Consider the following 72089-nt stretch of genomic DNA (forward strand, 5'->3'; position numbering starts at 1 on the left):
GTGGCCTAAACTGACTGGGGTGGTCCCAGTGATTATCGCTGGATGCCATTCCAAAAAATCTTGGATGGCATTTAGAAAACCTGCGTTATCAACATTTCCATCCTCCAGTTGCGAAAGGCCACACTGCTTACATCCGCACATACCCTATGGCAATCCATTACAATATCCTAGATTCTTGGGATGAATTAGACTTGTATGAAGGAAAACATTAGCTAAAGAGCAGGTAGCTGTGACTCCACACCATTGCGAACATATAATAAAAACATAAGTAGGTGGACAAAAAAGTCAGATCATGTCTAAACTTCTGTCTGACTGTGTGACCAACCATAAAATAGCAATAGATGACAGGATGAAGATTTGAAAAGGCTGTGCCCTGGATTCATTAAGGTCAGTGCCAAAACTGCCACTGACATTGTGGCAGATTTGATCATTTATGAGGTAGCGTTTTTGAGACAACCAATAGCAGTCATGTTTTAAAAAGAAAAGAAAAGAAAAGAAAAAGGGGCTTTTATTGCTCACGGTTTGTATCCTAATGTTATTTCTCACACGTTTATTGTGCTACTTCCCTTAATTTGATTCCCTGCTGATTCCTGGTGGGATGTCTTTCAGACATTGTATTAGTGATCTGAGGGCTGAACTTGCAAAGGTTTCTTTTACAAATGGTTCCTAACAGATGCGTGGCACACTTTATTAACTTAAGTACCCATTAGTTGAAAATTTCATTAGTTTGGTGGAAAGGGGATCATTTTCATCAATAGGCCTGGTATGGTTGGACTCTTTGTGTCAATCTGACCCATATCAGACTGGATTATTGTTGTAAGTGAGACAAGTGACCTAATGTTCTGCCTATTATGCACACATGATCCTTTTAGAATGCTAGTGTGGGAAAACTGCATACTTGAGTGAACCTCCAAAACATAGATTCTTAATAGGTGGCAGCCCTTCACTTAGCAACGTTTTATTTGAGGGCTATATGTGAGTATGTATGAATTATTTGGGGTACAGTTTCCAACCAGGTAACCAAGGGGAAATCAGAGAAGAGAATGAAGCAGAACAATAGTTTATGTTACATACATTTTAATGAAATCAGGTGATCAGATATGTTTTGTGTATACTGTAGTGCCACCATTGACCAGCTAGAAACATTTTACCTCAGTGTTTTCATTCAGGAATATTTCTCCATATGAGACTGCATTGGTAAAATGATTGTGCCATGTAGAACATAATTATATTGCATTGCAGGTAGGGCCAGTGACTGCATTTTTTTTTAAAAAAAAATAAGCTTGGCTTAATGCATTCCAATGAACTGTGAGTAAATTTCAGATAGAAGTTTATCATGCTCACAAGATAAAATAATAACAAATGGAATAGAAGATAGAATAAAAGATAGGCCATGGGATCCATATCACCCTTTTGGGATCATGCATGCTTATGCAGATTTAATGTTTTAATTGACAAGTTATTAACTCAATAAATTTTAATTTTTCTGAGATGCTTGGAAAAAGCGCCATTCAGAAAAGATTACAACAGCCATTTGGTTGTTCTTGTTTTTATACTTATTTTATTCTTTGGAATAGCATTAGCAAATCTCTTTCCAGGTGCTTTGCAGTTCATTACTTATGTATGAAAGGGAATATGAATGGCTCAGTGGTTAAAGATGTTGAGCTTGTCAGCTGAAAAGCTGACAGCTTGGATTAAAGACATGAGCACCGTGTGATGGAGCAAGAAGGTAATGGTGTTCCGTGCACCTCCGAATATAGTCACGCTGGTCACATGACCGTGGAAGTATCTTCAGACAATGCCCTTGGCTAAGAAATGGAGAGGAGCACTGCTTCCTTGAGTCGGACACGAATGGACAGGGAAACCTTTACCTTTGATCTATAAGTGAAATCATATTTAAACAATGATCCAATGAAAACATTAAGCACAGACTGCTTTAAACCAAAGTTAGTGAAGTTACTTGGTCTGCAACTAGTCCAGCATTAGCACCCAGAACCTCTTGAGAAGCAACCAGCATTGATTAGTCTTCCAGCACTTCCTTGGAATCATCTGTGCCTCAACAAGAAAGGTGATATAACCAAGTTCCCCCGACTTGGGCTTTCGGGATCCCTTTGAGATCAGCAAAAACTAGAGAGTGCTAGATAGAATGTCCAGTTTACATTGCTCCTTGCAATGTCGACAATTATTTTGATATAACATTTATATATTGTTTTTCTTCAAAAGCTGGAAGTGTTGCACCACTTTAACTTCAGGACATCTCTGTAGATTTAACTGAATGGCCTAAACTAATTCAGAAATCATTATGGCCAAGCAGAAGTTTTAACTTGGGCCTCCCAAGTTTTAGTGCAGCATTGCATTCACCACTGTTTCTCAGTGTAGATTTATTTCAAAGATGGAGGTGTTACATGTATTTGAACTTATTGAGAACATGATACACAGTGGGAGGCAGGGAGACAAAGCCCTCATTAGGGTAAACAGCATCTTTATTTTGAAATAGCTTCCTAAGTAGCTTTTATGTCCAAATACTGGCTTCCAGTTCAAAGTGGAATGTGAAAAATGTTTAATTCCACCTCCATATCTATTATTTTGAAAGGAAGAAGATGCCTTCTGGAAATATCGGTTGAAACATCATAGTTCATTTTTTTGTGAAGAGGATGGAACTCATGGAGATGGCTAAATTAACTTCTTTGATCAGAGTGGGGGTGGTGGTTTGGAAATCGACATTAATGGCTGACTGAAAACCCTTTGTAGGTGGTCCTTGACTTACGGCCATTCATTTAATGGTCGTCTGAAGTTACAATGGTGATGAAAAAGTGACTTACAATCAGTCCCCACACCTACGACCATTGAAATCTCCCCTTTCCCATGGTCATGTGATAGAAATGAAGGCCCTTGGCAACCAGTGTGTATTTATGATGGTTGCAGCATCCAGGGGTCACATGATTGCTATTTGTGATCTTCCCGGCTGGCTTCTGACAAGCAAAGTCAATGGAGAAATCCAGATAATATGACTCAAACAACTGTGGCAAAAAAAGGATGTAAAATTGGGCGCACTTCATTTAATGGCTGTATTGCTTAGTGACAGAAGTTCCAATCCTAGTTTGGTTGAAGTTAAGGACAGCTTGCATAGACTTTCTACATGAAATGAAAAAAAAAAGTGCTTATAATTTGTGATTTTGATGATTAGTAAATAAATGAACAGGAACAAAAGTGAGCTTTCCTTTTTGTAATCATAGCGTAAGAGATCATTTTGTAATTGTACTTATATGTGCCACAAAGGAAGCCAGAAGCTTCTGCCTATTTCATTTTTGCTTCTTGTGCTTTTTCTTTTTTCTTCTTTTACTTTTTATTACTTAATGTTAGATTTTATGTTTGTTGCAAAATATTTCATAACACTAAATATTAAAAAAGAAACGTTACCTCTCCTACATATATGACAGAAGAAAACGTTCATTTTAACAGATTCATCACTGGAAGTCATGTACTTATGGTTTAAAACAGTGGTTCCCAAAGTGGGTGGTACTGCCCCCTGGGAGGGGTGGGATGCCTCAGGGGGGCACTAAGAGGCAAGGGGGCTGCCAGGGGGCGCTAAGAGGCAGTAGGGGGGTGCTGGAGGAGTCCAGCCGCACCGAAAAAAACACGCGGTGGCTGGAGGTTTTTCACAGGCACAGGGGATCAGTGCAGCGCTGCAGGCGGGATTCACCCTTCCCATCCTGGAAGCGCTGCCTACACTGAGCCGCGACAGGTCCCCACATGGGCCGGGTCAAGCCGGCTGCGAGGAACGTCTCCCCAAGGAGACGTCCCTTCTAACCCTGCTGGAGCAGGTGATTGGACTAGAATAGATATCTCATTATCTTTCTCCTCCCTCCTTTATTTCTTTTTCTTTCTGTCCCTTCCTTCCATCCCCTCCTTTCTTTGTCTGTCCCTTTATCGTTCTTTCCCTTTTCTCTTTCTTTTCTTCCTTCACTCTTTCTCTCTCTCTTTCCCTCTCTCAGGCTCACCCCATTGACTTGGTGCACTGCTTCGCTCGGATTTGCTTGGGCAGGTCCCTCCAGTGCGGCGGGCTCAGTGGGATGGACCTGAGGGGTCAGCGCCTAGAACACGGCAGGGGTGGCACATTTGAAAAGTAGAGCAAAGCCAGAGGTCAGTAATTGTTGCTGCAAAGAATCACAAAAGCGCCCCAAGAAGGGACACACATGTCAATGCAATTCAGCAACATAAAATAAAGAAATACAAATAAAACAAATCAACAAGAATCAGCAAAGCATCTCTGATTAGATTCTATTCACTACTAGAATCTAATCAGAGATGCTTTGCCAATTGTAGTGTAATGACCTGCTCAAGCAGGGTTAGAAGGGAGTGTGTGTGTGTGTGTGTGTGTGTGTGTGTGTGCATAGCTGTCAAAAGTCCAAAAACAGGTCAAGTAGCTCTGGGGAGGCCAGTCATAAATTAGAACACTTGCTAAAAAACCAGCCATTAAGTGAGGACCACTTGTATTTGGTTTGCCAGTTATCTGGCCACACCCACCCAGTCACATGACCACCAAACCACACCCATCCGGTCATGTGACCAGCAAGCCATGCCCAGCCAGCAAACCACGCCAGCCCATCATGCACCAGCAAGCCACGCCCTCAAATTAGGTCACACCCATAGAAATTTGAATCCCACCCCTGGGTGGGGGGCACCGAGGATGAGTTTGTAGCACCAAGAGGGGGGGGGGGTGGATTGAAAAAGTTTGGGAACCACTGGTTTAAAAGAAAGAGTTAAGTGTCCAAACTTTCAATCCTGGAATTGTATAGCAAATTAGTATTTCCTTAAAACCACAACCACAGGTTTATTCATAATGAAAGACAGGAATCAGTGAAAGTCAAACTAAATTCTGATTATTCTTGACTGTGTGTGTGAAGAAGAGTGCAGCAATTTTTAATATTCCTACTTGTGTATACAACATCCAATTATTATTTGTTGTTAAAGGTGAATCCAGCCACACAGAACTCTTAACTGAAGAAGAAAGATGTAGAAACTATTCAGAACGAATAGTTCAATTAAAAGACACACACACACACACACACACACACACATTTTTACAGAAATTACATAATGGTTTTATTCTGACATTAGAAAAAAAAAGAGATAGGAGAAGGAAGCCTATTAGTCTGAACTCTAGTTCATACTTAACATTCTAACAAAACATGAAACAAAATAAATAATTAAGCTCAAATATTTTACTATCAGAAATGATAAATTTTAATCTGGTGGGCAAAAGATTGTAAGCCTTTCTGTAGGGATGTCCTCTATCTTTAAATACTAAGCAACAGGTTATGAATTTGCTTATGAATTTATCCGGAGATGTAGCTCTAATGCAATAAAGACCAACAGCAGCATGAACTGCCATAACATGTGCATGGGCAAAGAATTCATTTCAGGAATTACCAAGGCGTGGAATAAGATAGAAGATCTTGGAGTGGAATAAGAATGAAAACATTGCACAAGATGAATAGAAATGTGTGTGTGTATGTGTGTGTGTGTGTGTGTGTGTATATTTATTTATTTGGTTATTCGGGTTTCTCCTGTGTACGGTTGGAAGTATCTAGGCAGCGTTTCGATGAAGTCTCATTCATCATCTTCAGACTTGTGTCTTCAGCTCTGTGCTTCAGCACAGAGCCGAAGACACAAGCCTGAAGATGATGAATGAGATTTCATCAAACGTTGCCTAGATACTTCCAACCGTATGTGGGAGAAAACCCGAACAACCAAAGATCCACATACAAATACCCGCGAGAACCTCAGAAAACAAATATATATATATAGGCACATGTTCTGAAAAAATATTAATTTGGTTAATAAAGAAAAAACAAATTTCAAGTCTGGTGCTGAACCTGGATAGGAGAAAGAACTATTTTGGGCAGAAATAAAGCAACAGCTGTTTTGCATGCAAAATAATTCATCTGAATCATTTGTTATTTTCTTATATAGAAGGCATAGATTTCATCCCCATATTTGTCTTCAGTCTCCTTTATTTTTTTCTTTATGTACACTTGCTATATTCCCAATTTATTTTTTTTTATAATTTACAGTCTTTAATTTAGTGTGACCGCTATCTTATTCTGTAGAGTTACAAATATTTATCAGTTGCAAAATATATTGAACAACAAGGGGCCAGATAAGCTCTGAAGCCAGTGTAAAACCTTTCATTAGAAAACTGGATCATGAACTAGCTCCCACAAAGAAACCTGTAATAAAGGACGATAAAAGGAAATAAATGAATTCATTTATTAACTTTGCAGAGGAAAAAACTGACTCACAGATTTAGTTTTCATATGTAATAGCTTAAAATAGTTTACTGATAGTGTTAAAATTCAGATTGCCGCCGTTAAATATGTGATAACAATTTGTACCATTTTTCTGCCCTTGTGAGTACGTCTGTACATTCTGCTTGATCTGTTTCACAGTAAGTTGTCCAGCATAAATCTACAGATCCATGAAATGTTGCTGCTTTTTTGGGGGGTGGGTGAGTGGCGTTTAGATCAGCGACTTGCCAAAATAGTTTGTTTCTGTTGAAGATCTTCATCGCTTGATGGGCCTTGATAAATTGCTGAGAAATTGAATGGTGTCGGTATATCTATTCTGAGCTCTCCTTGGCGAACAGCTATATAGGGCCTCAGAGTATCCGCTGTCACTTTCTCAAGCCAATCAAGTAGCTTTTGGAGATATTGGAAGAATGTGGTATACTTCTCAATTGTCAAGTCAATCAATCTTTTTGTCTCACTGATGAGCATTTCATAAGAACCGAAAAGGTGGTTGTATGACTCTTGCAGCTTTGCCTTGACTTGTTGGTTTTGTTCCGCAGCGCTCTGTTTGGCAACTTTAGACCAATACTGGATCTTTTCATGTGCAGCTTTAGAAAGTTCAGCAAGTTTTTCTTGGTTCTCCAAAATTTCTTTTGCTTGCCCCGTCAGGGTTATCATCAGGTCAGCAGCCTTGTTTATCGATTTGGTGTGCCACTCTAGTATAGTATTAAAAAAAGTCTTCAGCCAATTGATCAATTTTTCTTCCACTTCGTGATATTTGAGAGACCATCCAATGACATTTGGGTCCAAATATTCCTTCCTCAAATCTCTTATGCCATGGAGGACTTCTTCTAACTTATCATAAATGTCAGAGAAAATATTCTGGATAATGTTTTCAATGCGAGGAGATAAAAATTTTACATCATCTGCAAAGTTATTCAGGGCTTGCAAGAACGTGACACACATTTGTTTCATTTTCTCTCTCAGATCATGATAGTATTGAACTTGTAAGTGTCTGATAAGCTCTTCTATCTTTTGGGAGACTTGCTGAATTCCTTCTTGCAGGTTTCTTAGATGTTGTGCAAAGTCGATCTCTCGGAGACCAACAAATATCTGACTAACTTTCTTTTGTACATGGGTTAAAAATACTTTGATTTCTGCAAGAATGTCACTACCTTTGATTACCTCAGAGGAACCTGGGATTTTAATTTCTGCTTCATTGACAAAGGCAACCAAAGAATCAAAATATTCCTGCACTTTTGTAATGCACTGATCTACAGCTTTTGCTATCTTTTCAATGATCATCACATAAAGTTCTTCACCAGTGTGCTTCCCAGGAAGACCTGGTACCTGGAATCTTGTTACCTTCAAAAATTCAATGGCGGAATCAATGAGGCGGTTTATTTGTTCATGGTATTTTACATCCCTTATGGCTTCCAAAAAATAGGCTCTGATTCGTTCAAACTCTATTTGACTAGCTTGGTCTGCAGCTTTGTTGTATAGCTTTTTGGATTCTGTCTTAACCTGTTCGTATTGTCCTGTGATGTGATTCGTTATGCCAAGAAGCTCTTGTTCTACTTCATTGATACTGTTTACCGTTTTCCTGTATGCGTTGTCAATATTGCTTCTCAGAGTATCCTTCAGTTTTGACGCAGCGGAATGGATTTGCATGCCTGTATGTTCACGGTGGTACTTGTTAGCAGCATAGTAAAAAGCATCAGCCATTTTAGGCACCTTCTCTTTTAAACCTTCAAGTAACTCAGTGGCAGCATCTTCTTTCCAGTTGGTTTTAATTTGAATCAGTTCTGGATTTTTGAAGGATATTTCACTTTTTAAGATATCCACTTCATTCCGAGGGTTAGACTGTAAATGTAAAATAATTTTTTTATGAAGGATTTTCTGCTTTGTTATTGTTACTCACTATTGCATTAAATGAAATCAATTATATTTTGGCTGGTTTTATACTATCTTGAAATAATTTGAAATGAAAAAGCACAGCATATAAAAATATAAGTAATGTGTTTACGTTGTACAAGTATTTCTTTTCAGAGCAATCATCTACCCATAATATGGTGATTCAATGTATTAATTGAGGTAGAATGGTTAAAAATTGTAAGGTACCATTTCATAAAAAGTACTCACATGATTTCAGTTTCTATCTTAAATCCTTGGCCAACACTTTGCATTTGATGTTATTTAAAATTTGATTTTAAATCCAAATAGCTAACGACAGATGTGATGGTACTGATAATTAGCAGAATTGCAACAGAACAGAAGGGAGAGGTACTCTATGATCTGTTATTTATTTATTTCTTAAATTTATTTGCTACCTATCTACCAAGAATATTTTGAATGGATGGATCAGGCCTAATCAGTCCATATTGTTTTAACATGTGTTAGTACCTGCATCCCATTTCACATTAATGTGTGTTAGGCTTTTTTAAAAAAAGAATTTTAAAACATAGTTCTGTTTCTATTTTTCTTTTAAAGAAATGATGATATCAAACTGAACTACACATCTGCTGTAGATGTATTACAAAGGCCTTTAAGCACCGAATGGGAAAAAAGGCGATATGGCTATCGTGCTCATTCACTCAGTTCTGTTTAAAGAGATCTTGAACTGCATCACAATATCTCTCTTGTTCATCTTAATCAAGGAGAGAAATGGCCTAGAACTAGGAAGAAATTTCTAATGGTGACAGAAGAGCAGTATTCCAATATCTGCAATATGTGGGGATATGAAGAGGGAATCAAGCTATTCTCCAAAGCCTCTGAGGGCAGGACAAGAAACAATGGTTGGAAATTAATCAAGGAGAGAAGCAATCTAGAACTAAGAAGAAACTTCCTGACAGTTAGAACAATTAATCAGTGGAATAACTTGCTTTCAGAAATTGCAAATGCTCCAACACTGGAAGTTTTTAAGAAGACATTTGACAACCATTTGTCTGAAATGGTATAGGGTTTCCTGCCTAAGTAGGGAGTCGGATTAGAAGATCTCCAATGTCCCTTCCAATTCTGTTATTTTATTCTATTCTATTCCAATCCATTCCATTCTATTCCATATTTGTATTTGTATTTGAAATAGACCTGTAGTAGGATTGAGTAGTGCACTGCATAACTAATAATTGGAGGAAAAGTTGCACTGGTGGCTATACTTCATATCACTATCAATACTGATAGTCAGTGTTGATAATACTTGCATATTCCTTAATATTCAGGTATCCTCAGTATTCGGGTATCTGAATGTTTAGTTTATACATATGTTTATATGTGTATTTATACACATATGCTGTACATGCACATCAACACATGAACTTATTCTTGCTTAGTATGTCTTTTGAATTAATCAGTCTCTGTATGCCAACTAATTGATAGTAATGGAATACATACAGGGAACCACAAAACATTTCACTGGCCTCTAAATAATTGTGGAGGTTCTCACAGGGCTATTGATTAAGGGAAGATTAGATTAAGGGAGCATTTAAGAATAAATTAAAGGGAATAATAGAGTTAACATCCCCTTTCACCTTTCTACTTTAGTGCCTAAACATTGGACTTTAAAACAGGATGCCAAAAAAAATGCCTTTGTGTAAGCAGGGACAAGTCAAAACTGCAGCTAAGGGAAAATCCACCCCTCGGTATAGACTTTAATGACAGTAATCACAACTAGGTCCCATTGAAGTCCGTCCAAGTTGGTCAGGCTAAAATTGAAGATCATTTGAACTTTGGAGCCTAGTCCTAATTTTAACCTTGCCTACCTGAGATTGGTAGACAATCCTGCTGTTGAGAATACTGGAGTCCAGACTGATAAGAAGACGAAGAGTACCAGTTGAAGAAGATGATATCGATGTAGAAACACTTGAATCATCTCCCTGGTAGCGTATTTGGGCATCTGTGAAAGTTGGGCTGGTGATGTTCAGGGATGCTGTGTCCCGAACAATTCTAAAGGAGATACAAAGTAATCACAGGATAAGTTAATTGCTCATTAATACAAAGTAGCATTTTGTAGCATAATAGGACTACCTATTATACAGGTAGTCCTCAAATTACATCAGTTCATTTAGTGGACCATTCAAAGTTACAACGGCACTGAAAACTGATTTATAACCGTTTTTGCAGCATCCCCAAGATCACGTGATCAAAATCCAGATGCTTGGCTACTGGTTTATATTTATGACTGTTGCTGTGTCCTAAGGTCATGTGATCACCTTTTGCGACCTTCTGACAAACAAAGACAAAGGGGAAGCCAGATTCATTTAATAAGCATTCATTTACTAACTTATCAACTGCAGTGATTCACTTAACAACCGTGGCAAGAAAAGTTGCAAATGGGGCAAAACTCACTTAACAAATGTCTCACTTAACAACAGAAATGTCAGGCTCAATCGTGGTCATAACTTGAGGACTAACTGTAAATGGCTGAATCACTCGGCTGAATTATTAAATGGCACAACTGAGGTGACACAGCGTTATGTAGACCTTGGATTGATATGGTGAAAAGAATAATTTAAAAAGTCAACATGGGACAGTATTTCAAACAGCCATACTTGAAGCTCTGTTATTCTATGAAAGGCAGTTGAAAGGAAAGAGTTGCTGGTGTACTATAAAATAAATGACATCATAGGCCAAATGCGGTTCCACTGGGAAAGAAGCCTGCTAAATATCCTCATTACCAGTCATAATGTCTGGTTTGGTTCTACAAGCCAACAGAACAGACAGACTTCAGGGGATAGTTAGGACTGCAGAAAAAACAATTACTACCAACCTGCCTTCAATCGAGGGCCTGTATACTGCACGAGTCAAAAAGAGGGCTGTGAAAATATTTACAGACCCCTCACATCCAGGACACAAACTGTTTCAACTCCTTCCCTCAAAACGACGCTATAGAGCACTGCACACCAGAACAACTAGACACAAGAACAGTTTTTTCCTGAATGCCATCACTCTGCTAAACAAATAATTCCCTCAACACTGTTCAACTATTACAAAGTCTGTTTACTGTTAATCTTCTCATCACTCCTTATCACCCATCCCCTCCCACTTATGATTGTAGGACTGTAACTTTGTCACTTGTATCCTTACAATTTATATTGACTGTTTCCTAGTATGCTTTGATTGCTTATTGTACCCTCTGACTATTATTGTACCCTATGACTATTATTAAGTGTCGTACCTGATGGTTCTTGACTCTTGACGAATGTATCTTTTCTTTTATGTACACTGAGAGCATTTGCACCAAAACAAATTCCTTGTGTGTCCAATCACACTTGGCCAATAAAGAATTCTATCTATCTATCTATCTATCTATCTATCTATCTATCTATCTATCTATCTATCTATCCAGCTATCTATCTATCATCTATCTATCTATCTATCTATCTATCCATCCATCCATCTAGCTATCTAGCTATCCGCATAATCATGTCTTTAATACAGGTAGACCTCGGCTTACAACAGTTTGTTTAGTGACTGTTCAAAATTAAAACAGCACTGAAAAAAGTGACTTATGACAGTTTTCAATACTTACGACCATTGCATCATCATCATTGGTCATGTGATCAAATTTGGGATGCTTGGCAAATGGGTTCATATTTATGGTGGTTGTGTGTGACCTTCTGATGAACAAAATCAGTGGGGAAGCCAGATAATGCTTACGGAGTAAGATGTAAAGTCTCCCTTACATAATACTGTTCAATGGATTAGGAATCCTCATTTACAGCATATAGTAGTTTCATCTATAGACTTGTTAACATAGAGAATATATTTAAGATACAATCTGAGTTAATCCCTGGGATCAAAGGTTTATTCTTCCAAGTTGTTGGGCTCATGTTGGAGCCCATCCTCAGGGAACTGCTTTCCCTCCAAAATGCGAGCATTGGTTATGTGGGTGCATTATATTTATATGGTGCCTGGTTGTGTGTGGCTTTTAATTGTTAATTAGGATGTTGATGGCTGGCCATTAAGTCATTAATTGTTGTTTCTTTATGCCGCACATAGCTCCTAAGTACCAGTAAGCTGGTGGTAAATCACCCCTCCTATTGACTGGCTGCCTGTTTCCCAGGTATCTTAACTTACTGCACCTCTGTATGGTTTGCCAATTGCACAGTGGCAGATAGGAAAGCACTCCAGTCATTGCCCAGATCATTGGTTGGCCTCTCCCCTCTTTGGAAGAGCTTTATAGCTCCCACTGCCTTAAGAAAGTTCAAAACATTCTTAAAGATCCATCTCATCCTGGGGAACCTTTTGTTGAACGATTACCATCTGGCAGACTGTACAGAATAATAAAAACAAGGACAAATAGGCTGAAAAACAGCTTCTATCCCAGGGCGGTAACTCTATTGAATTCTACTGTATAGTGCAATATTAATGCAATATCAGGGGCTTTCAATTCAATGTATAGAATGTGAAGGATGTGTGTTTGTACTTATTTTCATAGTCATAATGTACACTGAAGATGGTATTTAATTTAATTGTACAAGGTGCAATGACAATGAAGTAAACTAAACTAAACTAAACAATCATTTCTCTTCAAGAAATGTGCATGGGGGGGGGCACATTCTTTGACTCAGATTGGATCCTGGGACATTATCCTGGGACATTTATATTTGCCTTCATTTACGAGAGTAGATTTACCTGTCACCTTCTGCAATGTAGACAGCTTTATATTTTCCACTTATGTCAGGATGAGCTAAATCATACCGTGCATTTAGTGTGAAACGGTTGCCTTCATATTTGTAGGTAGATACACCTAGAAAGGAAAGATTTCATATGGTGAAATCGCATTTCAAAATTTGGGGTGATATATGCACTGACTTTTGCAGTGTCCTTGAGAAAATAATATAAGTTTTCGCGGGTACTTACGTGTATGGCATTCGGCTTTGTTCGGGTATTTTCCCACATCATTGTAGTTGTGCTTTAAAAGCAAAACTACAATGACGTGAAAAATACCAACTCTTCCAATCTCCTCATCTATACATATATACATACATACATACATACATAGATACATAGTATTCAGTTTTGTTTGGGTATTTTCCCACGTCATTATAGTTGTGCTTTTAAAGTTGTAGCAACGTTTTGGCAGAATCTCATCTGCCATCATCAGGCTTCTGTATTGTGTTCGTCTGTGAGTCAGACTTTCACAGCCGTTTCTGTTTTAAATTTGGGGCTAGCCTACGCTGTGCCAGAATGCTTTTTTCTTCATCCTAATTGGTTGGGAGTCTTGGTCTATGTTTATTGGTCTTGGAGTTTGCTGTGTTCTGCTTGACTGGTGTTTCTAATATCTTCTGTCTGGGGGAGTCTGTTTGTGCCCAGGTGTTTGCCTGGGTTGTGGTGTGGAGATTTTTTTCATTTGTGAGTGCAGGCTTCCAAATAATTGACAGTCTGGTGGAAAGCGTGAATAGAAGAGATGACTCCACCAGACTGTCAGTTATCTGGAAACCTGCACTCACAAACAAAAAAATCTCCACACCACAAGCCAGGCAAACACCTGGGCACAAACAGACCCCCCTGATACCTCCAGCTCAAACACATCCCAACCAGGCACGCAGATGAAACCTAGCTTCCTAATAAATGATAGCCGTCCATTTACTAAGAGCCAAGCCGCACTAAAGGCCTCCAATACAGGAACACAATGTTGCCAGCTAATCAAGACAAAAAAAGCCACAAAACTGACAGAAGATATTAGAAACACCAATCAAACAAAACACAGCAAACTCCAAGACCAATCAACACAGTCCAAGACTCCCAACCAATCAGGATGAAGAAAAAACCATTCTGGCACAGCAGTAGGCTAGCCCCAAATTTAAAACAGAAACGGCTGTGAAAATGTGACTCACAGACGAACACAATACAGAAGCCTGATGATGGCAGATGAGATTCTGCCAAAATGTTGCTACAACTTTAAAAGCACAACTATAATGACGTGGGAAAATACCCAAACAAAGCTAAATAGCACACATGTAAGTACCCGTGAAAACTTATGAATGAATGAATGAATATATATGTATATATATGTATATATTAACCATTACCTTTAATTAATGGACCATTTCTTATTGCTAATTCTTTGGTTCTAAAGTAGCTGTTATAACACTCATACAACAAAACTAGTGTCATGAATGCAGGATTAATCATTACTTCCCTGGTCTAATCTCTTTTCACCCATATATAAAGTCCAGATGGGCTTCAAACTTCCACCCCTCTACCTTATCTTACCTACATAACATTTTAAAGTAGGAGAAGTTCCTTCAATTCACTTATCTTAAATTCCAATAAATCATATCTAATTCAAAGATAAAATAATATAGATTATAACACGGATATACTTACCATCTAAGTTGTATTCCAGGAACTGCAGCGGTGAATTTGCAGTAAAGTCAATGGAATGTTCAAAGGCTTCCTGGGTGTTCTTCAGATCTGTTTTCCAGGTAGCACTGTACAATGGGGAATTGACCTTGAAAGAACTAGACAAAGCTCCAAATTTGGGGAAGTAAATTCCAGCAGGTAAAGTAAATGTGAAAGCTGGTATTTCAATCTGCTGTTGAGGGATTGTAATTGTAGGCAAATCAAAATCAGCTATCTTGTTGGTTGCTGTATTCAGATCCACATTTATGTTGCCAAGAGAAAATGTCTTCGGAAGAGTAAATGGGGGTATTGTTACAACGTTCTTGGGAACGGTCAACTCAAAGTATGGAGTTTGATTTTGTTTCAGATTATTGTATTTGGTTATTATATTAAATTGGGGAAACTGTATTTTTGGTAGCAGAGGAAGGTTGATGTCAAATGATTTACTATTCAACTTTTCAGGGATTTTGAACTCACGCAGAGCAGTGGTGTCAGGACCTTTTGCTTGAATTTCAGGAATCATGATTGCAAATCCATCAGCCAGTTGATTGACATTTATAGGGAAGAAATACCCATCTTGATTTTTTGTGTATACTATTTTTGTAGATGCATTTAGGTATTGCTTCTCTTCTGGACTAGTGGTCAGATCTAATTTTAAGATGTGCCATAAACTCCTTTCATAAACTGGCAATATAAACTCTTTGAGGAAATTGATGTGTCCTCCCAAAGATGCTGACAAGTCAACTTGAGCTTCTACATTATCATTTGCTAACTCCAAGTTATGTCCAAGCAAAAAATTAAGGATTTCGCCTTCACTCTTCCAGCTAATTTTTTGATTTCCATTTTTAACAGTCAGTGAAAATGCTTGATTAATAGAAGTCTCATCAAGGAGATTATTTGGTTGGGCAACTTGTATCTGAAGACCTGCTGACATAATACCAGAAGCTAGTTCCAGAGTTACTTTGCAGATCTGATTTCCTCTAGTTCTAAATAATGGGAAATAATTTAGATAGTTTTCTCCACTATGGTCCCATAAAGCATAAACACGATTGGTAGATGCTTCAATGGCAACATTTTCTTTTGCATCAAAATTCCAGAAGTCCCCAGAATTAGAACTGGTCTCAAGCTTCATACCTGATCGAATACCTTTAGAATTTAAATAAGTATTTGCTTCATGAACCAACTTCCCAGAAAATGATTTTCCGTCATAAAATTCACCATTGATAAAACCAGTGGTTTCTGTATCAGCTGATATATAAGATATAATACTTTCTAGCTTAGCCTGGTGGACAGCTGCTCCTTCAGCATTGACATAATTATTATTAATATCATATTTTAAATTAATTTTTGAAGATATTATTGGCGTTGTTTTGGCATTTCCTCTAAGCTCCTGTCCATAATTTACTTTCAAGCCTGGTATAGTCATCTTTGCTGTGGTTACAACTAAAGCTTCTATGTTTTTCTTTGTGAAACTGATAGTGCTGTCATGATTTCCTTCTATAAATTCGTTTTTCAGGGATAATGCAGTTGCTAGTTTCAGACCTCTCTTCCTTGTGATGCTTGTTGTTCCAACCAACTGATATTGTAGGGCATCAATCACAGAAGTGGAGGAGGAACTCAATCGGGCAATAAGATCCGATTGGTTAAAAAAGCCAGCATTTGTATTCAGGGTAATCACGCTAGATTTAAATGAGAAATCATAGGTAATATTTCCAAAGGCTGGAAGATAGATCCGGTTTGGCAGTGGGCTTACTCGATAGTTGGGAAGCTTCAGTGTTTTCAGGCCTTGGGGAATATGAAGAACTGGTAGCTCCAGTGATGGAAGAACTACGGTATATGATGGCATTGAAAATCCAACAAATGGAACAGTGAAACTTGGGGTGTTCATTTCCTTTGGAAGCACGTAGCCAAAGGTTGGGAGCTCTGCTGTAAAGGGAGAGACTTCGATATTTACCACAGGAATGGTGTAGCTCGGAATCTTGAAGATTTGCGGACTTTGGTTTACTGAAGTATCCACTTTGTATTTATCAAATTTGACCTTGGCTTGGTTGTAGGATTCTGTCAGAAATGCTAAAGTATGGTCTCTATTTCTTTCAAAAAGTTTGTTGAAGTTCACTATGTAATAATTGAGTGTTTTGTGCACTCCATCTAAAGGAATTGGAAATGAGTGTACATCTTTGTTTTTCTGGTACTGAAGTTTTACATTTAAATCAAATGATTGTTTTGGAGTTTTCAATAACCCTTTCAGCCCTGTTTCTTCCCACAGAGAGTATTCTTGCACTCGGGGTGTCTTGATACCAATGTAGGGAACAGATTGTTCAGGAAATGAAATAGGAATATTTAGGAATTCCAAGTTAGCATCACCATTCATGGATATAATAGCTTCAGTACTATCTTCATTATTACCAGCAGATAATCTATGAGTGTATCTATATTGGTTAAATCTTCCCTCAGCTACCCAGCTAACTTGCTGAGTGGAAGGACTGAGCACTAAGCCGTAGTTATTTACAGACTCTATTTTTCCAACTACTTTGAATGGGAAGCTAACTTTTACATTCATATTGTTATTAGTTGATGCTTTAATTTCAAATGGTTGTATTGAAAAAGACATATCATTATTTATTGCTCCGGAGATGCGTCCAGTCATCTTAGCATTGTGTGTACCAGATAGTTCCATTTTCAGCTGTACGAGGTTCCCTGTGCCTTGAACATTTAAAACACTCTGTCCAAGTTGTGGAGACTCAATTGTAGATTCCACCTGAAGCCTTGAAGAACTTGGCAAGTTGTATTCATATACCACTCTTTGGTTGACTCTTAGGTACTTAGCATTTATCTTGTTTTCTGCTACAAATGCAGCTATGGATCTCTCTATGGTGAAACTGACTTTTGATTCGTGGGTTCCTTCATCAGAGTAATCATGAGCAGTCCATTTCCAGTCCCCTTTACCAGTGGAAGTAACTGATACATGTCCAGCTTCCAATACTGTTTTTATTTCATTGCTTAATTCAGCTTGGCTAGTGAACTGGGCCTTTGCAATGTTGAGCCTATGTGTATAAAGGGTCTTGCTGTCCATGGAAATAATCTTGTTCAAGTTGACTGTTACTTTGTTATACAGTTCTATAGCATTACGTGTAGTCAAGAAGCTGGCTGTCGTTTCAGCGTTTCCTTGAACAGATGTTGTCAAAAATATGACTTCACTTCCATGATCGGCTTTAAGGTACAGGTGGGTGAACTTCAGGTTTTCTTTTAGGATTAACTTTTTCATCTCAGGCGCCAAAAGGTGAGTATTTGCAGTGATGGTGAAAGCAAGGTAGTCTATTTTGGATACTGCTATAGCCGAAAGAGAGGCTACAAATTCTGGGCTGTGGGCCTGAGCTGTTACATTTTGAAAACCAGCATTAGTAGTTAGCGTGAAGAAGGGAGAAGCAATTCTGCAAGTACCAGACAGCTTTCCAAATGTAGGGACAATTACAGTATATGGGATACGCGGCAACTGGAATTCCGGAATCTTTATATCTGGAAATTGAAATTCATCCAAGTTCAGCTTTGGAATCAATAATTCAGGTATTTGTAACTGGGGCAAATTCATTTCAGGTAAAGAAAAGTCTGAAAAATAAAGATCCTTGATTTTCATTTCTTGAAAGTATGTATCAGTTGCTGGCAGCTGAAAGTCACTTGTCATTAATTGATCTATTATCCTCACAATATTTAGTTTTATTTCATTAAAATCAATTGTATAGGAGGGAACTACAATAATGTTTAGAATGATAAATTTAGGAGTAGTAAATCTAGCTGGGATTCTGATTTCATTTAATTTCTTGAAATTTATCTTATAAGAAGGCACATGAAGGTCTGTTAGTGGAATGATAAAATCTGGAGTTTGAAATGTTGCATCCTTTAAGGCTCGGAGACTAACTTCAAAAGCTGGTATGTTGATTATGCCTAGCCTGATTGTAGGAAAGATAAAACCAGTTTCAACAAATTGGTTCAGATGGTGAGCCATATTTTTTACATTGTATCTCTCTGCTAAAACACTAATCTTCTTTGAGGTAATGTCCCATTTGTCAACTAGATAGGAGACTATGGTCCTGTATAGCTGGCTTGCTTTCTGAAGGTATCTTTGACATTCTGTTGGAATGTCCATTTGGTAGATTCTTTTGCGTGCATCTTCCAGAAAATCAAAAATCTTACTTTTCAATTCCTCTAGCGCTGTAGAGCTTAGAAGATCATTGAACCAGTTAACTGCTGCAGCAAGTCTACTATCTTTCAATTTCTCAAGGTATTGAAAAGCCACAGCATAGACGTCTTTGATATATTGTTTTGCAGCTTCCATTTTTTGTGGCAGCTCCAAAGCTTTAATTTCATCATTGATTTTTTGAGTGGTCTGCCGTATTTTATTGTTTATTTCATCTACACATTTGTTGTAATCAAAGGACTTCAGCTTCTTTATCGCAGAATCAAGGAAGTCATTGATGCCATCCACTAGCTTTTTATAATCAAATGTTTGGAGCTTCTTAATGGCATCATCGATATACTTCAAAATTTGATTGAAGAATGGTTTTATGTCAATTTTTTTCAATGTGATGGTTAACCGCTGAACTGTTTCTGAGATTTTCTGTTGTTTATATAATTCTGTCAGCTTATCCATTAGAACTTTGATCTGCTCGTCAATATTATACTTTTCACTAAGTTTATGCATGTGGACTCTGAATGCATTGATCTTCTCAGATATTTCATAATCTTCCATTAAATTTAGAAGGATGTCTTTGATTTGTATAAGGAATTGGTCTATTTTTTCAAATGGAAATTTTACTTTTAACTTTTCGATAAGCATTTCAACATCAATTGTCTTTATCTGCTGCTTCAAAGTTTCTGCAATATGTTGGGCATCGAAATTCTGAATCTGACTCTTCAGTTGATCAAGTTTTTCCTGTATCTGAGCTCTGATTTTGTATGTGGCATCTACATTTTGAACCCAAGCAGCAGCGTTGCTTCCTATCTGGCTAGGGTCATACTGAGAAATAAAAGACTGGAGTTGCTGAATTGTGTTGATCATTGTCACACTGATTTCATATTGCTTATCTAGAACTTTTATTTTTTCAACAATTTTCTCAATAAGTTGCATGATAGCTGGTCTTAAGTCATAATTCTCCTTCACATACTTTTCAGTTTCAGTCAGAAATACTTGCAACTGAGTCAAAACATTTAGCAGATTAGCTTTAGCATTTTCCAATGTGTTTTGAAGGTCATCAATTGTTATGCTATAATCTTTTGTGAAGGCATCCAGATTTTCTTTCAGTTTTTTCACTTTATTTTCCAAATCGAAAGAGTTCACATAATCATTCACTTGCTGGGGAAACTTATCTAATGCTGTTTTGTATTTTGTCATAAGCTGATCTATATCTATGCTCTTTAGATGCTTCTGAATGGACTTCATTGCAGTTAAGATGGAATGTCTGAATTGCTCATAATATGCTGGAAGTCTTTCCAAGAAAGGTAGATTGATGACATGCACATCTGCATTTTTATCATATCTGAGAGAAAGAGAGAGGCCAAATTCTTGAGGCTTGGCTATATTTTCTCTTAAACCCAGGGTATCAATTAGATTAAGTCTTTGATTATTTGTGAATGGTACCTTCATAGGAAAGTCTAGTACAGAAAGATCAGCTAAAGTTTGTCCAGTCAACTCCACACCGATATTTTCAGCATTGTTAAACACATTAATGTCTTGGGTGTATACATGGTTATTCAGCTGACTCTTTGTTTTCCAAGCACTGCTTTGTTCAGATGGAGTTAAAACAACAGTGACTTTGCTATCTAATCCAGTATTATATCTTTCCCCAGAATTGATGTTGTGGTTGGTTGATCCCTGGTAATCGTGGGAAAAGACAAACGCAAGAGGTTCTGCTTTTAGCAGGAATTTGCTGTACAATCGACCAGACTGTTCTCCCAAAAGTGCAAAGTGTCCATCTCCATTAGTATGCATATCCAAGGTGACAGTAAAGGGGGCAGCCACAGACCGTATTTCATTAGAAAAGGTTAAGTATTTGGAATCACAGTTTGTGTTGACATTGATTGTAGAAGAGAGTCCTGCAACGTTTAAGTTAACTTTATGGGTTAGGACTGTACCTTGAATGCTTGCAGCTGTGTCTGTCTTCATATGGGCAGTCAGATCTCCATAAGTAAAAATATAGGTATGCTTTATCTCATTGCCTCTATAAGCACCTTTAACGTTACCATCCAGGTTTATCTTGAAGAGCTCAAGCTGCAAGCGGGCTTTGTTGTTTACATTGGCACTGCTGTATTTCAAATCATTGTTCAAATTGGCTGTGAGGGAAGAGGGCTGTAGTTGCAGGTCCACATGATGTTTGTGGGATATGTCTGGGTTAATAGTGTGGTCCAGATTTGAAACATAAGTCAAGGACAACCCTACAGTGTTCAGCTCATGGGTGTGTTCAAACTTCGTTTCTTTGTATGATCCTGTCAAACTATTTGAAAATCGGAGCTCTCCATTATTTACTCTGAAGTTCAGAATATTTTTGCTGTCCACATCCAAAATGCTCCCTTGATACGTGCTCAACAGTGCTATTTCTGTGAGGGCTAGTTTCCCATCCAAGCTGAATCTTGCATTGTGTATCCCCAATCGTCCATTGGTATCAATCTTCACAGAAGCACCAGAAGAGCCAATTCGTGCATTCATTTCATTCTGAAAGACCAGTAAGAGAAGCTGCAATTTTGTTGTTGCACTGGTCACCAATCCATCCTGCTTAATACTTAGAGCAGACTTATGTTCTGCTTTGTTTCTTTCACTTTCCAATGAGAAGTCACTGATGAGTTCAAGGCCTTGATTATTAACAGAGCCTGATACCAGGGCGTAATATACATTTTCAAAGTAAGTGACCTTTAAATCGGAATGAAGGATAGCCTGTTGCTTGTCTAAAGTTAAATCAAACTTATTGATTGTTGCAAAGTTTGGATAGGTGCCAACTGCCTGTGATGACAGTTTCAGCTGGCTGTTTTGATACTTTAAGGAAACCTCGTTAGTCAGAACGTAATTCTGTAGCTTTGTGGTAGAGGATAGCGTCCATGCATCCGCAGTAATTTTTTGAACCATCTGGTTAGTAGCCCCGAACAAGGAAGAATCAAATTTCAGGGTTGAATCCCATGCCAAGTGGCGATTATTCCAATCAGAGGTGATAGTTTGTAGGTATGTGGTTTTGGCAAAGAATGTTGCAACCTTCAATTGCCCTTCTAGATTGGTAGCAGAAATATGTGAATGGTCATTGTCAATACAATCCTGATTGACAGAGAAGGAAACTATAACTCCGACAGGGCTGGAAGCCTCCAACGTCATGGTATTTTTGGTGGTGGGAACAGGTTCATATTGGTTGGCCTTGCTGAATTTAAAATTGGAATTGAGAAGGCTGTGATGAAGTGAGTTTTCATAATCATAGGCAAGTCTCTTTCCGTCATAACTTGCTTCTCCCCCACCTGAAATAAAATGGGGGAAAAAACAACATTAGTAACTTAAAGATGCTAAGTAACTTGAGCTATTGTGATTTTTAAATGATTGTTCTCCTCATTCATCATCCATGAATTCTGTAATCCAGATATTTAAAATGCTTGCATACTTAAAAGTAAGCTGTGTTGTATTTCATGGGATCTTGCTCTGAGTAAATGTGCGCAGGGACCTACTTCAATAGGGCTAATTTTTTTTTCCTTTGACCTGTAGTGTCAAAGGAGATGCCGTTTATTTGGCAACATTTTCAGAAGTGGATTCAAATTGTCCTCTTTCTAAGGCTCAGAAGTAATGACTGACCAAACATTACTCAGTTGCCCTTTGTCTCTTAAGCCAGGATTAGAACTTGGGCTTTCCTGCTCCAAGTCCAGCACCTTAACCATTAGACCCAAACTGGCTTGCTGAGCAGGATTTATAACAGATTATACTTATAGTAGATTATTTGAGCATTATTCTTTTTTTAAAAGGCATGCTTTTTAAAAGGATTGCTTAGAAGTTTCACTGAAAACTTAATAATAATGTTAATTTAATTCAATGTATGAGCCCAGTTATAATTTGTTTGACATGGTTGCTAGCTGTAGCAAATTACAGATCTACAGCATTTTCTTTCTCGCAAAATACAACATTTTTAAACCTGGTGTTCATATCTTAAGGTAGAAATAATTTTGCATGACCTCTTTTATATATTCATAAACTATATAGGAGCAAGTAAGCTATTGCAACATAGGGCTGGGCACTGGAAATACAAATTCAATCAATGTTATATAATAAATAATGAGGTAGGTTTGAATTTTGAACCTCCAAGTTTAATGACGTTCTTGCCTCACTATCAAATTCAAGTAGTATTTGAAACGAGAGGCAGGCAGTCTGTGGCCTGAAAGATGTTGCTAAAAACAGCTTTCATAATCCAGCCACAAGCTGGCGGTGAGAAGAAATGCAGAAATTATATGTGAACTTTAGTTGAATAACATTCTGGATAACTGTTCCATTCTCCTGCATGGACTAAATGGCAGCTATAGATAAATATTAGCCAGGAAGCATCCTAGTTCCAGCATAGATACAAGCAGGAGAACACAAACTTTCATTTTCAACCAACTGCAGTTTATCTAAATTGGCCAAGATTTGAAGTCATTTTCAAATCTTGATTTATGATCCTGGTTTGCTTTATTAAACCACTGGTTTAAAAACTAATATGGATTTAAGCACATGGTAAGAAAAGCATCATTAGCAAGAAATGAGGTGGAAAGATCTGATTGACTCCTTGCTGTTATATCAGAACAACTAAATGGAAGCAAATGGTTTTTATTGTAACATGAACTTGCTTCCATTTAGTTGCATTCGATTACTACTGCCAAATTCTTATGAGAAGTTTTATATCAGAATAAAATATTTTATTATTTATACTGTTTTCATCTTCCCTTAAAACATGAACAGAATCCACCATGGACTGAGAATCAGCGTCTCCACTAGGTAATTGACAGTCAAGCTAAAGCTACGTTAATCAAATAACAATAGTAAACAGGGGAAAACCTTTTACTCAAACTTCCTCAATCCACCTATCAAAGGATAAAGTGTGTAAACACAAATAGAGTTAATTAAATTATATCTCCCAGTAGAACTGCATGTTCCCAAGAATAAACATCATAAATAACACACACACACTCACACACACACACACACTCACACACACACACATCCCTCAAGTATCACACTAGAATCAGCACATAGATACTTCTACACCCATCCTCTATAAAACAGTGTCGCTGTACCCCATTTCTCCGCAGCTGCCTCTAAAGGTAAAATCTTTGCTTTTAGGAATAATATTTCTTCTTTCCTTACAGCTGTCGGGATCTCATTTTTATTTATTCTTGAACAAGCCTGGCTCCAGTTGGAACCTCAAATTATTCTTCTGACGTTCTCAATCATTGTGCCCTCTAGAACTTAAAATACAACAAGGGCACCACTACAAGGAAGACTACCCAATGCTAGGTGATCTTGGGCAGACACAAGATCTCAAAGCCTCCATCTCTCTTGTATGATAGTAACTTCTGATTAAGAACCTTGCTCCAAAATTAGACACAAGATTGTGCAATACTTTATAATAAGATTATTGTACAGTTTTTAAAGCGTCACACACTTAATGTGCTTTTTATTTTATTCAGTGTTTATGCAAATATGCCAATCAGGCTGCTGGAATTCTCTGCATGAGCAGTCATGTTGAGTTTATTTTCAGAAACCAATATTCAAATAGTAAGAATTATTATACTTGGGGAGAGACTCATTAAATTACGTTGTGTAATCTTAAAACATTAAAACCATTCCTATTGATTGGTTCACATTGTGCTCAGAGCAAAGAGTTTGTGACTTTTGAAAACGTAGGAAATGCAGGAAAACAGATGCTTGTCCCAAAGGCGCTTTTTCAGGAGGCAACTGGACTTTCTTCTTTTTACTTTTGAAGATATTTCGCTTCTCATCTAAGAAGCTCTGACAGGATAGTGGGGAATGGAAGGATTTGGAATGAACACCCTTTGAATGATGTGGGAGTAGTAACGGATTTACAGATGGGGGAGGAGAATTGCAGACTACAGGAACCATTTGGTGAGGACACAGATAAACCTCTAAGTGCTTCCACGGTCCTCTAAAAGGATGCAAATTACCAGCTGCCTGCAAGGAATATAAATCCTTCCATTCCCCACCATTCAGTCAGAGCTGAAGAAGCTTCTTGGATGAGAAGTGAAATGTCTTCAAAAGAACAAACAAGAAAGTCCAGTTGCCTCCTGAAAAAGCACCTTTGGGACAACCATGACCTGGATGACTGAGAATCTCTACATACTTATAACAGATGCTTAATTAATCTGCTTTTATAACACCAATTGACGCTTACCTTGTATATTATATGAAAGTAAGTCCAAAACAGAATCAGCTTTTATAAAGTATCTTGTTCTCAGACTGTACGTATCTTTTGTCGTGTTAGCTAAAGAATAGGAGCCGGACCAATTGTAGTAATTGTTGTACAAGTTGGAAGTGATCTCAAAAGTGCCCAACAAAGGTACCCGAAGTTTGAATTCGCCAGGGACGGTGAATTGCGGAATTTTATACATCTGCGATGGGATATTTAATCCCAGTGATTCCACCACCAGTGCTGGTGTTGTTAGAGTCTTGAGTATGTTTATGTTCTCTGATGATTGTCTGCCAAATGGCACCGGGATAGTAATGAAAGTACTTTCTTTATTCCAAACGTATTTAATCTTGCCATCACTGAAACACAGAATTACCCACTGTCAGTTTAAAAATGAACTATTCCTCTTCAAAATATGTCAATTTTAATAGACAGCAGACAAAAGCAATAACTACAAAGCATTGTTAATAATCTTGCTTGAAAAAATCCTAATGAAGTAATCTCTTGAAGAGAACACTTCTGAAGAAGTGGTTAACTATTGCTTTTACTTACTATCACCTCCCTACCATCCATCCATCCATCCATCTGTCTGTCTGTCTGTCTGTCTGTCTGTCTGTCTGTCTCAACTTCAGTGCTTTCCCGATATGTGAGCTTCAACCTCAAAAATGTCTACATAGGCTGAAGGATTGAAGAAGTTGAAATCCATACTTCTGATTGCATTCAGGTAGGGGAAGGCTAACTTGGAAATTCCCATGGGGTTTGCCAGCACCAGACAAAACAAACAAAGATATTTTGCTTTACCTTTTAAAGAAAAGCTCTTCAGGAATGGTGATTACATCTACGATTTGAAAGTCAAGTTCTTGAAGTTTACTTAATTTGTCCTGTAAGTTCTGGGCATATGGAATATTTTTGGATGTCTTTTGAAGCCAGTTATTGGTTGCCTGAAAAATCATAGTAAATTATCACAATGCGAGCATCTTACATTTAAGAACAATTCAAACAGTTCAAACCAGGGATAACATGCTAAAAACAGGGAGGATATGGTCTCGGGTGACATTATCCAGCTGTGTGCAAACTGATGCACACCACTTTTTCTTTCAGCACTGCTGAAATATTAGAGAAGAACCTACATTAGATTCTCTTGTCCCAGGTACTGCAACAACTCAAGTTACAATTTGCATGGAGAGGAAGCCACTGCATCATCTCTGGGGTCCGGGGTACTCCGGGGTCCCTGGCTTCCTGATCCCTGATATTTCCATTGTCAAAATTGTGCTTGGTTACAACTGGAACTTGGCCTTCCTTGGGAGATACTGAAACCTCCTACAGCTAGAACATTTAAATAATCTGAAATTATCAACTGTAGCAGATACTTTGACAAGTGGCAACTATGACAGACAATCTACTTACCAGAATAAAATGTAAAAGGATGTGCCGGATTGTCATGTCAGTATTAGCTACTTTGTGATCCAAGAGTCCATTTGCCTTTTTCTGCAGAGCCTTTGAATAACCTTTCAGGTCTCCAGGCAGATTGGCAGATATTCTCTTCAAAGCAGTGCTAGTGCCCGAGTTCCACTGAATCTCCATTTTTTCTGTGTCTGAAAGCCAGAACCAATGACCCCATATTATTTCCTAGAGATCCTGGATTATGAAATTGAAAAGAAAACCCTACCAGTTTCCATACAGATAATTACTCTGATGAGGTGAGGTAGAGCTTATATGTTGAACCATGATTTCACCTTTTTCATGCAAAGGTCTGTTTCCAAATAAAGGACATACTCAACCCCACGACACACACACACATTTGTGAAGTGTTCCATATTTTGGAGGTATGAAGTGTAGACTACCTCCACAATGGCATACCGCAGGCAAGTTCTGTCTTAACAGAACAGTAAAAAGTCTATATCCAAGGCAACCAAACTGCATATTGCATCACACATGGTCAAAACCACTCAACTCCTGGGCTAGAATTGTGTGATATACATATGCTGATTTAATGACAAATTGTACCCTTCAGACCTGAATGCCCTGGTTCTCTCTATAGGAGAGGTTAAAATATACGATGAACAGTTGCGGGAACTGGGCATGGCTAGTCTAGTGAAGAGAAGGACCAGGGAAGACATGATAACAGTGTTCCAATATTTGAGGGGCTGCCACAAAGGGGAAAGGATCAAGCTATTTTCCAAAGCACCCAAAGGCCAGACAAGGAATAATGGATGGACGCTGATCAAGGAGAGATTCAACCTAGAAGTAAGGAGAAATTTTCTGACAGTCAGAACCATCAACCAATGGAACAGCTTGCCTTCAGAAGTTGTGGAAACTTCATCATTGGAGGCTTTCAAGAAGAGATTGGACTGTCATCTGTCAGAAATGGTGTAGGGTCTCCTGCTTAGGCAGGGGGTAGGACTAGATGATCTATAAGATCCCTTCCAACTCTGTAAATCTGTTAATGTATGTCACTACAAAGATTTGAGCTCCAGTCGGCAGCCCCGTGGACAAAACTGTGGTGTGATTGGAGAAGTGTTGTCCTACATACACAGAATCAAAAGGCTGGGTTTTTGTTGTTGTTGTTTGTTGATGAAAAAAATTCATTTCGAGAAAGAAGCCTACCGTATCTTAAGGTAATCCTATCTGAAACCGATGAGCCGTATGAGGTAGCTGAGGCATCCATCTGGAATATCACTGCATTACTTGACCGATGGAGGGATATATCTGTTTTAGCTTGAGTCTGCAGGCGGGGAATAGAGATTGCCGCTTCCAAGGATGATTCCCTCCCAGCAGCAGAGCTGGTAGAAACAAATCATAAAAAAAAGGAATACAGGCATTATATATATATATGGTATTCAGCTTTGTTCCATATTTTCCCATGTCATTATAGTTGTGCTTTTAAAGTTGTAGCGAGGTTTTGGCAGAATCTCTGAAATACCCGAACAAAGCTGAATACCATACATATAAATTCCCTGTGAAAACTTAAGAAAACATTTTATATATATATGAAGAAAACAATGTATGTATGTATGTATGTATGTATGTATGTATGTATGTATGACATTCAGCTTTGTTCGGGTATTTTCCCACGTCATTGTAGTTGTGCTTTTAAAGTTGTAGCAACGTTTCGGCAGAATCTCATCTGCCATCATCAGGCTTTTGTATTCTTCTTCCCAGAACAAAGCTGAATGCCATACATGTAAGTATGCACAAAAACTTAAGAAAACAAATATATATATTGTATATACTGCATGTATGTATGTACTGTATGTATATACATGCATGTCTTTATATATCTATATCTATCTCACTTTCTCTCTCTCTCCCTATATATATATAGAATTTATATAGCTGTCCATTTACTTTCAGGGACTCTAGGTAACTTACAAACAATAAAAAACCTATATAAAAAGAGGAGAAACAATAACATTCACCTTCCTCCTGCCGCCGGCAACAACAGGCAAATATTTATGTCAGCACTATGTCAGCTTTAATTTCAAAATGGTTGAGGAAGTGGGTGATGAACATATCCACTGCAATCTCAGATATTCCACAGTTTACTGATGTAAATGATTAACAGCTCTGTCAGGGTATACGCTACAGCAATCATTATACTAGGTCTGTGATGGTGAACCTATGGCACGTGTGCTGGAAGTGGCATGCAGAGCCACGTCTCCTGGCAAGCAAGAGGTCACCCGGAAGAGCCCCACTGCGCATGCGTGCGTGCCTCCACCAACCAACTGATTGTTGGGTGTCTGTCATGCATGCACGGGGGGAGAGGTGCGTGTGGGAGATGTGTGCACATGCGCAGAGGCGTGCGGTGTGGGGGCTTCATGCATGCATGTGCAGGGGTGGGGGAGTCATGCACGCATTGCATCATGGGTGCAGGCACATGAGCACACACACACTCACACGCGCATGTACTTTTGGCATGCAATGTTAAAAAAGGTTAGCCATCACTGTACTAGGTTTTAAATCAGGGGTAGTCAACCTTTTTATACCTACTGCCCACTTTTGTATCTCTGTTAGTATTAAAAAAAATTTAATCACCCACCGGTTCCACAGTAATGGTGATTTATAAAGTAGGGGACAAAACCCCTACCGCCCACCATGAAAGCTGGAACGCCCACTAGTGGGCGGTAGGGACCAGGTTGACTACCACTGTTTTAAACAATGCGATTGTATGTTAAAAGCTAATGTCAGAGTACAAAACTGGAGAACAGGATTAATGTGTAGGAGTCTCAGACCTTTCCATACCAAAATCAACAGAGAGTATGTTTTCTGCATCCTAGAATTATTCTGGAAATGGCAATGCTAGCAGTACATTAGAAAAAGTATTCAGACAACAGTGCAAATTATCTTCGCAGAAGCAAAATTATAACACCACCATCATACAGTCTGACTGGACACTTTCATATGAGCCATTTATGCTAGTTTGACACAAGCAAAATAATGCTATATATATATTTCGTGTTGGTGTCTCTTCAACAATAAAATCATCCCCCCTCCCCAGTTTGACCACAGAGCAGTTCAATTAACACTTTTTACCTATTCGCTATACTCTACTTCCCCTGTCTGAGCTTCTCGGTAGCTTCCATAAGCAACTTCCATGATAAACCCTACTTTAAGCCTTCTACAGAATTCAATTTCAAGCCATTCTCACAATCCTTGTAAAAAAAAAAAGTGTCCCTATTTGTTTTTCAGTCCTTATATAAATAGCAAGCTCTCATTTGCATAATCCTTCCTTCCTCTGGCCTCAACCTTTTTTCTCTGCTACTCACTGCTTTTTTCTGTTATCTGCAAACATGGCTGCAGCTGCTGGGGGAAAACTCCTTGCTGTAAAAACTACCAGTTCATATGATATCATCATAGTTTTCAGTGGGAATTTATATGCACCCAATCCCCCATTGTTGGTCAGTTTTAGCCTCTTCATGTAATTCTTTCAAAATGATCAGAAAAATGAAGAAGAAAAGTATTGGAAAGAAATATTGGAAAGAAGTTATTTTTCCCTTTTCTATGTGGAATGTGGGTGATACAGGATTTTTGTTGCCTTAGTTTGGGAGATAGCACACTGATCAATGATACTGGCATTTTCTTATGAGTCAATTGGAGGAAGCACTGCCTAGTCACACAAGTTAAGACAACTGTACAACTTCACTTGAAATTTATTGGAGAGTATGCCAGGTGAAATTGCCCATAGAGATTCTTCCCCCACCATTGTCAGCAGTCAACAGGATCTTTACAATATGAGTTAAGAAATCAAAGCTTATTTGCATGCTATCAGTCTATAAGAATTAAGGAGGGGAAAATTATCATTACCTTAGGCTTCCCGTGATTGTAATTTCAGGACTTTTCTTGTTGAGTATGTCTAATATAAAGGCATATGCTTTCTTTTCTTGATTGGAGGAATCGGTAATTCTAAGATTGGTGCCAAAATCGATGTTGAAACCGGGGGCCTGGAAGTCACTGGTAAAAACTTTTTTGCCTCGATTGAATGTAAATATGATTTTGGCTTCACTTTCTTTTACACCTGAAACATACAATGATAATTGATTATTACAAATGTGGTCCATTAAAATAAATGGTCAACATCAATGCAGTTCAAAATGTCTTTCAGTTCAAATATTAAATTGTTAAAATCTTTGTTTGGAAAGATTTCCCTTGGCATATCATTGTTGGTAGATGTTGGATTTGTGTTGATTTCATTAAAATTGCTAAAAATTTCCTGCATCCTGATCTTCCAAGATCTATTGGCAGGAAACTAGTGATTTTGTACTAACTTTTGTCAGAAAATAGATTTATTATTAAGCAAATCTTTGAAAGATGTTCCATTACTGTACAACAAATTGCATAGCTTCTTACCTTTAGCTTGAGCAATGAATTTTAAAGTGTCTACCAAGTCCTTGCCCTCTTTGTTTAGTTCATAATTAGCACTTGCAATGTACTCCTTTACTTTTCCTGTTGGTTGTAGTTCAACATCAAACCTCAATAGGTTAAAGTGAGAAGACAATATCAGATCATTGTAAATTGTGAATAATTAAACGGAATAACAGCCAAAATAGAAAATAATTACCATTACCCTTATAACCCATAGGTTGGGAACCTCTGATCTAATAGACCTCATGTGAAAGCTATTATAACTTTGAATATTTAACAATCTTAAGTTCACTTTGATCTCTCAATAATTAGGGTATGTAGTATATTCCTATTTCCCTCTTTACCTTCTCCTTTTCAGCACTGTATTTGTTGCCATTCTAATGATATATTCTCAACTTCACACACATATGGTTTTGCATGGGGAACGTACACACAGAATGATTAAAGGCAAAGTTCTACAATGCTGACACTTTTGGGATAAGGAAATACAGCATCAATTGCTATGAATTATCCACAAATTATCACATGAAAACAACTCTAAGGATGTTAAAAAATATAAAGATACAGAATAGAATATAAAATATTGGGTATCAGGATAGTTTGTCCTGAGTTTATATCATGGAAATGTAAAAAAAAAAATTAAGATGGACAAATAATTCAACTTCTTGGAGAATTCATTACATTCAATAGATTCCTGGCTTCCAGGATGGTGAAGAGGCGGTTAATTTTTGGAGCCAGTAAAATAATACACTCGTGCAATGAAAGTAGAACATCCCAGAGAGAATCATTTCCTGTTAGTCCCAGGAGGAAAACAAGGCAAGCAAAACAGACCATTATCTGAATGTATGCATGTGTTATACACCAAATGCAGAGTTTGCATTTAGCCTGAAATATCAAAAAATCAAAGAGGAGTGGATGATTCATTCAGAGAAAGGCTAATGGGCTATCTTACCGGGTTTCTCCTGTCAGTGGATAGTAAGGTGCTGCATCTGTAGCGCTGGCATTGGAATATTCTATTCTGGTACAGAATTTAAGTCCAGTAAAGAAAGGAAAGCAAGAATTTTTTGTCACTCTGTTCTCAATCAATGGAGGGATCACTTCAGTTCGAGTTGGGGTGATCAAATGCAAGACATTGCTGAAAAAGGAAAAGGAAATCAATGGGCTTTTCTCTTTCCACTGACTCAACCAATTAGAAATTAAAATGAAGGGAAGAGAAGTTAAAATATTTTGTGCAAATCTTTAATCTTGCTCTAGGAAAGTTCATTTACATTCTGATATCGTCCTTGAGTCTTGGTTTGTATGTCTTTCTAGGGAAGACTAGAAAACAAAAGCTCTAAATTGATCGATCCACCCAGCCCAAGGTATCCAGACTGCTTAAAAGTATTCTTTGGAAGATAGAAAATTACAATTTTATAGCAATTCACAAATTAAGTTCATTTCAGAATGTAGAGAAAGACAATGACTAGATTGACATATCATAATTGCACTCAGGAACTACTATTATTATTATTATTATTATTATTATTATTATTATTATTATTAAAAATATTGCATAACATCTCTGTACAAAACCTGTTCTGCACATCTGCAGGAATAAAAATCGGAAAGAAAAATTGTTTACAGAACTGTTACAATACCTGATGCTGAAAAGTTTGACTGGGGCCTTTGGTGCAGGAAAGGTGAATTTAAGGTGTCCAGCTTTCAGTGCAACATTAGTTTCAATTCCAGATTCATGGTATATATTGGTGTTCATCTGTATACCATTTCTAGCAAACTCGGGGATATTCACTCCTAAATGAGTTATGAACTCAACTGCCATTGATGGTTTAAGAGTCAAATCTGCATGGATCTAGAAGATACATATAAGACACAAATATTTGCTTCATCTTTCCCAAATATTTGTCATGAAGTTGCAAACCAGAATTAGTTTCTGACAGTTTACTTATTGATAGTAACTCTCCCCAGGATGACAGACAATATACTTCAAATCTTGAAGCGGATTTACTAAATATTGGTATCTGCATTTCTCCAAAAGTCTGATTTGCTTACATGAAAACCATTTAACCTTGGAATAAGCACATTTCAAAGTCAATGCTATCTTCAGCACTTTATTTATTATACAATGAAGTATTTATTTACTTCATTTCCATATATGCCTTTTCTAAAAAAAACCTCAGATCAACTATGATTAAAATCCAAGCATAAAGATAGGCCAGTAAGGTTCTTTCTTGGTCTTCTATAGAAAATAGATCACTCATAAAGTGTGTTTTCTACAATCTATGAATAATAACTGAGATGGGCAGGTTTCATATCATCACCAGATGAAGTGGTGATATCCAAAGATGAAACTTACCTGACAATTTTGGTAAATTATCATAGAAGAAAAATGTTTTTTCTGAAATAACCTAGGCCTAAGTTATATATCAATGAATTTGGATAGGTTTTCCCCCTCCACATAGAAGTGCTTCTCTGAATATGGAATTCCTAGATGGACTCCACAGAAAAATAGTTTTTAACGTACTTAAACTCACCTAAAAAACAAGAACTATATACCTTCCTACATGACCATCATAATTCTGCTTGTCATGATGCAACGATTACTTCCAATATAAGGGAAATATAGGTAGATCATTAATGCAATCCTACACCAAGAGCTCCTCCTGGTTTTAGGTAGATCACATACCCCTATAACCCTTAAGGGGAGCATTGCAAAATGTAATGAGAGCCCACCCCCCTTGAAATTGGCTCTTGTTTGTGCTACTGTAGCTTACCAGTTTCATCATTTCATTTATCGCACTGTAGGCTATTGAAGAAACTTCAAAAGTAGCGTGAAAATAAAACTCACGTTCCTCTGTGAAATTTTCATTCCAACCTTTGCTCCAGGGGTGGCTATTCCAGACAAAGCTACTTGTAGCTGCAGTCCTGCACTTGTGGGTAGCTCAAATTCATTGTCCATGAAGATGTAATGAATCATGAGGTCGTTTTCACCCCCCTGGGAAATGGCATCAACAATCTGTAGGCAGACACATAGAAAAACAAACGTGTTAACATTTGCACCCTTCCTAGGGAGTTTTTTTCCTAGCTTCATGTTTTGAAAATTTGAATAAAGATTCAAGGAAGTTTCTTGAATCCAGATTTAACTGGAAAAATAGCAAAAACAATTGATGGACTAAGTTATTTGTATTAAGCCTTGTTCAAAACATATCGCAGGAGTGTAACCTATATCCAAATAAAAGCAAATAGTGTTATTAGAGGAAGTTTGCTTCCCTCTGCTGGTTTTCCTTTAAAAAATGTAGCTTAATATTAGATGGGATTTGTTTACTGAGGGCAGGGAGAACATGCATTGGTTTCTGTAATGAAAAAAAGAAGTGAAATGCAGAAGTAGGGAAACTGAATATTTACAGATACTGTCTATTAACACTCCCAATGACATCGCTCCAAATTTGGGAGGCTAGAAGTGGAGATCCCTATGCATGCAACTGCTAAAGATTTTATGGGCACTATTCCTTGCAGAGTAACTATCTCCTGATATGAATGCTTTGTATAAAAATTCCACAACAAAAAAAATTATAAAAATTACCCCAGAGATGAAAGTGGTTTCACCTCAATTGGGATAGATGTATTAGACCAATGAAACACATACAGAAGTCTGTTTAAAAACACACGCTTTTTGCCAGCCTTTTAAATCTGGCTTGTATGATGAAAGCCAAGAAGAATACAAAACTGGTCAAAATGAATGTCTTTTTAAAAAAAATAAAAATAAACATCAAATATATAGAAGGGATGTGCTAATCTGGATTACGGCTCCAATGGGAGGATCAAAGAACATTAATCTTTTGTTCCTGTTAGTATTCCAATCCAGATCACTTTCCATCTGCCTTCAATTTGCAGTGGAAGAAAAATTATCATTTGGGTTCCAATAAAAACTTCCTGCTCAGTTCACATAGTCCTCAATAGAAAGCAAAAAGCAAAACATCCCTTCTCATTTCAGAGTTCAGCATCCAAATCAGATTCCCAGATCTGTTTTTCACTTTAAAAAAAAAAGACATTCCACAAATTGGAACAGTATAAGTGGCATCTCATCTAGTTTGGTTGTCAGATTTCAACACAGTGAAAGACTACTACTTAAAAAACAAAGGCTATCTTGCTTGCTCATCTTGAACAATCCAATTTCCCCAAAGCAAATCTTTTATTTTTAATAGGCTTGCATGCTGCGTCCTCTTATCCAACTTCCATGGAATTATAAGAGATAAATTAAAATTTAAAAAGAAAAAAGGAAATTCCAGAATAAAAGCTGCTCTTTTTTTTGGCCTCTTAGTAATTTTGTACACAACTTAGAAGGACTTCTCACTGAATTCTCTGCGTCTTTTTTCACAGTTAAATGGGCATAGAGGATGCAAACTTACCTGGTTAGTGGTTAATTAGACTGAATAATGAATAGGAAATGAAAAGGAAAATAGAATATATAGAATGTTTAGTATTTGAAGACTTACTTTCTGGGGTATACTGTGCAAGGTTTTAAGGCTTTTCAGAATCACATTTCCCAACAAGTTGATGTCACTGAGTTTCAAGTAGCCCAATTCTTCTTGGAAGACTCTGAAATAGGCTTTGACATCCGGTGTTTGTGGCTTGCTGGCAATTTCTTTAAGCAGTTTCTCAAAATTAAGCATGATTCCTTTCATCATATCCTATGAAAATAAGAAGGGGAAATCCCACTATGGAACTTCGGATTTCGTTTGAAGAAATAATTTAAACTAACTTTGATTACATACCACATTTTCAATAAATTTTATTTAATCTACCTGTAGAAAAAGTGTCAGGCTTCAACTATGAATCTGCAGAATTTCTCAAAGTTTTATTTTAAAAATACTTTGAAATAAATACAGCTTGTAAAATTTTCTGGTAAATCTCTGGTGTAAAAGGGCAAAAGAATATGGGGATAGATGTAAAAAAAAAATGAACACTTTAGTCTTTGTTAAGGAACTTCAACTGCTAGGATAGAGCTTATCAGCTTCAGTTCTGCTTAATGCCTGATCTTTTGATTTTACAACACATAGGAAAAGGAATATTAGAATATGAGAATTGTCCATATTATTAAAAGACTCATTTGGTTAGACATTCAATGAATCATCTTACAGCAGGATACTTCCAAATGATGTCCGGTGGCCTATTAGTGCTATTTCAGAGTTGCAGAAAAACTGCAAACTCCTTTGGAAATACAAACTCAGCAGCATTTAAATAAGCTGAATTAGTTATATGAAGCCATACCAAATCCTAAACTTATCTACTTAAAGATAATATTGAGAAACCTGCAGTAAGGGCATTAGCATTTGAGCCTAACAGTAATTCAGTTATTTCAGCATTCTATTAAACTCGACCAAATACTCTACAGAGGCTCTAATTTATTTGTAAAACTTAACAGTACAAAAACATCAAGAAACCACATACCCGATCCTGTGTTGCATCCTTGGAATATCCAAAATAATCAAAAAGGGCTTGAGAAAACTTTTCTGGTACTTTGCCATCAATCCAGTACAAAGCTTTGGTAGCAGCATCAGGGAAAAATCCTCCTGGACCAAACATTGCTTCAACAGTAGGCTCTAAGTTTTTCCCATCCAGACCAATCTGGTCAAATGAAAATGAAAGTCATTTCACTTGGAAAGCCTAAGGTTAACTTGTCTAAACATTCAGTGGCAGCTCTGTAGGTGTTTCTTGGCCAAAATATCAGGTTAGAAAATATTGTGGAAAATAGATTGTTCTTTCCATAGGGAAATACAAATTTTAGAGCTTTAATAGCCCCAAATTAAATGCAGTCCAGGAAAGGATTTTTTATTTCTTGATCGGGAAAGAAATGTAGTCAAGTTGTCATATCAACAAAAATCTATTGGCTACTTGTTAGATATTTTTTAATTATTATTATTTTCTTTTGGTTTGTTTTATTTATCTATTAAATCTTAATTGACTTCCAGTGTTTAAGATTAAGTTGTTTCAAATGAATTATGCATTTCGGGAAGAGGAAGTTAATAGTATTACTGTAGATTTGTGAGTGAGGGTAACTAAAATTCTAAGCGTCTTGATTTCAAAGTGATTTAATTCCAGATGTTTAATTATTGTAAAAAAGAGAATGCCTTCAACTCTTTTGGAATTTTAAATATAAAATTAATGGCTCTCTAGTGTTGTGTTTGGTCATCATTGCATACAGACTTTGTCCTTTGATATCAAGATGTTAGCATGGTCATAGTAGCTGAAGATTTACCGTGTTTCTCATATAATAAGGCCGGGTCTTATTTTTTTTTGAGCCCCGAAAAAATGGCTAGGTCGTCTTTTTGGGGGTGACTTAATTCCCCCCCTTGCATCTTCAGGTAGGCGGGCAGTGACAGCTTGGATGTTGACCTCGGCGTTGGTGGGGCACTTCATATCGGGGTCAACGCAGGCAGCACCATATCCGGGTGTGCAACAAAAGTACTTCCTAACAGCAAGCCCCCCCACCATTCCCCCCCATTTCGCATGTTTTAATATAGGCCTTAATTTGGGGGGAGGGGCTTAATTTCATTTCATGCCTATAAAACATGCTGGGACTTTCTATTGGGGGAGGCCGTATTGTTGGAGAAACAGGGTAGCAATTTTATTCTTCTGCTAATTGATTACTGAAACCATTAGTGTATTTTGATGATGTGAAATGTACTAAGCCTATGCCTATTGGATGCAATTTTTATATAGGGTTGACTTTTAAAACTATATTCTGTTTTGAGAGCTTTTGGTTCCAACACAGTGTTTAAATAAAATGGTAAATAACACAATACTTTGATAACAAAATTAGTAAGGAATAGAAAAAAGAATAAACAGGAAGAAAGAAGAAGAAAGTATTTAAAAGCAGCTGTACCTCAAATATATCCAGAGGTCTCAGTCCAAATAATTGTAATGTTGTTTTCAGCATGGTTTCCTTAGCTATATAGCTGCTTGAGTCAAACAGCAGATTTCCTTCCAATTTTGCTGTGAAAGGTTCCTCAGACCATGGGAAAGTCACCATCTTGGAAACTTGATAATTTCGTGAGAATCTTCGGAAGTCTTTAACTGTTGGCATCTGGCTTCCTTTAAGTGCCTCCTGAATTTTGATTCTGAGCCTGATTACAGCATGTCCAAAAAAGCAAAAGAAAGTTAAAAAATATCCTCACAATGCTGAGGTAATTTTCATTAATGTAAATTTACTGTATCATTCTAGGGATCTCTTTAGCAACTGGATTGCTAGTGTATGTTCACTGGTGGGAGGAGAGAAAAAAATGATCTGAAGAGGAGATTCTATTACTAAATTCTGAATTACTACTTAATTGTAGCCCTATCAATTAAACAGTAGTCAAAAATTCTGAAATAACTTTCTAAATAAAATGAAAAAATCATAGATCATAAATCATAAGCTACAAACAACAATTGATAAATAATAATATACCATTAAGAGAATGTAATAGGAAAGATGAGAGATGAGAAATATGAGAAGATGACAAGGATAATAGCAATACAACCTACTACATGGGGCAAATATCTTTAGGCATAAGACAGTGCTGTGGGAGTTAGATGTTTAGCCAAGTCATGGCATGGGGGAAGAAACTATCTTTGGGTCTAGTTGTTTTGGCATGTAATGAATAAAGAAATTGAAACAGTTTATGAAGTTCTTCATTAAAGTTAAAAGCATAACTTGTAAAACATAAACAATGAAACAATTTCAGCAGATTTGAAAATGACTTACGGTTCATTGTAAAAATCAGTAGTATCTAAGATATTGGCAATGTGGGAAGCTACAAAATTTTTGACTTGTTCATTCTTCTCCCTCAAAGTAATTTTAATGATTTTGGCAAAATCATTGGAAGGATGTTTCATCAGCAGGAGATAAGCCGCTAAACGTTTATCAGCTGGGGAAGAGGCATCCTGGAAGACTCTAATTAGCATTCCGCGATCCTGAAATAAAAGAAAAAAATGTAGTATTTTCCTAAGCAGCTGTGATTAGTTTAATTGCTATGCTAGGTTTGCTATGCTATGCTGGTTTAACTGCTATGGTAGGAAACATTTAGGATTTAGTGCTTCACATTTAGGACTCACCAGAGCTGTGGTAGTGCAATGGGTTGGAATGTGGTATTGCAGGCTAAGTCTGCTCACAATCAGGAGTTCGATCCTGACCAACTCATGGGTGATTCACCTTTCTATCCTTCCCAGGTCAGTAAAATGAGAACCCAAATTGTTGGGGCCAAAATTCTGGCTCAACTGAGTCAAAACAACTGAGACAGTGGTGGGATTCAAACTTTTTTACTACCAGTTCTGTCGGCGTGGCCTGGTGGGCATGGCAGGGGAAGGATACTGTAAAATCTCCAGTTGGAGGTAGTATTTGCCGGTTCTCCAAACTACTCAAAATTTCCACTACCAGTCCTCCAGAACTGGTCACAACCTGCTGAATACCACTTCTGAACTGAGAGAGTGCTATATAGCACTATGGAGCGGTATATAAGTCTAGGTGCTATTGCTATTGATTATCTAATTCTCCAAAAGTGTATTACACAAATAAAGGAATTATGAGCTACAGTCTTATGGAAAATCAAAATGTTTAAAGTTCATTTTTGATATTAATATGATTAATAGAATTATATGACTTCACTTTTAATCAAAACAATACCTTAAAACTAATTTAACCAGTGTATGTTAAATTTGTTGTATTTTTAGATATAAGATTTGTTCGATACCCATCAAAAAACAGAATATTTGAAAAAATCACATTAAGTTACAAAATAGTCTGCTTTACCTCATCATTTAGATCCATTTTTCTCAGTGCTTGAATGGCTGCTTTCTGGATGTCAAGGGATGCCACATTGCTTCGAATACATAGTTTTAGGGATTGTTTTACATTGGGATTGATGTTTTCCAAAACATTTCCCATATTGCCAATGGCCTGTGAACCACAACAGAAAATGCAAGTTTAGTTTTTTTTCCCCCCACCAAGGTATGTTAATCTGTAATGTTAAAAGTTGGTACTTTTACAATTACCCTCAAAGTCAGGTAGGTGAGGTCTTCATTTCCTGAACATTCATTGCTGATCAAAGATGTTACAAAGTTTGCAACATCTGTTAATTCTGGTGTAATTATTTTTTTCTGGAAGTAGAATCTGGAAGATAGGAAGATGTTCAATGTTAGCATCTTTTAAAAGATGTGAGTTGTGCAGAGGCAGATGTACCATCAATGTGTGAAATTAGGCATTTTATAGAATGGATAGGAAATCTATAGAATGCCAAAAATGGTATGTCAAAGTATTAGAACACTTAATGGTTCACACATTTCCTAGGCATTTTATGCAATGTGACAAGGCAACCTGTGAAAGTATAAAATAATGCCATTCTAGATTTCCTTGTTGGTCAATATTGGTCTTTTTCTCCTGTTTTTTTTTCTCAGTAAGGCTGTCTTGTATTTTATATTTCTTCTTTCACTTTAATATAAAGTAAATCACACATTAATCGCTTTGTCTAAAAACATTGCACATTCTATAGATTTCCTAGGCATTGTAGACAATGCCAGTTTTTCACACATTGCTGGTAATATATGTAATGTGAAAGTCATAACAATGAAAGCTCATGTAACAGTTCTCAACTCCTCAAAGGGAATAATGAATCACCAGCCTACACTGACTGATCCCAACTTCAGATTGTTTATTTTTAAAACATATTTAAAGAACTTATTGTGAATAATTAAAAAGTATAAACAAAACAACAAACAAACAAATAACTCTTCTGTTGCTACTGTTAGCCTTCCTCACTGCCCAGATCTAATTTCTGTGTTGCACAAAATGTATACGTGGAACTAATAAGTTTGACACTCAAAGACATCACATATACTATGCTTACACTAATTAATCATCCTCTCACAATATTCCTCTCTGTGAAAACAGGAGGGAATTTTTGTATAAGATGCTTATTTTCAGTCAATTAAAATGTTAGTAGTGGCTAAATTTAAGTAATTCATTATTTTAACAGTTGCACTTCTAATGACAATGTCAGGGAGCGCTGCATTAGCTAAATTATATTCCTAAGTAACATCTCTTCCTATCAAAATATACTAAGTTGTCACATACCTGTTCACTGAATGGCTCAAGGCATAGAAAGAAGCTCGGCTTGGGTGATACTCAGCCATGTTTAGAATCTCCCGTATTGTTTTAGTGCATGGAGAAGGTAGCAGTCCCAAGCTGAATGTGACTGCATCTGCCACCAAAGGGTCAATGTTGTTAGTCCTCAATATTTGAAGGATGGCTCCAAAGCATTCTGGGGTTCCACATTGAATCAGGGCCTGTATTGTGATGGCTCTAAAAAAGAATAAAAGAAGATGAAGCAGAGGAATTACAGAGTTGGTTTAAAGGCATATTCACAGTTGATTTTAACTGTTTTTTCTGTATAGAAGAGCTACCAAAACATGTGGCTCCCAATATCTCTGAAAAATTAACCAGTTAGAGTGATGATCAGCCAATAGTTAGGATGAACCTTTTAGTTTTTCATGTTCTAGTCCTAGATTGCTTTGAAATCATCTTTGCAAATATTATTTTACAATGGTTTAAAACGTAACATGTAGATTAATTTTGATGCAAAAAGAATCATTTTTTTTGTGTAGGGTGACAGGATTAAGTGTGTTAGCCAACACATTTTGGCTCATTCAAAGGATACTGAATAAATCCAGTTATCTGATGAAACGTAAATGTTTTGAAACAATCAAGATGTGGGCTGATTCCAAAAAGACTTTGTCCATCAACAATGTTCCAGAGTCCACTGGAATTGGGCAGCCAATCAATTTAAATAAGTAATAACCAAATAAGTGGGAGTGGATGATTTCTCTCTCTTTCACATACCCTTTGATATTGGGCTTTCTCTAAACTGGAGATGAGAATATACAGGGAGAAGTAAAAAAAATTCAGCCACATAAGTAGATCATCCACCTAACAATACTGAGTCTTCTATGCTCTGTTAGTGAAATCTTTGCCCACTATTCTAACTTATATTTGCCAGCATTGGCCTCAGTGTAAGTTGATTACGGCCAAGGCGTACAGCCAAGGCATACAGCTGAACATCCACTGAGTGCCCTATTTATTTCCACTGCAAGGTTCCATAACAATAAGTCAACAGCGGATGATGAAATACCTGGAAGTTTCTATCAACTTTGGCACCAATGGGCCAAGGGTGCTATTGTGCAAGCTTCTCAGCCCAGTAACAAATCTGTAGAACAAGTTGGCTCTTTTATGGTTCTGCTGAGAGACTGACAGTTTTTTTAATTCTTGAAGACTTTTCAGAACAGCATCACCATGCCTGAGAATTTTGGCCTCCACATTCTCCAAAGACAGTTCTCTCTTTATCAGGCCAGTAACTGGGGAAAAAAAAAAAGCATCTTTCAAAACGATACCATTACAACACTGCCAAGCTCAAAGGATAGTTGAATAACAACAAGTAGTGGTTTTGTGCTATTTCAAGAGTTGGCTTTGTCTGAGTGGAATTGTAGGTTCTTCCAACTATAACCACTCATGCCCCTCTAAAGATCCTCCTAAAAGTTGAAGGATCCTCTGGAACGATGTGAAATATGGATGCCTCTGGTGCATACAGGAATAAACAAAATCTAGATATCTAACTTTGATCCACTAATGCTTAGCCAGCATGAGGTACAAAGGCTATTAACTTATTGCAATACAGGTAGTCCTCGGCTTACGACCACAACTGAGATTTCTGTTGTTACATTTATTAAATGAATTTTGTCCCATTTTATCACTTTCCTTGCCACAGTTGTTAAATGAACCACTGCAGTTGATAAGTTGGTAATCCGGTTGTTAAGTGAATCTGGCTTCCCTGTTGACTTTGCTGGTCAGAAGATTACAAAAGGGGATCATATGACCCCTGGGACATTGCAACCATCATAAATATGAACCAGTTGTCAAGCATCCAAATTTTGATCACGTGTCCATGGAGATATTGCAATGGTCGTCAAGTGTGAAAAATGGTCATCGGTCACCTTTTTTCACCACCGTTGTAACTTTGAATGAATGGTTGTAAGTCGACAACTGCCTGCGTTAGTTTTCATAGCCAGTTTTATGTAAACATCATTCAAGTACACAAACTCTCATACTGGACACTGGCAAAACAAATTATTTTCTTTGATGGTAAGCTAGCCAGACGTCCCGATGAGCAAACCAGAAGTGGATCAGCCTTGTTCCTACTGGAATAATATCACATTGAAATGATTCTATTTCCAAATCAGTCTAATAGGAAACATGAACCGGATGTTAGTATCTTTCTTTATTTCTTCTCACAAGCCTTGCCTTAGATTAGCTGTATCTAATTTGTAAGGCATTGTTCATGTCACTGGTGTTCATGTCACCAGTGGTAAATAGATGTAAGGGGCGTGCATAAGTGCACCATCGTGCCTACCGTCCCTGTCCTATTGTCCCCATTTACTTGTACTTATTTCCTGTATTCATACCAGAGGTGGTATTCAGCAGGTTCTGACCAGTTTTAGAGAACCGGTAGCAGAACTTTTGAGTAGTTCAGAAAACCAGCAAATACCACATCTGACTGGAGAATTTACAGTATCCTTCCCCTTCTGCACCCACCAAGCCATGCCCACAGAACTGGTAGTAAAAAAAATTGAATCCCACCACTGATGTTTATTCTTATACCTATTATCTTGTAAGCGATTGACAAATCAAACAAATAAAATAAATAAAATGTTGCTAACTAATCCTGATGGACTTGATTTTTTTAAAAAAAAGATGAACCAAAGATGTTGTTGCCTTCTGTGCATGAGTCTTGAAGTACAAATCAAAACAGGTTGCTCACAGTCCCTCTCTGTATTTAATGGGGCAATTATTAAAATCCAATAAATATTATTTTCCTCCATTTCTCTTTCTCTACAGCCATCTTAAATATTGCACTTGGCCTGTGCACTGATTATTTTTAAATCTTTATTACAGCTCTAAAGAAGCATAATAGTCAATGAGTTTCGCATACAGCCTGCATCTCGTGGATGGCGCTTCATTTCTTTGCGCGGCCTGGTTTCTGGCAGGCCACGGCCCGGCGCCAGTCCACAGACTGGAGGTTTGGACACCTGCCCTACATGACTCATAGGAACTTGATCAGAGGTCTCCAAACTTGGCAACTTTGGCTATGCTGGCTGAGGAGTCGAAGTCCACAAGTCTTAAAGTTGCCAAGTTTGGGGATCCCTGAACTAGATCAAAGTGAAAACCATTGCTTAAAGACTTACCATCCATGTTCCTGTTGTTGATGTTGGCAACGTTTTCATATTTCAGAGTTTGAATGATTTTCGCCATCATGCCATATTGACTTCTATTGCAATAAGGAAAAAAAAGCAACAAAGCTTTATATAAAGTAACCTGGTGTGTTGTTTAAATGTAAACTGTGGTAAGGAAGAAGTCATGGGGGGGGGGAACCTTATGCAACTTACTTGTACGAGGAGGGCAGGAACAAGTGTTTCTCAGTGCAAATGGCTTCAGATATATGCTTTTTCTTTGTATCCACGGTGTAATGACAATGCTGGTTGCTGCTTATCAGGGTGGATAAAGGTGCATTCTACAAACAAAATTGTGGCTAAATTAGATTCAAAACCAAAATCATTATAAGTTTGTTTTTAAAAAAAATCCACAAAAGTTAATTTCCTGCTGGGAACCATAGAGGTGGGACCCACAGAGAGTTTCACCATTTCTCTAGAAGCCCCGTGTATTTTTATACCGTGTTGGACTTGCTGACAAGTTCCCTTCTTGCTAATCATTCTAGTACAAATATGGGCGGAGCAAAGGAAGAATGGAATATTCAGTCCTTCTACTCAAACTCGTGGGTCATCTTCAAATAGTCCTTGCTTATTTACAGCAATCAGAATCGCAATTAGGTCTGCTGTCCCTAGAATCTGATTTCTGTGACGACTTGTTTAGCTTGTCGTCTGTTTTTGGTGAGCCAGTGAGGATGGCAATTGCTTTGTTCAGGTGCTTTTGCTGTATTTCCATTTGGATACAAATATAGGGTTAAATGTTCTTCTTTCCTTGGTAAGATCATAGAAAATACCAGCTTAATCCATACCTATCACTTTTCAATCTTTGGTAAGCAGTCATTTATATTTGCAACAGTTTTACATAACATAGCATGACAGAGTTGATAAACCATTTGTGATTCTACAAAGAGATTTGGAATTGTGGGGCGGAGACGGTGGGTTTACTTTTTAGTCAGAACGCCTCGGTTTAATTTGAGATCTTCTGTATTTTGTGAACCACTTCATAGGTTTAACCAATCCCAAGAACAAAACAATTGAGGTTCTTAGAACATGACTCCTGCTAGAAACTTGCATTTCCCTTCTTAAATTTTAATTCTTGGTTGGTTAAAAAAAAACAACTCCTTCTTACTTGTCACCTGAAGAAAGAGATTTCATCAAATGATAGCTGAATTTTGTAATGATAGTGATTATGGAAAATGTGGTGTATTTCAGTCATATAACACATATAGTACATATTTTCTGTCATGCTCCATATACTTACCAAGCCTTTAATGAAAGCAATTGGGCTGACATAATCTCTGATAGGGTTGAAGTTCTCACAAGACTTCAGATTTCTGGTTATTTCAATGTCTGCTAGATTACCAGTGTTGCTTTTTCTACTTTTTACTTCAATGCTGCTGTCACATTCTCCATGTACGGTATCCTACAAAGGCAAAAATACCACATTGCTCTATAGTCAACCAAAGCAAGTCTGGTGACCCAAAGGGCCACTTCCCACAGGGGCAACCGTCTGTCTGGGTCACTGAGCCATATTTACTCATGTTAATTGAAAGAAAACAAGATGGATATGCTCTTTACCATGGGCAACGTTTGGACATTGTTTTCTGTCTCTGTTGGCACAAGAAAAGCAGAGATGATGCCTCTTTTGATGTTGAGTATATGTGTAGCTTCATTGTCCACAGGATATAGCTCAACGTTCCTATCATCCTGAACCTTGACTTTCAGCTCATATCTGTCCAAAAAAGAAAACAAAACACCATTGCATATTTAGAGAAAGAAAAGCATTGGTTAACATTAGAATATAAAACAGGGGACCTCCAAGAAAACTGCTGTAGTGTAGAATGGTCTCCTTCATGTTCCAGCCAACCCTGTTTTCTATCATCTTCTGTTTGTTTTGATAACCATCTAGTTCTTGGACCTATTACCCAGTATCTATTTCCACTTGGGGGGGTCCAAAGTATTTTGGATCGCTATGGCTTGTTTCTATCTTCAAGAGCTTTTTAAGTATGTTTCACAATGCACCAAATGCTTGTACCATCCTCATGAATCAGCTCAGTTACTGTCAATCTTACCATGATGCTTGGCAGGATATCATTCTCTGAAGTGAATTTGTTCATACCAGGCAGTTTTATAAAGGAACCTACATTGGTTTTAAAACCTTTAAGTGTATTAGATGATTGTCATATTTTTCCTAATTTCTTTTACATGATAAAATAGCCCCACGACTAGCATATTGTCTCTCCAGCTATTCTCTGAGAAAGAACATTATATAGATTTTCACTGCACATATATATAAACTATCATTTGCAAGCTTCTCTGTTACCGTTGAAAAATATAGATATATCTCCTCTCCAAATTGCAGAATCTCCACCAGATCGTATCTACTTAAAAAAACATTACAATATGTGTCATGATGCATAAAGAAAACAAAAGAGAGAAGGAGAAATCCCAAGGTTTTATTTGGCCTAATGCATTTCAGAAAATGTGTTCCTTTTAAAAAAAGAAAAAAGAAAGAAAAACTTTTTATTTGCAATGGAACATTTTTGAAAAAGGAGGTCCGCCCCACCAGGGGGTGCCTCAGGCCATTTTTTCTCATTTGTACCTGGGATTTTTCTTTCGCTCTTTTTATGTGTTTCTGTTTAAAATGCATTGTGGCAATTGCTGGTGACATGGTTTTAACAGGATCCTTCCTTGTCCATGTACAACTTTGTATGTCCAGACCTGTTTAGCAAAGCTCTGTTCTCAAGCCATCTTCTCTTTGAAATGTTGCTGCTCTTCCAACAACTGATTTGCAGACAAAGAAATAAATCAGGATGGTGCTTTTCGGAAATGTATTTCATAAGTGACGTGTGTGCGTGTGCGTGCGTGCGTGTGTGTGTGTGTGCATGTTTATGTGTTTTACTGAATTTGTGTTTCACAACTTTGGAAAAAAATGGTTTCCTGGTGCTTGGAATTCTAAAGCCTTTCCTTCTCACAAGGAACTCTATGCTTGCAAGAGAGATTTCCAGCTGGATGGTTTATGACAATCATTAAAGCATCCAGACAACTCTGTTCTGCTCAGAGTCTGAGTACTGTTGCATCATTACTTTTCTCTGATTCCATAAAAAATATTACAAAGCTGATCATTAAAGATGAAAAAAAACAGGCTTCCGGATAAGGATAGTTGCTTTAAAGCTTATGGAATGTTTATAGGGGCACACCGTGTCTGAGCATAGTATAAAAGCAACAGAACTGTACAATTGATTCTCTGGTTCTTCCATTGGGATGCAACTGACATGACAGCAGTATTCCACTATTTGAGGGGCTGTCACAAAGAAGAGAGGTTACTTATTTTCTAAAGGGCCAGAAGGCAAGACAAGAAACAATGGATGGAAACTCATCAAGGAGAGAAGCAACCTGGAACTTTCCTAAAATGAGGACAATTAACCAGCGGAACAGCTTTGCCTTCAGAAGTTGTGGGTGCTTCATCACTGGAGGTCTTTAAGAAGAGACTGGACAGCAACCTGTTTGAAATGGTATAGGGGCTCTTGCATGAGCGGGGGGTTGGACTAGAAGACCTCCAAGGTCCCTTCCAGTTCTATTCTGATTGGATTGGATTGCTCAGTATTCAATGTCACTCACATCAGGAAACATTTAGCTAGCATTAGAATCCTGTAGAAAATTAGGTAGGACATTTTCTTACTGGGACATGGCAGCAGTAAATTCATCTGAGTTCTTAGATTTCTTTAATAGCGCCTTTCCCTGGGCATCAATACCATACACCTCTTCGAGGGTACACTGGTTTATCTTCAGGACAAAATTATGGAGTTGTGGAACTTCCAGCTCAACCTGAAAGCAGAGAAGTTTAAAGGTGTAAAACACTGGTTATGAAGCCAATTAGCCTGCAATCACTTGGGCATATCATGCAGGATGTTTTCAGAACAGCACAGCTAGTTTCCAGTGTGATTGCGCACAGATGGCTTGGGGAATCTTGCTACTTAATTACTTAGCTGCAGTAATTAAGATGTTTAAAAGACAGCAGTGGAATTAACCCCAGGGAAGGAGGGGAGCACCCATGCCATTGCTGTATTAAATAAAATTAAGATCCAGGGCAGGCCTTCAGTTCACCAATGTGCTGCTATCATTTGATATACATTAGATCATTTCCACTATTTTGACTAGAATGAGAGCACATGGGACTGTGGTCAGAGAAATCGGTTGTATAGAGGAGTTAATTATGCATGTTATAATAAACGAAGAAGAAGAAGAAGAAGAAGAAGAAGAAGAAGAAGAAGAAGAAGAAGAAGAAGAAGAAGAAGAAGAAGAAGAAGAAGAAGAAGAAGAAGAAGAAGAAGAAGAAGAAGAAGAAGAAGATACTTTCTTTAGCTTTAGCCAAGAGCGAATTCTTAGGAATGAACTGTAAACATCTGTACTTTGTTTGTAACACATATGACACCTTAGAGGAGGGATCTCTAACCTCCCAGGTTGCGTCCTAGTGCTGGGCCGCAGCCCATTCAGAACTGGGCTGCAGAAGTGGTGGGTGCACAAGGCTGCATTTGTGAAAGCAGCGCATGTGTGAAACAGTCCCCTGTTTCCCACTGCCCCGTCGCTGCCATCTCTACCCATTCACCAAGCTGGAAAGGATGGAGATCCGCTGATCTCAAGTCATTAGCTAAAATCACCATTTAAACTCAATTACAATAACAACTATTAGGATTTTTTTTCCCGTGCTGCTTTGTTTTGGGGTGTGTGTGTGTTATGATCTCTCTGCCACACGTGAATTCACCATCTGCTAGAGAAATGTTTGGACATAGTTTTAGGGTGCTGGCATGTTTAAAAAGAGGGATTGCCTGATAATCTGCAAATATTTGATCCTTCTCCTTCCTTACCTTGCACTTAATTTTTGAGCCGCTGTGGGAATCTGCTGTTCCAGCCACACCATTTGTGATTTCCGTTTCATAATCATAGGTGTACTTTCTAAAGGGCTTAAATCTGGTTGCCTCTCCTAGAAGACATAAGTATGTTCGTATGAATTTCCCCCTACGATTATTTGGATTTAAATGATAGCAAAATAAGTACAGTTGTTCATCTTAATATGCATTCTGGTAAATAACTTATTTACATAGAAATTATTTTTTTTGGTCATTTATTTTCTCAAGACACTTTGAGATACTACAAACAATTCTGCATAAAAAAATTGTTACTTTGTCAGGGTACAACAGAATACATTCAAGACCAAATCTTATTCTGTGATACAAGTCATTGAATTAATTTGGAAATATAAACATATTTCTTCTTAATCTTTCTGTTAGGTTCTCTTGAGCAGCAGTCACCAACTGGTGGGCCATGGCCCACTGGTGGGCCATGAGAAAATTTTGGTGGGCCGCAGAGAAATCTCACCCCCAGAGCACCCTCCAAAGCAATTATCAAGGCTGCACAGAAACACAAGGCTGCCCATCCCACATGGCCCGTGGGAACCCTCCCCACTCACTCACTCCTTACCAGCAAACTTGCCTGCTAAATTGCTATTTTTCCTTTTTCCGACCATCATCTATTCTGCTGTGCCGGGAGATTTAGATTAGCTAGGAAGCAGGAAATGGCTGGATTTCTTGCTTTCTAGCTAGTCTTTAGATCTTCGGCTCTCCTTTTAAGCACAGCCGAACCTCCCTTAGGACTGAAGGTTCCATTATCCAGTGCAGACTCACAGCAAGCAAATTTGAGAGACTGAGCTAGCAGATAGCAGATAGATAGATCACTGAATGATTCTGTGATTCTGTGATCAACTCAATCTGCCTGCCTGCTTTGCCTGATTTTGGGTAAAAGTTGCTCTTTTTTAATACAAAAATTCAATATTTATATAAATATTTATAATATTTACATACAAGCCATGCCCAGCCAGTCACATGACCACCAAGCCACACCCAGAAATTAGGCCACACCCACAGAACCAGTTAGTGGTCCCCGGGATTTAAAATTATGAGTCTGGTGGTTGCTGAGGTCCAAAAGATTGGCGACCTCTGCTCTTGAGGATAAAATGAAGTCCATATAATGTTTTGAGCTCTTTGGCGAAAGCACAAAGCTTAAAACAAATTTCACAAAGCAGTTACTTTCTATGATTAGGCCATTTCATACATTTAAATGTGGACAGCATAGTGAGATACATTGGAATACAGGGAGAACTAAATGAAAGCAATCAGTTGATGAGCATTACTATTTTAGTCCCCATAGTAGTGGTCTTGAAAAGAAAGGTGTTCTATAAATTGATTAATATTTTCTCAAATAGATTGACCAGGCATTCTTCTTCCTACATCTAAATGTCAGCATTAAATTCTAAGCCTGCAAAAAACCCACTTCTTCCTCTTTTCCTTCTTTTGCAAAGAGACCATTACAAAGCTAGCAAGATAAAACCTGGACAATTTCTGTGTTTAATTGAAAGAGTGAGATTGCCATATTGTCTGTAGATGGCGCCAAAGGGCTACGTTTGGAAAAACAAAGCTTATCAAAGGGACAGAGAGCAAACAAACTCACCAGATACTTTGACCCTCAAGAAGAACAGCACGTAATCAGCCAAGCATTTAAGAATAAACAAGTTTTCCACAGTTGCTCATAAGCATTTTCTGACCTATGATTTTAATCTGCAAATTCTACTAATATTTTATTTTCAAGTCAATTTTCTCCTTCTGCCCTTTCCTTGCCATTCACATGTGTGTATATTGCTGTTATGTGTGAAAACTTAAAAACAGATGTCAACATTTCCCATTTATAATTCTGGGGAATAAAATATCATGCAGCTTCCTTTATTCTGCTCTTCTTTCACAACCATCAAAAAATATGCCCAAAGCAAAGTAAACTCTAGTTGGAATATCAGAAGTACAATACTAATTTATTTTCCAGCTATACAGTACATGAAGTAAAAATTATTTCAGTTTCTGAAGGCAACTTATTTGGATTGTCTGAGTAGAATACATACATCATTACTGTAATTATTTTAGAGGAAGAGAATTTAGTGGAGTAGTGGAGTGGTGGAGAATTTTTTTTTTTTTTTTGGCAACCCCCTGGGCAAATTAAATAACCAGCATATTAAAAACAGTGGATAGTTCCTAGAAAATCGTATAGGCTTTTATTTTTAAAAAGTATTGCATGTACATTTACTTACTTGCATTTATTTTGTCACTCTCCCTATTCTCCTCCCCCACACCCCAAATCTGAATCAGATTTTAAATACTGAAATATTGTTTCAAATATTATCTCCCAAGTGATTGGTTGGATAATGATGGACCAACAAGTTGGTATCGATTCTTAGTGGCCACATTTAAATTTTCTAAGAGTATCTGTTCTTCAGTTGGACTCTTCAGGCTGTGTTCCTATACAGCCATCTTATTGCTGATCAGCCTCTTCTCTTTCCTTTCTTATCTACCACACCATGGTGGACTTCTCAGGGAAGCAGGGTGCTTGTGAAGGCTTCCAAAATGTAAAGAAATCTGGTTTATCCTATAATCCATTTGTTTCCTTGACTATCTATGGGAGGCTCAAAAGTCTTCTCTTACATCAAAAATTGTAAAGTATCAGTATTTTTTTTTTTTTGTCCTGCTTTTCAAAATCCAGGTTTGGCTTCCATAGAGCATCACAAACAAAATAATTGTCTGCACCATATTAATCTTTATAGGTATAGAACCTATTTCAATTAATTATTTATGCAATTAATATTGTACAGATATAATAACTTTTGTGGTTTGCTCACTTTTCTCCCAGGTTGGAACAGTTCATAATACAGATAATACACATAAATGTGTATAAATTTTTTGTGCATATTGACATATACTCTGTGACAGCCAAATCTGAAAGTTTACTTAATGATGATTCTATAGTAGTCAGGAAAAAGAAGGAATCGCATAAAGGAAAATATTAAAAAGGAATTACTTGAACAAACAGGGCTTTTATTTTGAATAAAATACTTATTCAAGTAACTCCTTTCATCTTCTGTAGAATAATACATTTTATTCTGAAGACTAAAATAAAAATGCACTTAATTGTGCCCTTTCCAGCTTAGAAATCATTTGTCTAGCAACAATTATAGAAATACAGCTAGCAAAATACAACCCTAATAAAGAATTGTGTGATACTGTCTGGTTTTACATTTGGGATAGATTCTTGTGCAAGCATCTTTGTAGTCTTTGAAACCTTTTATGAACAGGAAACAAAGGCCCAGGAATTTCTCTCTTTACAAAATGGGTATAGTTTATTTTTTTAATGTTATAGACTTCTATTGTATTAAATCAAGTCTCAGATGAATAGGTCTTTTTATCGGTTTGATAATAAAAACAATGAAAAATAAAAAACAAACTAACCCCACAGCTCCAATTGTATACTATATTTGCAAAATGCAATAGACTTTTTATGAAACTATGCTGTTTATATGATTTTAAAGTATTAAGGTGGTGGTCCATTTCCGAGGAAGTGCTAGCTTAAGCTTGTTGATTGAACCATAAAACTAGTTTGATTTTTTATCTTTGTTAACAAGAGGTCAATCTTTTGTGTTGGGTAGCATTAACAATTAAGACAGAAATGCCTGGGTGACCAGAAAACAGCAATTCATATTTGATTGTCAAATGTATGAGTGAAAATCATACTAGCAAATATCAGCACCATCTACTACAAAACCTGAAAGCGATTGCTTCAGTGAGATAAAACATATAATTCATAGATGTTTCTGACTGAATTATTTTTAAAAATCCTTTTATATTACCATCTAGATCTCTGTCTATCTGCTGCTGGTCAACGCCAGTAGAAAGAGACTCTTAATTTGGACTATATAAGTGTCTCCCAAAACTGATGTATATTCTAAACCTGTTCTAGATTTTTGAGGAACCAAGAGCCAGTTGGGTCTAGTGGTTGAAGCATCAGGCCAGAAACCAAGAGACCATGAGTTCTAGTCTCACCTTTGGCATCAAAGTCAACATCTTTCTCAGTCCAGAATTGTTGTGGGGAAAATTGGAGGAGGAAAGTGTTGGATATGTTCATTGCCTTGAGTTATATATATATATAACAATAAACCTCTCTGCAAGGAAGATTCTCTTAAGTCTCCTCACATAATATTGAATGTAGCCCATTGGATGTAACCCATAAGTATGCCTACATGTTTATCCAAGTCTTGATAAATCCAACTTGTTTTATATCCAAAGCCAGAGAGTTCCATCATTAACATTTAGAATCTAGTGTAGGAAATTATCTTGCTGGTGTTTTGTTTTTGTTTTTGTAGGCAATGAATGCACAGAGAATGCACAGAGAAGCAACCTCACTGTGTGAAATATGACAACCATTCGGATACAAAAAGAAACAAGACACAAACTTCAGTAAACTTATTTTGTTCCAAACAACATAATTCCATGCAAGCATATCCTTTCTTAAATATAACAATCAGGCAATCCTCTATGGAAATAAGTGCAAGTACTCAAATACAACCTTGAATACAATCCCAGACAAATAATTTAAATACTGCAGCCTTGGAAAAAAAATCAGATCTATCCAATCCATGAAGGGGCACCTGAGAAAAACACTTGAGATGCAGAGTCTTGTATACCTGGCTGATCTGTAAGTAGTGTTAATAAATAATATGTGATAAAATAAAGAGGGTATTAGGATGCCATGTTGAATCCAGTTAACATTTGCTTTTGGCTCAAAAGAAAATGTTAACTGCTTTTGTTTTGGAGACTTCCTCCTTGACAGCTGTATTTATGGTTGCAAATGCATCATTGTTCAACCCTACAGCGTTTAAATCTGAAACGAACTCTTCTGCCTCAAACTGGATGTACTCCTAAGGAAGGATCTATAGTATGTCTTCTTGGTCCAACCACTATTGACTGTTATCATGAAGCTCCTAAGCAATAACTTAGGTAAAGATTTAATTTTCAAGTTGTGTTGTTTCTATATTTTTAAATGACAGCAAAAAAACCACACTGGAAATTTACATAAAAAAAATAGGATATAAATCTAAGAAAGAAACTCTTCAGCAGAAGGGATCCCCATAAGCAAATACTATCTCTAAAAATAAGCAGAACCAGCGATTCTATATCATCTTATAAACTATTCCAACACATCAGATCATTTGTTCCCTTTAAAGTTGAAACATATTTATGCTGAGCCCAGATGACACGCCTGACTTCATACTAATATGGAAGATATGCGAAATAAATAATTTGTATGCCAATGGGCCAGATCCAGAACCATTCTTGATTTAATAAATTCCTTACAACAACATGTCGTAATTCTAACCATCTGTCAAAGCCACCTGACTATTGAATATTTTCCCGTCGAGGTTGTTTCTTGAGTTCAAAGAACTGGTCCTCTCTCCCAGCCACCTGAGAGGTCTCTACTTACGTGTTAAAGCCTCATTGCTTAGAAGAAGCAGCAACAACAGGGGCCACAGGTGTGGGTGGCCCATGTTGAAAGGCACCCTTGGCTGCTCTGCTCCCTTCTGCTTCTCTTACTCCAACAACAAAGTCAGTTTGACTGTCCCTACTTGGACCTGCCTTTAAATACTCCCTGGCAAAGCAGCTGAGCCAAAGGGTTTAGAGCGTTCAGAGCAAATTGCAAAAGGTCCAAAGGTTATAGTCCTGCATCCTCTTTGCAATAGCCCTAGCAAGCTACTCTGTGCTGGTTCAGCCCATGCCAATGGGTGTTAGAAGGCAAAGGGAAGCAGAATTACCTTTTGAAATTGCAGTGCTTGTACAGTCACATCTTATCACTGATGGGGGAGATTTCATAACAAGACCTTGCAAAAAATAGGCCTAGTTATAAAGCCAAAGGAACCTATCATTTAAGGAAAAAAATATATTCAGTGTGCTAGCTTGAAGCGCTGAAGAGAAAACAATACCCAAAGTGTATCCTTTGATCTAGAGTACAATTATAAGTACAACCACCAACCAACTCAGTTTGCCAAAAGTCTGCCAAGTAGGCTTACTACCCCAAAGCACCTGGGACTTTCCAACTGTTAAGCAGATTCTGTCTAGCTATTTATCATCTTATTTGGGCTATTAGAGGCTTTGGTCCCAGCGTTACTAGCCCCTCCTCTGGCTCCACCTTTTCCCTCCATTTCCTATGGGAACCTTGCACTGGATTTACCTATAGGGGTATTAGATCATGAGAGCACTCTGACTTCATGGAAGAAAGTTCATGCACCAGATAGTCCAGACTGGGGACATAAATGGCAGTCATAACAGGACAGGTTCACCATTCTAAGGATTTATATTTCACCTTCCTACCAAATATTAAGCAAACATAATTCACACACAAAAAAAGAAGGAATGGTTTCTTGCTGAGCACCAAGGCCCTTCTAAAATGTTGCAAGCAGGGAAATTGGGAGAGTTTCCCTGTAAAAGTTTCTTTGGGGATTTAATTAAAGCAAAGAAGCTCAGGAGGGTGCATACAAATGGGGAAATGGTGGTACTGTACAATGAAAAGCATGATAATAACACAACACATATATTCCTTGATTGCCTCCACAGCTAAATAGATATGGGAACATCATACTCCATCTTAGGCTTATTCCAAAATCATTTTTTTTCCTTCAAAAGATTGGCTAAAATCAATTTTCTTTTTTCAAATCAATCAAAAACGGATAGGAGGAAAATAATGCTGGATACCTTCTATGCCCTATGTTAGAATTGTTGGACAGTCTATGTTTTAGATCCTAGAAAAGAAAATATCATTTAGCCTGAGTGAGCTGAAGGTCTTAGCAGGGAAGAAGACTACATGGTATACTTTTCCATACAAGTACATTGGCAATATGGAGGTTCTGTGTTTATAAAAATCTTTATGTTTTTAGAGAGGAATTTTAAAACTTACAGTACATCTAAAAGAAGACCCAATTTGGTCTAGTGGTTAAAGCCTAGGACTAGAAACCATGGGATCGTGACTTCTAGTTCCATTTTAGGCATGAAAGCTGCCTGGGTGACTTTGGGCCTGTTACTTCTTTTTCAGCCTAAGTCACCTGACAGGGTGGTTGTGGAAAAAATAGGAGCAAGGAGTATTTTACATGAGTTATTAATAAAAATAATAAAGGCAGGATAAAAATAAATAAAAATAAATCAATGCGCAACACAACTCCTTTAGCGCTTGTTTTCAATACCAAAAGTCTGGAGATAATATCAGCATAATTTGGCTGTGGACCTATACATTTTTGCAGCAGGATTTCTAGAGGCTGTGAAAATGCATTTGCGACCTGCACACATGGGCTTTAGATTGCCCAGTGCTACATGACAATATGAACATAACTAAGGGGAAAATCTGCAGGACAAGGATTCACGAAATTCTATCTGGAAAAGGTAATTTGAAAGTCGGATGAATTTGCAAGGTATTTCAATTGTATTTGTGTCTAGAATAAATGATGGATCCTCACTTGTACAGTTTGTGGGAGAATGGGCAATTCACTGACCTTATCTTCACATAATGTTAAGTTACACTTCCTGTTAGTACGGCGTGTAGTATATGCCAATAATTTTAGCCAGAAATCTTTTTTTTTTCTCAAATCATAGTAGCTGGATTCACGCCATAGTCTAAGACAGAACTATACACATTCCATTATGGCTTTGGGTTCATATCTTGCATTGGATTTTTGCTTAATTTATCATGTAGGCCAGGGGTGTCAAATTCAAGGCCTGGCAGCTTGATTTGGCCCACGGGGTGCTTAGATCTGGCCCAAGGGTCTGCCCTGGAAACAGGAAAGGACCGGCCTGTGGTGCCTCTGCCAGTGAAAACGGAGCTCAGGAGGGCGAGAACCTGTATAGCAGCAATAAAGATTTGGCAGAATCTGATGAATAATCCATTATAAACATTTCATGCAATTAATGCACTGAACCTTTTGATGTTATCACCCCATTTTACATATTTTACCTAATAACTATAGGCTATCGTTGTTCAAGGATTATTATTCCATTATAGTTTAGGCTGTGCTCTTATTTATGTGCCACTGATAGATAGGCTGCCAAATTATGATTTTAACACAGGTTTTATTGGATATAAACCCCATTGGCTTTAGTTTGTCTAGAGGTGATTTCTTCCACTTTTAATCTAAAAAGAAAACAAAATCTATATGTACAAAACATACTGATGTGCCATTCAATGCAATGACCGTATTTCTTAGAAAATGATCATATTCCAAAACATTGAAAACACAGTAGAATAGCTCCAAACTCATTGGAATTGTAAAACCCTTGCTTTTATTTTTTTATTTTAAAATTTGATTGTATGTTTGCTTTACTGTATAAATGTAGAGTTCTGTTCCACTAATATAATTTAAAGCAGCTGTGTTTTCAAAAGGAAAGAAGGAGATTTCAGAAGTGAATGCTATATTACATATAGATGCATATATTTCAGATGAAGAGTAAATGCTACTTTTAGAAAAGTCTGGTCATTTAAGGTAAAAAAAAAAAACGGTTAGCATGACTGTGTGAGTGACAGAGGGAGGCTCTGTCTCCGTTATTTTATTCTATCTTGCACCACAAAATTATTTTCCTGAAGCTGCAAACTTAAAAAATATCTAACAGGTTTCAAGTGCTATAGAAACAGGGGAATGCATTTTAGAGTAAATATGCTTAAAACTATCTGCCAATATCATAGAAAGGCTTCTATACACCTTAGTCAATATTATGTGTAGTAACTACTACCGGTACAAAAAGTATTCTTGCAGTACTACTACTAAAAGAAGAGGCGGCTTTGAATCCTATAGGGGAAAAAGTTCTTATGGCTGAATAATTTGGTATGAGAGCAAAAGTGATGGGATGGACACCCTTTCTTTCTTCTCACTATTTCATGTCATTCCCACTAGTCTAGCCCCTGCTTTCTGGGAACAAAGAATAGCCAAGGAGCTTTTGACCAGTGCATCTTTGAGTAGGACTTAAGCTTCAATTCCTGTTTCCAAGGCTCCCCCTGGCTTAGAGAAACCTATAGCAATTCTTTTTGCTGTTTGTGTTAACACTCTTTTATCATGAGAGAACTCCAAAATGTAAATTTAGGTTAGAGATTATCTGCTGATAGTAGCTGGTGTCTAGGAAGCGAAGGGAACAAATGTTGTTTAGTAATAGGGGAACATCTTAACAGTTAAAAGTTTTTTTCTGTTCATTTTAAAGGAAGCTTAGCGAAGGTAAGCAAAATGTCTATACATCTGTTCACAGGAAATCGCTTTGACAAAAATGTTATGCATCTCCAGAAACAATGAAGTGGTTCAGGGTTGTTTAGGAAGCTAACAGTCAATTATGGCATAGTGGTTAGAGTGCCAAGCAAAGGATGGAGGACCTACATTCACATCCCCACTTAATCATAGGTAGTCCTCGACTTACAAGTATAATGGAGCCTTGAATTTCCTTCATAAGTCATAGTAGTCATAAATTGAGGCACCCATGTGACTGGAACTGATTTTCTAACTTTGTTTGCTGAGGTCCTTAAGTGAATCTGGTGGTCATTAAATGAGTGTGGTGGTTATTAAGGGTACGCCATAGTTGTGAAGTGGATCCACATATTCCTGTGAGCAGTTTTTTTTCCTGGAAACTAGCTGAAAAGGCCAAACCCAGCAAAAAACTCATCACAAATTGCAATTCCAGGATGGCAGAATGTAGTAACTTGCCATAAGGGAGAGCTGGTTGCCAAGTGCTTGAAATGTAATCAGGTGGCTGTGGCGTGTGTGTGTGTGTACGTATACAGCTGCGTGTAGCCCTTGAAACTTCATAACTGTGTTGTAAGTAACTTCTGGAAGTCTTAATCCGTCATAACTTTGAATGGCTGCTAAGCAACCAGTCATTAAGGGAGGGTTCCTTGCACAAACATTTCCTTGGGCTAGTTATTCTTTCTCACTGCACAGTCATTATTAGGATAAGGGGAAAGGAAAGGAATATATTTTAGAGGAAATGGTAGGTATCACAAGATGTGTAAAATCCTTTGTTTTCTCCAATGTGTGGTTTGATGAGACCAAATATTTCCAGCCAGGAAAGCGTAAATCCTAGAGTCAATATTACAGTCGACTAGCTTTCAGGCCTGAGTTACTGTCCTCTCTCCCCCAGTCTGATTATGCTGATGAATTATTTCACGGAGGGAGCTTAAGGAAGTCAAGCCTGCCTCAGGGCTTGTTACTGAAATCACCCATTTCTCTGTTTGGAAGGAGACAGAAGTCACTGTTCCCCATTTCTTCACGACAGCAGAAGTGCTTAATTCAAAACATAAAAGGGAGGGAACATTCCTAGATCCTCTTATCCAGAAGATTTTCAGTTACCTAGTGCTTGGATCTCTTGGAGATTGCCTGAAAGAGGTTTCTCTTTTTGAAGAGATATGGCCTTCAGCCTTCAGCCATATCTCTGCCCTTGATTCTGGAAGAGAAAACATTCGAGAGAAGAGCTTTGTGTGAATCTCTCCCGGCTTGAGGGTCTAGTGAAGGGGTGTCAAAGTCACGTCGTCACAGCGGCGTCACGTGACATATCAGGATTTTCCCCCCTTTTGCTAAACCAGGTGTAAGCGTGGTCAGCATGTGATGCATCCGGCCCATGGGCCAGGAGTTTGACAGCCCTGGTCTAAGTGGTAACAGATTCCAATCATTATCTAAAGCAGTGGTCCCCAACCTTTTTTGTACCACGGCCCGGTACAAAATGATCCACGGACCGGTACCGGCATCAGCACGCACGACCAAGGCAAGGCGAGTCGAGCGACCAGCCAGCCAGGCGTCCCCCGCTTCTCCCCGCCACCTTCAACTCCTCCTTTGTACCTTCTCACGGTCGATGGGCTTTTTGGGCTCTTTCTTAATCTCCTCCTGAGTCATGCGAGACTCCACCGCCATCAGGACGGCTCTTCGTTCGAAGCCGCCCCCCCCCCTTTGACGAAACTAAGGCGCGAGGATTCCTTCAGCACCCAAACGCCGCTTTCCAACCGACGACCGACAAGCTCACCCGGAAGCATTTTCTCAAGCGCCGTCGAAACAAGATGGTGGCGCCCAAGCAAAATAGGTAGCCCAGTACAAAATGATCCACGGACCGGTACCGGTCCGGGGCCCGGTGGTTGGAGACCACTGATCTAAAGCAAGGATAGGGATTATTATTTTTCTAATTCCTCTCTTACAAGAGTCACACTTTCTGGAGAATATGTTGGAGTCAGAGTGCGATAGTGGGTAAACTTGAATCCTAGGAGATAAAGGCAGAATAAAGAGAAAAGAAGAAAATTGTTTTGTATCTCTCCTTATTTTTCCTGTCATCTCCTCAACCTCCCACTTTCTGCCATCCCCTTCCTGTTCTGTTTATTCTTTCTTCCTCTCTTTGTTCCTTCTCTGCCGGCTGAAATCTGAAGAAATCTGACCTAATCCCTTTTTGAAATTTAAGATTGAAGGCTGTATAAAATTAGCCTTCGGGTGCACATTCCTGTTATGTCCCTTCTTATACTTGCTGGGAAGTGCAAATCACAGCACTAAGGGAAGTGGTAGGTAGATGTGTGAAGGTATAGATCAGTGGTGGGATTCAAAATTTTTTACTACTGGTTCTGTGGGTGTGGCTTGGTGGGAGTGGCATGGTGTGTGTGGCTTGGTGGGTGTGGCAGGGGAAGGGTACAATCTCCATTCCCATCCCACTCCACTGACCTGCTTTCCAGCTCCATTCTCCTGTGCAGGGCAACAAAAGAAGACCCAGCCAATCAGTTGGGACTCGGGAGGCAGATAGGGATGGGGCCAATCAGAGGTGGCATTTGCCGGTTCTCCAAACTACTCAAAATTTCCACTATCAGTTCTCCAGAACTGGTCAGAACCTGCTGAATAACAACTCTGGTATAGATGTTTCTCAAGAATACTGTAGAAAGATATTGACAGAAAGAAATGAAGAGGCATAATCCATGGTGTTACTTTAAACAATTTTAGCCCTTTCTTTTTCTCATATCATGTCTTTAAATTTTAAACTCTTTGTCTGATATTCTTTACTCCCATTTTGTACTTTGCTACCTCAATAATTTTCCTTTCTAAAAGGCTATAGTTAGATTAGTACTTTACAGAAAGTCCTTGACTTATGACTGGTTGCTTAATGAAAGTCCGAAGTTACAACAGACTGGAAAAATTTCTTATGATGCATCTTCTAAATTATGACTGCCACAACACACTTGGGATTATGCAATTGCATTTTGGGGGCTGGGCAACTGGCTTGCATTTATGACTAGTTGCAGCATCTATGGTTACATTATCAGGTTTGCAACATTTTTTGCTGTTTTCCAGCAGAAAACACTCATTGCATAAGCTGGTGTTGGATTCACTTAACAACCACAGTTATTAAGTGCTTAACGACCACAGTAACGTGCTTAACAATCATTGTGAAAGCAGTGATAAAATCGAGTTCAGGCATGTGGTGATTCAACTTAAACCTGCAAGAACTTGAGACCAAAATTCTGGGCTCAATTGTCATTGTAAGTCAAGGACTACCTATAATCTCCTTCAGTGTTCATATTCATTTCCCAATTCACTCTCTAGTTTACTTTATCTTTTCAGCACAAAATATATTTCCATTATTATTTTCAGTGCCAAATTCACAAAATATAGAAACCCCCAATGAAGTCTCAGCTCGCTTCCCACAAAGTATTAGCTGCTATAACTTTGTTCGGGAATGTCATTTTTATTTAAATGTTTACATGTGTAATTTTGATTCAGAAAATTGATTTCAATTTTATATACGTTCACAGATACATAAATACTACATTTGAAGATGCAGTCCCTTATTCCTTAAATAAGTTCCACTGAAATCAATGAGGCTGAACAGATTTTTACTTGATTGCGCTTCACATTATAATATAATCTAATACTCTTACTGCCTTGGGAGTTTGATCCAAAGAAATTCCTTGGGAAAAATCCTGAATGTTTTCACTTGACCTATATGAGATTCTTAACCTACAAAATAACTGTACTTTGAGTTTTCTTATCAACTTATTTTCAAGTAATAAACCATTGCAACTAACAAATGCAGAAATGAATCATATAAAGATATCTTCTGTTGAATCATATACAGTTCCACTGTCCAGCAATAAATCTTATTATACACAGGTTTTTCTTGCCCTGTTTTCTGAACCCTTGAACAAGTGGTATTTGGGGGGGAAACAGCCTGGACATTTTGCATGTGTGGTAAACATACACTTGACTTCTAAAACAGATGACGAAGAGAACTGGGTTCGTATTAGCAGAGTAACTGAATCACAAATATTTTTTATTTCTTCTCTTACCTATTAACCTCTGAATAACCTCTCTTAAATAATTCATATCAATACATACATGTTTTTCTGTGTGTGTTTGGGTATGTGTATGTTTCTTATAGAAGGCTGAACAAGTTATTTCCCTTCACTTCTTTATTCCAGTTGTCTGTTATAGCGAGGAATCCTACCAAGTATCAATCAAAACTCTGATAAGTATAACTCTCTTTGATAACTAATGTAGTGTTTAGTTAAAAACAATATAAGCATGAATTGTGTAGCTATAAAACTCGTTTATAAAATTTGTAGCAAATAAAATGTCCATATTTAGTTACACTTGTGTGTGTGTGTGTGTGTGTGTGTGTGTGTGTGTGATTTTTCACGTAATAGATTACCCTATGTTTCCTAATATATTAATATAATAATACAACAGAGTGTTCCAGGTTTTCTGTTGTATCTAGGGGTTACTTTTAGAGTCTTTTAGTTAAACGATATCAAGAACAAAAATAGGAGTAATGTGTTAACATGGTCCAAAGGATCATACAATATATGTTTCTGAGAATGCTTCTACATAGCCTTTATAGGCATTCTTAGTAAATAAAAATAAAAGATGAAAAGATGAACTTTGTTCAGAAGTGCACCAAACCATTGGATTTGGAATGGGCGTTCAACATCAGCAGCTTGCCTTGTGGGAAAAAAAACTTGTGAGGTATTGTGGGAACAAATAAAGTAAACTGTCCCATGGCAGCCATTTAGTGAAATAAAAAAATATAACATGGTTCCAACATTTTACCGGCTCAAAATAGTTCACCTGAAATTAAAGATCTTAATAAATTGATAAAATTGAGCATACCATATAATCAAAACAATTCTAACCTAGCATAATAGGCAACACCAAAGCAAAACCTACCATTGTGATAATGATACAACTTTTTAAAATTTCCTCTGCAGATTCTGCTGCTCTCAATCCCAGTTAAATATGTTTACTACATAAAGAATGTTCTGTAAAATATAAAAAGGAAGAATAGACCATTATAGGTAACACAAGTATAGATAACACAAACATTACTCCCCCCTCCCCGCAATTACTTAAAGATTTGCCTGTTCGTGGCACTTACTTACTATCAGAAAAGAGAAAATAAGAATTCTGATTCATGTAAAATTTGCACATGGCCAAATGGCTATTAAGTTTTCTGTCTGGATACTAACTTTGGATTGTCAACGCAATGAATACCTTTAAAATAGTCTCAGTATAGACTATTCCTTCAATAAAAGAAAAGTAAAATAAACTATTGCAATCATATCTTGAGATTGCACATCTTTGTATCTGATGGAATCTTTAGGCTGTAATAATGTCTAATAAAATAAAAATGACACGGCTACCTTGCGTTATCCAGCAAAGATAGCAGGTCATGATATCAGCATTTTATAATTTTGCCCATCTTTTCTGCCTGGTCCTTGAACTTACACTGATACAAATCTTAAGAAATGGTTTTCTGAAGATTTGAGTTTAGCTTTCCCATATTTAACTTCTCAGCTGGAAAGTAAATTATTAATGTTATCAGTAAATTAGAATAAATAATTGAGATTCAACTTTGTTAATTTGAGATAAAAGGCTCAACAGTAAGCTATGAAGTATTTGAGTGGCATCAAATTCTGTCTCCTCCCCTTCTCTCCCTCTCCCTCTCCGTCCCTCCCCCTCTTTCCCTTCCCCTCCCCCTCCCCTTTCCCTCTTCCTCTCCCTCCCTCTCTTCCTCTCCCTCTCTCTCTCCCTTTCCCTCTCTCTCCCTTTCGCTCTTCCTCTCCCTCTCCCTCACCCTCCCTCCCTTTCTTCCTCTCCCCCTCCCTCTCCCTCTCCTCCTCTCCCTCCCTTTCCCTCTCCCTCTCCCTACCCCGCCCTCTCATGCACACACATATAGGTCAGAACTGGAATCCATGAAAAAGATGACCTGACTCTGCTTCAGACTGCACTATACTATAGGATGAGAATGCAGTGAACATTAGGGCAGGAATTCTTTAATGATCTGGCAAGGTTTTAAAGTGTTAGCTCTAGCTTGCCCTTAACGTTTTAAACAATGCATCTGAAGATACAATTACTGTAAAAGGATCCCACTTTCCATCTCATGACTAGTTGCTAAGTCCTCGTTAACAAGGCTTCTTCCAAAGCACTTACTGTATCCTTTCAAGTACATATAACCTGAATCCAGAAAAATGCCCATATATCACTCAGAGCAGTGACGACCATTTTGTGTCAGTTAATGAAAAGATACTTCCCATAAAATTAAGATTCTGCTCCTCTAGAGAGAAATAAGTAGCAAAGGATAAAAAGGACAAAGTCAAACAATTTAAATAACATCTATGTGCAAACAAATAATGGAAAAACAAAACCTTGGGTCAATTTAAAATCAGCCTAATAAACCTCAGCTTTCATGAACTTACAATATGAATGTCAAGCAAAAAAGAAAAGAAAAAAAAAGAGCACATTTCTGAGTCAGCAAAAATGTTTCTGTCTTGTATCTGAAAGGCACAGGATTCCCAATTATTGTTCAGTTGATCTTATTTTACCATATTTATCCAAGATGAAAGTGATATTAAATGGGAGCCTGAACTGAAGACAATCTTCTTCCTCTAAAATCAAAAAAGAATAAGTAGTCAGTTCAGTTTTCATGTGGTAAGGAATTCTAATTTGACCTCCTCTTCATAAAAAAGTATAGGATTATAATTTCCCCATACCTAGCTCTGAATATTCTACAGCAAGTATTTATCTATTTTCAAAGTAAAATTTTGAACTACTGCGTTAAGCAATATTATCACCCTACAGATACTGTGATGTACAAGAATATTAAACCATAACTATTTGATATATGACTGACAAATACTTACTGTATATTTTCTAAAATAAACTACATATTTAATATGCTTTTAAAAATTACTTACTTGCAACGCACTATATTTTGCACTAGAATGACAGTTTTAGATTGTGCTTTATGAACCAGAATATATATAAATGCAGATTAACTTGGGCCACTCACTCTTTCTCTCTCTGCTCAATCCATCTCACAGGGTTGTTGTTTAGGAAAAATAGGAGGAGGAAGGAGTTATGTATGTTTGCCTAATTTATTTATAAAAACAAAATAAATTCAGCATAAATAAAATAAAATAATAAATTAATAGATGTATTTTATGGAACTATGTCTAGTTGCATATTCGATATTGTTGAGATTAGTATTAAGAATAAATAACATTAAATAGTATAAGTAATAAGTCTAAAATGTTTTAAAACTACTGATAGATATTGGAAAAGATGCCATATAAAAATGAGTATATTTTATATTGGGAATTATGATATGTTGAACTCAGTGTTGGGATTCAAATTTTTTTACTACCAGTTCTGTGGGTGTGGCTTGGTTGGGGTGGCAGGGGAAGGATACTGTAAAATCTCCGTTCCCTCCCCACCCCACTAACCTGCTTTCCAGCTCTGTTCTCCTGTGCAGGGAGATCAGCTGAGACTTGGGAGGCAGAGAATAGATGGGGGCGGGGCCAGTCAGAGGTGGCATTTGCCAGTTCTCCGAACTACTCAAAATTTCTGCTACCGGTTCTCCAGAACTGGTCAGAACCTGCTGAATACCACCTCTGGTTGAACTTAAGTGCTATCTATTAAGATAAAAAATGTAGTGTAATATCTTTTAAAGATGTGTGTTATTCATTAATTTTTATTATAATTAATGACAAAATTGAGGTTTGATGTTCAAATCTTAGTGGTAATTAAAAATATCCTATTTGTGAAGGAGTAAAATTTCATTTGACAGGTGGTGTAGATTTCAGGTTAGAAATACATGGTTAATATTCACGACTACATCATTTAAATCAAACCTATCACCGTGGCTTGTTAGAATTCATCATTCCTCTTCAAGTTGTTCATCTAGTATTTATCTTCTTGAAAATTTGAATATACAGCACTTTCCCCATGAATTATTCAAATGGTTAAAGGTCGAAAAAATAAATAAAAATGAACGAGATAGTAGTACTACCTGAGACCTTGTTCAAAAGTTGCCTTTGTATAGCTGAAGAAGTAAATCGGGGCAAAGATTTTGTAATCAGTCTCTATAACGGAGTTACTAGAATGTCCTCCAAATAAGAGTATTGATCTATTAAGCATTAGATAAATGTATTTTGTATTTTAATATTTTCATTGTAGCAAACATTAAAATACAAAGCCCGACTGTTTATTTATTACCCAACTCAATATTATCTCTCCTGATTTATCACTGTTCTCCAGATTCACAGACAAAGGAAAATATTTTGCCATCATTTGCTTTCTGTTTATTTCCAAGAAGGTGCTTTCCAAATGCAAATCAAAGTTCTACCCTTGATAGGAACGGATAAGTGGTCTGCATTTTTAAACAATCTGACCCTATTCACACCTTCCAATCAAGTTGACAAATTGAAACAGTTATCCTTCCTGCTTTGCATTTTGCAATACAGTAATTTTCCACTCCAAACACGTGAAGGGGAAAAAAAATTGCATTCGGGATGTATTTGGGAGAAGATAGTGAAGAAATATACATCTTTTTTAAAAAAAACAAAGAGGCAAGCAGAGGTTATATTTGAACATAGAGTTAATGCCTTCTAGAACTAAGCTGAGTCATTTGTCCTTATCCTTGAGCTATGATATCTTCCCCAAACAAACATTAAAACTATGTGATTATTGCAGATGGAGGACACAGAGAAAGTTTATTCTTTTCCTGTCTTTAAAAAAAACAAAAACATTGTGACAATACTTTTCTATATTAGGGATGTATAAAGAAAAGTGTCTCCTAACCAGTGGTGTCCGACTCTAGTGCTCATCTATGTTTCCTAGCCAATGGTGCCAGCATTGTCCAAAGATGCTTCCGTAGTCATGTGGCCAGCATAACTATATGCTGTGGACCACAGAATGCTGTTACATTCCCACCAAAGTGGTACCTATTTATCCATTCTGAGCCACGGTGGCACAGTAGTTAGAATGCAGTACTGCAGGCTACTTCTGCTGCCTGCCAGCTGCCTGCAATTTGGCAGTTTGAATCTCACCAGGCTTGAGGTTGACTCAGCCTTCCATCATTCCGAGGTCAGTAAAATGCGAACCCAGGTTGTTGGGAGCAATAGGCTGACTCTGGAAACCACTTAGAGAGGGCTGGAAAGCACTGTGAAGTGGTGTATAAGTCTAAATGCTATTGCTATTCACATTAACATGCTTTCGAACTGCTTGGTTGGCAGGAGCTGGGGCAAGTAATAGAAACTCATCCTGTTGTGCAGCTTTTGGATCTTGAACCCAGACTGTCACCTTTCCAGCTTACAAGCTCAACGTCTTTAACCACTGAGCTATTCTCTCTTCATAAGAATGTTTAGGCTCCTACAAATGATCCTTGAGGCCAATTATCTTATGAATAGTTAATTCCAAATACCATGCCAGTTTTGGAAACTAAGGGGCAGAGCTGTTAAATAAGATGAATGACCCGTTGGGATACCCATATCAAAATAACTTACCTTATGTCCGGCCAGAACTTGAAAATAACTTTTAAAGTATTTAAACAAAATGATTTGGTTGAGATCTGCATATGTGGGATTGATTGGGGTAAATTGCAAGGCCGACTCCGAAATATAACATTATTATATTTTATTTATATCTTAAATTGTTGTACATTACAATTTTATTTTGGATTGTATTTTATTACTACTTCATCTTAAATCGTATTTTGTCTAGATTCCATTTTAAATTGTATTTTATCAAATTTCATTTTGAATTTCTTTTATTAAATTTTAGTAACGATTTGTTGCTGAAATTTTGCACTTTGATATGGCCTAAGGGCTAATCAATAAAGACTTACTTACTTGTTAAGTAAGTTCTGCCAGTTACCAATGAAGAAGAAGAGAAGAAACTGTGACAAGACCATAATAATCATTGTAATCTAAATGGTTTGAGGTCAAGTACATAGGGACAATTTCTGATTACTTAAAATACCAGCCTGACTTTATTTACCATTGCTCCAACAAACAAAATGTTTTGGCAAAACCAAATGGAAGAGTTTATTTAATGGGCAGCTTCAACCAAAGCAGAACCACTGTTGCACAAGAGAACACAAGTTTAGTATTTACCCAAAATTGGATCTTCCCCTTTTAGGCTGTGCTCCCTACAATATGTTAAGTTCCTTTTTCAGCCAGGTCAGAGATGAGTCCAAACTGATCTTAATAAACCCGCAATCCACCTCATGTATCATTGTGACATAAATGAACAACTCATGGTGACAGAAATGAGATTGAATCCTGTGTAGCAAGGATGGCATGAGCAAACAAGAACAACTCCATCCCCTGCCACGAACCTGCTGGTTTGTTTAAAGAAGTATTACCATACAGCCACACCATAGAAATTCAGCACAAACCCAAAAGGCCAATAGCAGCATTACTGTACAGTCATTTAAGAACTAAATATTTGTTGGCAGTAGCGGAATAGTAATTGTCTCTGAAGCAACCACCAGAGCTGAAGGTTACCGATAATATGGAAGGCCAATGGCAATACTTCCCAGAAAGCTTTCTGATGCAATTTATTATTATTTTTTTCAAGTCAAAGCTGAGTTCAAGCTGATCTTAATAAACATAATTGGTTCACCACTTAAGTTATTGGCTAGGCTTATTAATGAACAATCAGGCAGTACCGCACGATTTAGGCCAGATCAATTTGATTTCTGCTCATATGCCAATAACCAGCTGAATATGGTGGCCTGCCAGATGGTTCATAATTTCCTTTGTAGGCACAATTTGTAGGCACATGCTTCATTTGACTTAACAAAAAATTATTTGCAGACATAGCTTAGGTGATATGGCAGATAATTAAACAAATGCCCTGAAGGGCTAATCCTGAATATGTTGCTGAGACTATCAGTAGGGATGGACAATTCTTTCGGTTCATTTCTTAGCAACATTTCTCATCAAAATGACTATAAGTTCAATGTTATTCTGTTGGCTATAAATTTAGTAGAAACTGCTTGCATTAATATTTCTATGCACTTTTATATAAATGCTTTCTAATATATGCATTTGCACCAAAGCCATTTTAATGTGCACATTATTTGAAGCAATTTTTCTTTAGGAAGATGATTTTGTGAATAGGTTTTACTAGTATACATATCCTCAGGTGGATTATTCCCTAATGTGAATATTTGAAGTGCATTGCTTTCATTCCGGGTATTTTTCAGGTTCTGTATATTCGACATGGTAAACAATTGCTATAGTGATCTAAAAAAAGGATCCATGGAATTCCATTTTTCATGGGATCCTAATTATTATTAGGAATTATATTTCTGTGTGAAGAGCTGGTAGGAACAGATGAATCAAAAACAAGGAGAAAGACTCCTGAAAAATATTCTAATTGACAGCTATGTGGTTTGTTGCTGTTCTTTTCTACAATATTTATTTGTTTGTATCCTGCCTTTATTATTTTTTACAAAGAACTCAAGGCTGTGAACATATCCAACACACCTTTCCCCTCCTATTTTTCTCACATCAACAATCCTATAAAGTACAATGGGCTGAGAAAAAGTGACTGGCCTAAGGTTACTCAGTTGGCTTTCATAGCTAAGGCAGGACTAAAACTCACAGCGCCTTGATTTCTAGCCTGGTGCCTTAACCACTAGATCAAGTTTTTCTTTTTATCCAGTTTATGAATCCATTTACATGTTCTCATGAGCCTGTATAGTACTCACAGGAACTTCTAAGCTCATTTGCACGAACCTTTTTTATAATCTACCCATTTTAGGAAAGTATGAACACAAATCAATAACTGCGTTTAGACATTGTAGATTTTATGGAAGTTTGGGTATTTTTTAAAAATGAAATTGCTGTTTTCATTTTTTTTTTTTACCTTTGTAAGTAACAAAGACAGCAACCATTCTTTCTGTGGGAGCCATTTTAAATTTCCAATTAAAATTTTACCTTGGCACAAGCCCTTCTTCAAAAACTAGTGATATCCAGAGATGCACAAAAACCTGATTATTCCAGAAACAATATGGGACTATGCTGTGTATAGAATGTGAATAAAGAGTGATTCGTTTATTGCACAGTATTGTTTATAGTAATTGCATGTTGCTATCACTGTATTGCTTTTAACTGTCAATTCACTGTTAGTGTCTTTGCTGTGAAATGCTATAAAAGAGCTGACTGTGATTGAGGTAGCATCAAATCTCATAAATAAATAAGTAGCTGTTTCATCCAACTATAATTAAGGTTAAAAATTACAATGTTACAGTGTGCTGTTCAGCTGAACTACTGGACAAAAATAATTAGTTTGGATTTCTTTTAAATATATATATATATATATATATATATATATATATATATATATATATATATATATATATATATATATATATATATTATGCCATATAACCTTTTCCAATATATTCTATTCAAGCTATGGTCTTCACCCAGAGATTAAAAGTTATCCCATGCAAATAGCTTTAATTCAGGGCTGTCTTATACCTTCTAGGTGTCTAACTTGTCAGTTTACTCTGAAAACGCTCACCCCCTGGACTTTGTCCTTTTTCCTGCAAAAGCAAAGTGAAGATGGATTTTTTGCACCTTTACATGATTGGTTGATCATGCACTCTTTTAATCACACTTTCTTGAGAAGACCTTATATTCATAACCTTTTGAATTCCTCTCCTTTCCCCCTTCTGAAATCTTATTGTATGTATGAGATGTAGAGACGATTATTAGGAATTTCAGTTTAATAAGCTGGACTTGCAGAATTCTAGGAAGGCCTCTATGCACATTTTTGTAGTTCTAAAAATTCTGTGAAAGGAAACCAAAACAAATTTATTTTAGTTGAACATTAATTCCGCAGACATGTTTGCACACTGAGCAATCTCTGCTGTAATCCTTAACTATTTGTTTTCCTGAAGATATATATTTCTGGAACTCTTATCATTTAAGAAAGCTCTGTGGCAGCAAATAAATGGAATGAAATGAAACTACTGCACAGTTGCCATTGGTTTGAATGTAAGTAAAACTTGGCTGCAATATTTTTTCCCTAAAAACTCCTATGTTTAAATGCATAAGATACCTAAACATTTTCTTCTGATTTTTGCAAATTCCCAAAACATTCTGGAAGCAAAATGCCACTATGATGGCTTATTATTCCAAATTGACAGCAACAATATATAATGACAAAAATTACTTTACATTTCACAACGTAGCCTGGATGTACAGTTCTCATCGCTTAATCACATATAAAAACCCAATATACTCAGCTATCTATATACTACTAAAACTCTCAATGTCACAACCTTTAACTGAGAGAAATAGTGCATTGTAGGGCAACCATTTTTGAGCCAAGGTACCTCAAATGGGATAAACTTATGGAACATGTCCCAAATCCAGGACCCATGACTCCTGAAGTAATGAAATTTGGGGAAATTGTGTCTGTCAGTGCCATTGGCTGGGATGCTGCCGCAATCATGTGACTTTCATTTTTCTGAAGATCTCACAATTCCTTGTTTCCACACCTATCCAGTAGCAGCCATTTACCTGCTTCCTGGGAAGGGAAAGAAGGGAGGGAAAAAAGGACGATTTTTGATGCTCCCCGCCATCTTCCTACAAGGAACTCAGTGGCAGGAAATCTGAAGTCACCCCCGCTGCTTTTTTGCCCACCTGTGGTCATTCTGTTTCTCTGTTAAGT

At 37.3% G+C, this 72089-nt stretch overlaps 1 protein-coding gene across 1 annotated transcript; it reads right to left on the bottom strand.

Moving 5' to 3' along the window:
* Positions 1-6259: 6259 nt before the first annotated feature.
* Positions 6260-54729, bottom strand: APOB (apolipoprotein B). Its single transcript, XM_026695353.2, has 28 exons — positions 54563-54729; positions 49075-49190; positions 47889-48034; positions 45785-45938; positions 45468-45629; positions 44387-44511; positions 44186-44268; positions 42079-42301; positions 41025-41252; positions 39947-40064; positions 39705-39851; positions 38661-38869; positions 37800-38040; positions 36365-36541; positions 35410-35604; positions 33762-33929; positions 32554-32765; positions 31869-32051; positions 30902-31023; positions 30359-30569; positions 27662-27837; positions 26462-26649; positions 25856-25995; positions 25040-25413; positions 14622-22127; positions 12924-13038; positions 10049-10232; positions 6260-8153 (listed from the first exon to the last, which is right to left on the bottom strand). Exons 1-28 carry the CDS (start codon positions 54624-54626, stop codon positions 6528-6530), a joined length of 13593 nt encoding a protein of 4530 aa, XP_026551138.2. The 5' UTR covers positions 54627-54729; the 3' UTR covers positions 6260-6527.
* Between the last annotated feature and the right edge of the window lie 17360 nt (positions 54730-72089).

Source organism: Pseudonaja textilis, chromosome 1 (genome assembly GCF_049901715.1).
Source record: "Pseudonaja textilis isolate UNSWEBS1 chromosome 1, rPseTex1.2, whole genome shotgun sequence".
NCBI classification, from domain to species: Eukaryota; Metazoa; Chordata; class Lepidosauria; order Squamata; family Elapidae; genus Pseudonaja; species Pseudonaja textilis.

Bases quoted from the DNA above. Each gene is read 5' to 3' on its own strand.
- APOB (XM_026695353.2), bottom strand. From the start codon at position 54,626: ATGGGCCACCCACACCTGTGGCCCCTGTTGTTGCTGCTTCTTCTAAGC. The intron at 44,512-45,467 runs GTAAGTATATGG...TTTTGTTTGTAG, and splicing joins TTGCTTTCATTAAAGGCTTG to AATGCACCTTTATCCACCCT. The intron at 30,570-30,901 runs GTAAGAAGCTAT...TGTATGTTTCAG, and splicing joins ATTCATTGCTCAAGCTAAAG to GTGTAAAAGAAAGTGAAGCC.